Genomic DNA, 72089 nt, shown 5'->3' with positions numbered 1-72089 from the left:
TAGTGGCAGGTGCTACGGAAAAAAGAAATTTCAAAATAAGGAACCGAGAAGTAACAAAAGTGGATAGATACTATAATCCTTGTTTTTTGGAGAGAGCTCTCCCAACAATACATTCAAGTAGAAACCCGATGGCCTGTGGGCATGGATCAGACTCCTCGCAGCTCTACACCGTGGTTGGTGTCCGTGTGGTAAAGTCCGCTCCAGCTCAAAGCCACCCTGTGTACAGATACTGCCGGCAGCAAAATTGTCAGCTTGGTTTTATTTCCATATACATCAGTCTCCTAGGAAATTTCTGTTTTTATGTGGCCCATAGCTTATATAATTTGTGGTGGGGTACTTTAAAAATGTGGTTATATTTTGGATAATAATCATGTCCAGGGATTTGTGAAAGAACGGTCCCTAAAGCTGATATTTTAATTGTTTCATGATAAATCCACTCGTGAGGTCAGAGATCATCAAGGGGCTGAGGGGGCAAAGTGCTAGCTGGAATCTAAGAGTCAGAACCCACCGAGGGTCCACATCTCCTCCTGCCACATGACAGTGGGGGATGCCTCATTTGATGAGAAAAGCGTAGGCTCCATGCAGTTTATTCCATTAAATGAGCTGCTCCATTGTAAGCAGATTCAGATGGTCTTTGTTCTTTCTGTTAAACCCCATCGCTTCTAACTATGGTCCTATTTGAAATCTGTCAGCTGAGGTTTTAACCATAACACCAGTCTTATCTTTTCAAAAGGAATGGATCAAAGTGACTTAGTTTTCATCTGAGTTTAACAGGGAAAATGGCCCATGGCTGTCACTCTGTAATGAAAACTATCCCAAGTGGCCGGTACTAAAGAAACAGAGTAGATGTTTTGACTTTAGGTTTGCTATTATCAGACTTCCAACCACTAAAAGAAAAAAAAAACACATAGCTTTTTAGAGAAGTGATTTTTCTTACTGCAGTAGTAATAAAATTTTCTATTCCACATGAAAAGAGCTTTGTGAGAATAAATATTTCTTCAAATTAGGTCAAAATCGGGGATAGTGATTTATATCAAATAGTGTTAAATATCTCAAACCCTGCTCCCATGAAGAAAAGCACCATGGACACAGGCTGTTTCTGTTTTTCACAAGCTGTACTGTTAGTTATTAAATTGAGAAAAAAGATCAAATAAACGTAAGCATGTACATAGAATTTGAGTTATAGAATTTTCCTATGTGCTCCAAATTAAAATTTCGGTTACTGAAATAAATCTACATGATTGCTTCTCATGTTAATTTTTAGATATTATCCAGTATGTTAACTATTAATATTTTTATTTGAAGATCTTTCTCATCGAGGTATATTTCAATATGCGAGACACAGGAGCTTATTTGTGCTCTTTTGTGTCTGTTTAAGAAAAAAACACTAGGAGTAGTTATGGTTTTAATTTTTTAATTGTTTTTCCTTGGTAGATTGTTTTACTCTACATTTTAGTTTGCATTTCATTTTCTCTATCTTCAAATATACTAACATGTAAACATTCTGAGATATACTACTGCAATGAGTTCTGGTCATGCTGTTGAGTAAACATTGGGTTACTAACCTATAAATCGACAAGATGAAGAAACATCAGTTTATTTCATAAAATATGCATCCATTATGTTCTCTTATGAATAGGAAAATGGGGGGGGGAAGATATTGTTATCTGTCCCTGAAAATCAACTATGTAAAGCCTAGAGAGCACTATTCTACACAGACCCACTCGGGGTCACTGTGAGTTGAAATCAATTGTATGGTGACTGATTTGGTGCATGTGAGACAGGATGTAGGATAGGATGCTAGGTGGGGAAGAAGAGAGACAGCAAAACTATTTTTTGCTCTTTTATGACTCTATAAAAAATCACTAGACAAAGTTGGGCTTTAAATTTTTAATTGTTTCACGAGAGATGACATTTACAGCTCAAAATGCTTTCAAAGTTATTAACTCATTTTATTCTCTTCACCACTATACCTTTTCTCTCTTCTTCAGACAAGAAATGCCAAAGCACAGAAAAGCGGCCACCCAAGCAGTAAATGGTAAGGATTTGGCGTATCTGACTTCAGGGCACCACTGTTTTGGGTTTATTTGTTTCTTTGTTTTTAACCATGGCATATCTTCACACTTGGAAACATTTATCTGTGTGGATCATAAAGACACTAAGTCACTCTCTTTTAAGAATAAAGAGATGCAGTAAGAAAGCACATATGTAATAACATTCATTCACCAGAACCACGATTCAAATGCATTGGTTGTTTATTGTTCTTCCTTATTCAATGTCCAACTTTCATGTGCATATGAGACCATTTATGTGATCCATCGAGGCTAAAGATGAGAGCCAAGAGAAAAGCATGGCTGGTCAGAAGTCTAGCAATTGTGTGAATATTGAGTCTATATGCATGGTTTAGCCCCAGGGGCCGGCTGGTCTCATGTAGGGAGGTGGGAGGGTTGCTCCCAAGTTTAAAGCCATTACTAATTGACATAGCATGAATGAATAGGGCTGAGATGGCCAGAGTCTGACCACATGAAAAGAAAGGTGATTGTCTGTGTGGGCCGATGCACCTTGCTGCAGTTTTGATCTTTGACTTGATGCTGACTGAACTTTGCTCATGCATACAAATTGCCCAAAGTCTGACTCAGTCATAGCAAAGAGAATTCTTTTCTCCTCAATACCGGGGTGTTAGGAACAGACAAGTTAGAAATTAGGTATTTTAAATGGGAGAAAATAAAGGAATGGAGTGGCTAGCTTTACTGGGAGAGTTTAAAAAACAAAACAAAAACCAAGAATGGAAAGAGACAGTTACTCCTTGAGTGTGAAACAGCTAATGGTGAGAAGACCAGGGGGTGGCCTGCAGGTTATTTAAGGTGGCTCTTCTATCCAAAGTCCTTAACCCCCACCATACAACCTTTTCCTGCATGGCTCTGGTAAGAAAGCGCGGGAAGACATTGATAGGACTCACCTGTGAGTAATTACAAACAAGATTCCTTGCTGTGCCGTCCTGGGTTCCTGGAGCCTCGGGAGTACCATTCTAAAATGAGCCCCATGAGAAGCAGGAGGAAGGATCTCATTAGCAGCAAGAGTCATAAGTGGATTGCATCTCTGGACTGAATATTCTTGTACAATTAACATCTGGATCCAGATGACAGCTGTAACGTCAGAGCAGCAGCGGTAGAACCAGGAGTCTGAGATGGAATCGAGTAATGGGCTTCCAACCCATGGAGTAAGTAAAGCTGAGTGATTCTTGTGCAGGAGGCTGGCTTGCAGAGTGGAGCAACTCTGGGCATTTTATTCAGGGAGCTGCACTGGCTTTATGTGAATTCCTTTGGGTTGAAGCCTATTGCAAAGTGGTATGTCACTTTGAGCAGTGATTAGCTGACCTAAAAGAACTCTGTGACATGACTTGATACACAATTGAATACTTAGAATTTTTACTGACATTACATTAATAAACACTTTAATCATGAATTTTGTCTTTGTGTTCTGTGTAGTCATTGCAATGAGTATTAGAAAGTAGAGAGTGGAAGCAGAAACATTAATTAAAACAGCCCAGAGAGTAAGTAAAACTTACAGCCATCAAGTCAATTCTGATTCATGTCTTGGGAAATGCAGTATAAATCATGATCAATGTTAAGGTTTGTGATCATGAGTTTGGATAGCTGAATGAGTCGCGTCCAGCTAAAGAGGGACACATATGAAGTATCTCAAAATTGAATCAAACTGGTCTGTTAATTAGTCAAAGCAGTATGAAGAAGGAAGCTATTGCCAAGAAAATTGGGAGAGAGTGGAAGGAAATTATAGTTGGCCAATGAATCAAGATTAGCAGGAAGAACACATTTTTGACTAAAGAAGTGAATGAATGCAAAGTCTATAGGTGAGATAAGAGGCTTCTGACTACTTCCAGGATCAGTAGATAAAATGTCAGGCTCTTGGCTGAAGTCCAAAGAACCAGATGTCCACGAGTCATATGCAAGATCCAACCCCAGAAGGGAAGAGATATATTGGAATGAGTAATATATGTCAACAACAAATATATATATATATATATATATATATATATATATATATATATATATATATATATATATATATATATATATATAAAGGAAAGAAGCCTTTCCACAGAATACCCCTAAGAAAATTAATTGCATCAGACCTATGACCTGGCTAAAGGAGTTACATTCCACCCTAATGTTATTCCATTTTGGAGGTTTACAACTGATTGGCCTTGTTGACAGTGCTTTAGATTAGATTATGAGCTGTTTTCTCATGTCAATTTGATTACTCATTTTTGAACTTCTGATACCTATTGTGTTAGTCTGGGTAGACTAAAGAAACAAATCCAGGGAGACTCATATATGAGTCTCATTTCTCATAAGAAAGAGCTTTATAGAAAGAGTAGTTGTATATTAAGAAAATATCCCAGTCCAGTCCAAATGAAGTCAACAGTCCAATATTACCCCATATGTCCAATAGCAGTCTATAAATTCCTCTTCAGACTCATGCAACACATGCGGTGATGCTGAATGCAGGAAGATCACAGGCCAGCAGGTGGAAAGTCTTGTGACTCCAGTGACAGTGAAAGCAACTCATCACAGTGCTGGTGTGGGTCTCCACGTGGCTCCTCCAGCTCTAGGGCTCTCTTTCCATTAAGATATCTCCATTTGTTTCATCAACAGGAATGTCTCACAGGGAGACCAGCAGAGAGTGTGTGTGTTTCCCACCTCCAGTGAATAAGACAGGAGTTCCCAGAATTCTCAGGAGAAGGCCATGCCCACACAGAGGCCTCATTGGATATGAAATGATTGACAGGCTAGACTCCACCCATTTGCAAGTTGACAGGAGATCATGTAACTGTATACCTATTCTTCTCTACACCTCAGGAGCACACAGGATGGTGTGCTTATTCCATGTGGGCTTTGTTGATTCCCTGATATATGGCCCCTTGTTTAATTCCAAGCCTTTAAGACCCCAGACACTATATCTTTTAAAAGCTGGCCACCACTTGTAAGACAATTGGATAGTTCCTTGGAGAAGGACCACACGGAAGAGATGATAGAGCCAGTGTGCAGCAGAGCACTGATAAAAACACATACCTAGCCTCTAGTTCTTTAAAATTTCCTTCTCCCACTATTATGGCCTTAGTTTTGACACTAACCTTGCTAGACCTGTGTATGTACATTAGTATAATTAAGATCTTTTGTTGCATGAAATCCAAGATAGATAAACCCCTCAGAAACAGTAATGGGAGTAATGATTCCTTGAGGGTATGGGAAGAGAGGGGCAAAGGAGGAACTGACAGCAATGGTGACTGTATAACCCCACTTGATGGGAACTAACATCAGAATTTTAGGGGAATGGATAGATTGGATGTGTATTTATGTAAAAAAACAACAATCATAATTATAATATAATATAAAGGGTTCAAGGGGTTGGTAGAGTGGAGGAAGAAGGGGATAAAAGGGAGCTGATATCAAGGAGTTCAAGAGAAAAAATGTATTGAAAATGAACGCAATTGTACAACTAAACTTGATCTAGTGGATTATAATATTATTTGTATGAACACCTAATAAAATACTAAAAAAATAGACTAGATTATGAGGGATTGCTAAATTTTGAGGGCCAAACAACTGAGAATCCTGGAATCCTGGCGTAGGCAATTTTACACAAAATCTTAGCTATCACAGATAGGATGGAAGCTAAAATCATGATAGCTATTTAAGGAACTAAGAAATAAAACTGAAGCATTACTTTTCTTATAATTTCATTACCTTTTAGTTATAAGATGAAAAAATAAGCACTTCCTTAATATGGCATGTAAACTAAAGGTATAAAGATAGAAATTTTTGTTAGCATGTGTTTGGTGAAAGAAATGAAACCATTTTTACCTAATTAAGGAAATTAGAAACTATCATGGTTTTAAAAAATTATTTTGCTTCTATTTTTATATTTTACTGATTGAGCCATATTAAATTATCAATACTCAATGTTCCATGATTTATAGAATTATGCTTTTATATGATTCATCTCAATATACATGTATAAATCTACATGTATATTGAAACCTATTTATACACATCACAAGAGCAAAAATGCCAAAATATTAATTTAAAAACTATCTGGGATTGTGAATGCTTGAATATTTGCAAAGAGCTTACAGTTTCGTTGTTATGAATTTTACTTGACCTATATGTTCATGTAAGCACACCTCGTCTCCTCATTCTTTTGTATAAGTGAGAAATAATACAGGTATATTTTTCAACTTTAATTTTTGATTAGTCATATATTATATATATCCTTCTATGCCCAAACAAACAGGGTCACTTCATTTTCAAATGGATGCTTTTTATTCAATAGAATTGCTGCAATTTATTTAATCCTCTGTTTATGAAGTTTATTATAAATAAATGTAATAATAATATTATTAAATTCTAGGGCCATTGTGAGATCTGAACATTTTTGATACCATTCAGCATACAGTATAAACTCAACAAATCTTAGGCATTGGTATTAAAAGCAATGCTGTTGTTAAGGCGATCTGTCATATTGTTTCTGTATTTTGCAAGTTAGTTTTCTTGATGTGAAATTGCTTTAGCATGCTATGCAAGTTTAAAGTTTTATGGATACTTTCCAGAGTATCTTTCCAAAATATTTAATTGAATTATATGCTCATCCATAATATGAACAAGTCATTTTTTTCTAATCACAAGCAACATCTGCCAGTATATATATATGATGGATGAAATTTATGTCACATTTCTCCTTTGATTTGCATTCCCTGATTAGTAATTATTTTTAATATCTCCATATGTGTATTGCATTTTTTTCATTTTCTTTTCATTTTATTGCAGTTAGATCCTAGGCAATCAATCCTTGTTGATTTGGAGATGGATTTATTCTAAAAATAATCATTTGAGTATTAAATATATTTAAATACTTTGAATTTATTACTGTGAGTTTTATAACTTCTAATAGTGAACACTTTTGCCATCTCATGTTGAACACACTGAGCATAATTCTTATATTCATTGCAGTGGTGGTAAGCAGGGTCCCTGCGTTAGTCTGGGTAGACTAGAGAAACAAATCCACAGAGACTCATATGTGTATAAGAAAGAGCTTTATATAAGAGTTCAATTGCATATTGAAAAACATCCAAGCCCAATCCAGATCAAGTCCATAAGTCCAATATTAACCAATTTGTCCAACACTAGTCCAAAAAATCCTCTTTAGACTCATGCAGCTATGCAATAATGCTGAATGCAGGAAGATCACAGGCCAGTGAGTAGAAAGTCTCGTGGACCCAGTGGTGGTGGAAACAGCTCAGCGCTGGCGTGGGTTCCCACATAGCACCTCCAGTTCCAGAGCTCTGGCTACATCAGTTTCACTCCATGTGGCTTGTCAGCATGAAGACAAAGCAGAGAGACTGTCTCCAACCTTCAGGGAGGAAGACAGGAATCTCAGAATCCTCAGGAGAAGGCCATGCCCCCAGGGAGACCTCACTGGCTATGGCCTGATTGACAGGCTAGACTCCAAGCCTTCAAAAATTGACGGGATTATGTAACTGCCACAGCCCCAAACTTAAAGAACTAACCAAAAGAAAAAGTAAGAAAACAAAATTGACTGCCATGCGGTCAATTCTGACTTATAACACAGAACAGAACTGCGCCCAGTGAGTTTCTGAGACAGTAACTCTTTCTGGGAGTAGAAATCCTGATCTTTCTCTCACAGGGTGACTGGTGACTTCGAAATGCTCAAGTTGTGGTTAGCAACTCAACAAGCAGCCCAGCGTAGCATGGCCTTTTCATAATTCTCTTGAAGAACATGGAGCTTCCCCATGTAGAATTCAGCTTCCAGAAATTAGCAGAGTGAAAATATTTCCCAGGGCGACCCTCGACCAATGAGATACAGGAGGCAGAAAATACATGCCTAGTCGCCCTTTGTTTCAGTAGAGAATTCTAGAATTCATCTATGCTTTTCAGAGGTCCCAGGACAATTGAATCTCCGAGGCTTGCAACAGTTGTTTCTGTACACAACCTCATATTTGCATTAGAGCTTTCCCCTTTCAGCTTTCCAAATATCTTCACTTCTGCTCCCAAATAAATTACCTATATTTAAGCCCCGGGCTCTGTTTGTAAGGAAGGCTAATGTAAGATAATTGATGCTGGAGTTGGCACTAGAAATCATATTATCATGATGGGATTAAGGAACTAATTCACTTACCAGACAGACAGCAACGATTACCCTGTGCCTGAGAAGTGGGATAATGATGTTATAAGATGGTAATGGGGAAAAGGGGCTTGTGCTGAATAGGGTGGTGATGGATGTAATTTTCAATACTCTCATTTGTGAGGTACTAGGATGAGCTTAAAAGTGGATGTTTAAGGAGGGAGTTATGCATTATCAAAAGCAGTAAATAGAGATAAAGAAAATGGCAATTACGAATCTTGTGGCATTGGGACTATTGTAAGCTGCGTCAGAATTCTTGAGGGGAGAGAAATGTTAGCTCTGCTCCTCTGACCAGCTTCTTAACCAGAAGGAAAAGCAGGTGATATTTAATACCGAGGGTAGCAGAGTTGCGCAAAAGACTGACTGTTAACTTCGGTAGGTCAATCAGGTTAAAGTCAGAAGCATTTAAGTGTGTTTTCTAACTTGGCGAATGAGATGGGAAGAGTTGGATAGGGGTGCCCAAGAACTTGGTAATCGTTGTTGCTGTTAGGGGCCATCGAGCCGGTTCAGACTCACTGTGACCCCAGAGGCGATAGAGTGAAACAAAGGCGGGTCCTTTCCCAGCCTCACAGTTGTTCCTGTGTTTGAGCCGTGGGGTCCATGTATCCTGTTTAACGTCTTCCTCTTTGCCAATGCCCTGCCACTTTACCAAGCACGATCTCCTTCTCCAGAGTCCCTCCTGATGACATGTCAGAAGTACTTACACTGACGTTTCTTCATCGTTGCCTGCATTTTCTTCCAAGATAGAGATTTTCTTTTTTCTTTTGGGAGTCCATGGTACTTTTAACATCCTCACCAGTGCCACCATTTTAATGCATCAATTGTTCCTCGGTCTTCCTAATTCAATGTCCAATTTTCACATGTGTCTTAGGTGATTGAAAATACTTTGGCTTGGGTCAGGTGCATCTTAGTCCTCAAAGTAAGTAACATCCTGTTTTTTCAACCCTTTAAAGAGTCTTGGGAAGCAGTTTAACCCAATGCAATGTATTTTTTTTAAATCTCTTGACTGCTTCCATGAGTATTGAGTGTGGATCCAGGCAAAATGAAATGATGAGCCTCAAGTTTACATAGTATTGTTGTTGTATAACTAAGACTCATGTGTAACAATGATTTGTCATGTTAAGTAAACCCCTCTAAGTTAGCATCTCATCATTTCAATAATTATGTTGAGTAGTAATTAAAAATACTTAATTCCCGATGCCCCCTCCCTCCCTCTCACTCTCTAAAGAGTAGAGTAGTACTTACTATATAGTTATTGATAGTTTTCCTAGTTCTTTACTAGAAGACAATAATTAGCCTTTAGGAAGATTAGGTTGTATCGAATATCTCAGGGGCCTATGAGTATATATACAAGTTTAAGAAAGTATAATCATTTTATTAAATATCAATGTGATGGCTACCTCCTGGGTCAACTTGGCTCAGCCAGAATTCTCAAGGACTTGGCACTTAAGGCTTGGGAATATAAACACGTGACATAACACAGTTATGCCAACTGTTCTGAGCAGCCAAGAAGTTTTAAGAATATTAGGATGGAGTTAAATTGAAGAGAAGTTTCATAGGTGTCTGGGGGTGGGAGGTTGGTAGTTTGGGGAGGGTCTGTTTGCTTATATCTATATAAGTAGATGCTAAGGGAAGTGTGTTTGCTGGTCTAGATCTTGCATCTGGCCTGTTGACGTTTGGTTCTTGGGGCTTGAGAAAATGGTCTGCCATATTGTGTGCTGACCCAGGGAGCCCTCAGAGTCTACCCATTGATCTGCTCACCTTGGATTCATCCATTTCTGCAACCACCAGCTGTGGTCTTCCTTCTCCATATTCCTGTTCCCTCTTTCATCAGCCCTGGTAGCTAGGCAAGCACGGGGAAGCCTCCACCTTAGCATCTGACCCATGGACTTGAAACAGGCTGGGTTTACTCGTTTCTACAATTGTAGGAGCCATACTCTTTGGGTTGGTAATTTTGCTTCTCTAGAGGACCCAGCCTAGCATAGTCAGTAATTTCTTATTATTTTATATCTATAACCTTCACACATGTCACTTTAATGTAAGCAGAGAGACAAACCAAGAGTTCCTGGGTGAGGAAACAAATGTCTTAGCTTTACTGTCAATCAAAAAGTTGATTTGGGTCTCCCCAGAAACATATTAGGGTAAAAGACCTGAAAATTTCATCTAAATTATGAATTATTGCAAACCTCTGAGCACAGTTATACTCTGACATATAAGGGGTCTCCGTGACATCCGTTCTACTCAATTGCAATAGTTTTTTTGTTGTTCTCATTGCTGTTTCTTGAAGACATATTCTTTTTTAGGAGCAAGAAAAAAACAAATATTAATAAAGCAAGAAAATAAAATAGTATTCAATATGTTTACCAAAATACTTGTTGCTGTTGGTATTATTAGGTGGCATTCATTTTGTTCTGACTCGTAGTAACCAGATGTAAAACAAAACAAAACGCTCACAAGTCCTGCATGCTCTTCACAATCGTCACTAGATTTGAGATCAATGGTGCAGGCTTTGTGCCACCCATCTCTTCAAGGACTTCTCCAAGAACTCAATTCTGTGGCCTCGCTATGTGACCTAGCATGATGATCTTCTCCAAGAACTCAATTCTGCAGCCTCACTATGTGACCTAGCATGATGATCTTATCCAAGAACTTGTCCCTCCTGATAGCTCGGCCAAAGCACGTACGATGAAGTCTGATCATCCTTGCTACAAAGGAGCACAATGACTGTACTTTTTCCAGGACATGTTTATTTTTTCTTCTGGTATTCCATGCTATGGTCTATATTCTTCCTGGATACTGTGACACAAATGCTCCATTCTTATCAGTCTGGCCAGCTTTCCCGCCCATGCACATGAATCAATGAAAACAATCATGGCTTGGGTGAAGCTCACCTTAGTTCTCAAAGTGAAATCTTTACCATTTAACATTTTCAAGAGATATTTTGAAGCAGATTTTTCAAATGCAATGCAATGTTTGATGCCTTCACAGCCGTGTCTATGGACGTTGATTGCAGATACAAATTAAATGAAATCCCTGAAAATCCCTGAAAATCATTTCTTTTAAGTTTATTATGATATTACTTTATGGTTAATTGTGAGGAGTTTGGTTTTTTAAAAGATGAAATCCAGATGAAGGCCTTCATCTCTTTAATCAAGCAAGGTACCATCTAATATCACATATTGTTAACAAGACTTCCCCAGATGCTGATGCTATATTTTTCCTCTCAGATTACTTGTTGAATATCCAGATTTAGTAAATGTGATGAAAAGACACAATCCTGATGTACATCTTTCTTATTTTAAGCCATAAGTATGCCCTTGTTCTGTTTGAGTCGCTGTCTCTTGGTCTAGGAACAGGTTCTGTATGAGCATCATTACATGTTTTGGAATTTCCATTCTTTGCAATGTTATACAAAATTTGCTATAACCTACATAGGTTATTGCCTTTGTGTAATCAATAAAACATACATAAATATCTGTCAGGTATTCCGTTTCCAGACAAGAACCATCTGACATCAGTCATACTGTTTCTTGACCCACAACTTCTACAAGCCCAGCATGACTTCTTATACAGTTCTTCTCAGTGTATTGCAGCAACTATTTCATTTACTTCCATATGCTATCCGTGATTTTTCAATAATTTGCACACTCTGTTGGCTAACCTTTAATCATAGTGGGCACAAATACAGATCTCTGCCAGTCAATTGGCCAAGTAACTTCCTTTAAAATGTCCTGAGGATTTCCAACCCTTTGGTAAACCATTTGTTCCAGCATTTTAAGTGATAGCTATTATTTCCTGGAATCTTGGTTCTCATTAATACCATAAGTGTAGCTTAAGCTTCCTGCTTCAGTAATGATTCTTGTCATACATGAAGTGAAATGAGTATAAAGAAAAGTTTGAAATACTAAGGTTTGTTTTTTTTTAGGTTTACGTTAGTCAGAGTTTCTGAGAAAGAAGCTTTCAGCCTCGTTAAATAGGAAACCAGAGGAGAGTTTCAATCACTCTTCATAAAATAAGAAATATATAGAGCAAAAAACAGATGTAGAGGAAATTTAAAAGCAAGAATCAATATGTAGAGCAAAAAATAAAAGAAATTCTATTATTGGAACACATGATTCACTAGCCTTTAATAAGCAGAATATCAATAATAAAAATATCTGTATTCAATATTAGCAAGAATATGGCCATAATGGATACATCTCTGAAATATGAAATATTAGGGCACATAATGAGGATCATTATGCAGGAAATGCTCAATTTGTATCTGCATTCAATGTCCATAGATGCAGCACTGAAGACATCAAACAATGCATTGCATTTAAAAAATTTGCTTCAAAATACCTCTTGAAAATGTTAAATGGTAAAGATTTCACTTTGAGAACTCAAGTTCTAATTTATTTTGGGGAAAAGAAGAATGAAAACATCTATGTTAAAAAATAGAAGGGATATAAAAGTATTTATATTGTAAAGTGTTACATTTGCAGGTGTTATTTAATGAGAATGCCATTCTAGAGAAAGGTTTATGGCATTCGCATATCACACACTGATTCATCATCATTAACTATGGTACAATAAACACAGCCATCAATAATTATGATTCAGTTCTTATTTTAAGTCCTTTGTGTGGGAAAAGGTCTTTTTGCACCAATTATATGCTATGGCTCATTATATAATTGTTACCAGTAAAAAGAAAAAAATAGCATAGGGTCAATTGAAACAGATATGTCAAGTCTTAGCATTGACCTTTAATAAAATGTTTTGTTCATCTTATTCAAGAAAATCTGTACACTATTTACTTGAGAGTAGGAGGAATTTAGTCTTTTACAAGACAGCATTAAAATATTTAGTGTTTTAAGGTTACAGCCAGGGCCAAAATTAATGAGCAATTTGCAAGTTCAGCAGTTGTAGCAAAAATTCAAATTTATTTTCAAAAGAGAATTGGAATAATAAACACCTTTGAATAATTAGCTTTTATAGAACACCATAATTTCCAGAACCCTCACTTGAGGGAAATATGTGTTTCCAATTCTGACAAATTGACATATACATAATTGGTCATGCACTGCAATTCACTGCTCCAAGAACTTGTCTACAGGGAAGATGGTAAAGGCTTCTCTCTTCAGTGTCAGATGTGGTATAGAGTTAGGATAGCTTGATCATAATCAGTGCAGAAGTGACAAGTCTTTATTATTATTTTTATTTAAGCTTTCTCTTTTCTCAGAGCTCCGCACTTTCTATTAGTGGTATTGGCATTTGGAAGGAAGCTACTGCTCATTTACTGGGCGTTTTGCAACTTTAGATGAATTGCTCTGGGTTAAAATCTCCCAGGACTTTATTAAATGGAAGTGTTATAAGACTTTTGCTCCCAGTTTACAGAATGCTCACTTCTTTTAGGAGTACCTGGGTGATAAAAATGGTTAACTCTTGGTTACTAAGTGAAAAGCTGACCGACCAAGTCCACTCAGAGATGCCTCAGAAGAAAGGCCTGGTGATGTCCCTCTGAACACCACCCAACAACCAAGTAAGCAGCCACTGAAAAGTCAATAAAGATCAGTCTTAACTCTGACACACCTGGGGTTGCCATGAGTCAGAATAAAATCATAGGCAACTAGTTTTTGTTTGTTTGCTGCTTGTTTTGGTTATTTTTATTTGGGGAAGCGGTGTTGTTCCTCATGAACTTGGCCATAGTTCTGTAGAGTGGAAACTGAGGCTTGCAAACTGAATTCTGAAGTGTTCTAAACCTTCTCAGCTAATTTGCTCACAGTTAACATTCACCTCAACAAACTTTTTCTTCCCAAAGTTATGTGCTCTCTCAGGATATAAATAAAAGAGTTTGGAAAATGTTTAACCAATAATATGAGAAATATTAATATTACCGTTATCAAACTCTTTAACAATATAATATTTAAAACCCATGACAGTGGAAATACTATAGCTTCCTCTTTGGGAGTGTAGGCTAGTTAATAAATGAAGGCATTTCACATCAATGATAGAACCACTAGTAGAAATAAACCTTCACTCATACACTCTTTTTTTTCTCTTTTTTTTACATTTTATTAGGGAATCACACAACTCTTATCATAATCCATACATATACATACATCAATTATATAAAGCACATCCATACATTCCCCACCCCAATCATTCTCAAAGCATTCACTCTCCAATTAAGCCCTTTGCATCAGGTCCTCTTTTTTTTCCCCCTCCCTCCCCGCTCCCCTCTCCCAAAGTGCCCTTGGTAATTTATACATCGTTATTTTGTCATATCTTGCCCTATCTGGAGTCTCCCTCCCCCCCTTCTCTGCCATCCCTCTCCCAGTGAGGAGGTCACACGTGGACCCCTGTAATCAGTTCCCCCTTTCCAACCCACTCGCCACTCATACACTCTTGATAGCACCAGGGAAGCTGCCACCTCAAAGCAGAGGCAACCATAAAAACACAGATAGGACATTTTTAGAACCTGTGTTTGCTGATGCTGTAGGCTAAAAAATTGGAAGGAACACTTGAAAACATCCATGAATAATCAGTATGTGGAAAGCATCAAATATTAATCTAGTGAAATTGGAAGTCATAAAAATTAAATGGAGTGTATAAAAATCAATAATGTAGGCATTGGTGAGTTGAAATGGGTAGGTATTAGCTATTTTAATCCAGATACTAATATGGTTTACTATGCTGGGAATTAATAATTGAAAAGGAATGGCATTATCAAAAAGAATATATTTCAAGCTATGTATCAAAGTACAATGCTGTCAGTGACACATAATGTACATAGGTTGACTAGAAATACCAGTTAGTGGGATTAAAAGTAAAAGAACTGTACCATCTTTTTTTTTTACATTTTATTAGGGGCTCATACAACTCTTATCACAATCCATACATATACTTACAACCTTGCAGTCTGAATTAGGCCAAAATGTAATCAAGATACCTTGATAATTACTGGTTTTGGAAAGCACATAACTGGAAACAAAGCAGAAGCATGTGTCATTGGAAACATGGCCATGGTAATGAAAGAACTCTTCGTAATAGGAAAGAGCTCTCTTGAGTGAATTTCGTAAGTGAATAACCCATTCAACATGTATGGTGACTATACATGTGGACCTCAAAACACAGAATACATAGAAATAAAATCTACATTTGTGAAAAATAGTCATAAATAATAAAATGAAGTTGTCAAGAATTTCATTTAAGTTATATCCAAAATCAGTGTTCCTAGAAGCAGTAATTAAGAATTAAATGGCATAATTTCCTGGGGAAATCGGTTGCACTAGATTGCTTTAAAGTGTTAAAAAAGCAAAGATTCAGTATGAGGACTAAAGTGCTCCTGAACTAAACGATGGCACTTTCCATTGTCTCAGATTCATGTAAAAGCTGAACCAGGAATCAAGAAGACTGGGGGATAATTGATGTATTTGAATTTTGGTGTTGTCAAAAGTATTAAAAGTTTAAAGAAACAAATCTATCTTGGAAGAAGTAACACAGTAAACTCTTTAAAAAGTGTTAAGGAGTAAATACATCACTTTGAAGACTAAGGTGAGTCTGACAGAGTGGTGATATTTTCTGTCAATTCATATGTATATGGAGATGAACAATAATAAGGAATAAGGAAGAATTCATGCGTTTGAATTATGTTTTTGGTAAAGAGTACTAAACGAACCATGGACTGCCAGAGGAACAAGTCTGTCCTGGAAGAAGTACAGCCAGAATGATCCTAAGAAGCCATGATGATGACATTTCCTTGCAAGTATTTTGGACATGATATCTGGAGAGATGAGTTCCCGGAAAAGAACATGTTTGATAAAATAGAAGATCAATGAAAAAGAGAAAGATTCTTAAATATATGGACACATGGGTGTGTTCACAGTAACATTAAAATAAGTGGAGAAGTTAATTCTTCGTGTATGAAAGGAACAATGGCTATAATAGCCAAGGTTTGCCTGAAAAGCAGTGGGTTATTTCATGTTTCTTCTAAAGTTAGAGTTGCTTTTTTCATGATGGGTTGGGAAGAAGGTGGAGGAAGATACCGATAGGAGTCAGTAGTGAGTGATTGTTAACAGAGTTAATTGTGGTTACTGCCCTGGTGGGTATAAACTAATCCCTCTCAGAAGCAGGGAGGTAGAAATCTCACTATCAGTGGAATAGAAGAGCCAGGATACTGAGATACCTGCATATGGAACCTCTTTGACCCACAGAGACAAAGCTGTGACACCAGGAAAGTGACAGAGGAATACCAGCAACAGAACCAAGAGCCAGAGCGTGAGACAGAATGATAGGCTTCCTAGACCAACAAGTGAGTGAAGCTGAGTGCGTTTGAGAAGGAGGCCCACTTTACAGTGTGGGATGCCACCAGACTTTAACATGAGGGGCTAGGTTCGCCGGCCTATGGAACTAGATAATATTTGATTACATTTACATGATATTATTTGCAAGTCAAAATTTTAGAAGGCAATGATTATCTACAAAATTGCTCCAAGTAACTTTTTTGGAACAAGGAAACTGTTCTTTCTCATGACCAAAATGCTTAAAATGGCTAAATTTCACTACATCTAAATGAAATTAATAAAGGCCTTATTTTGCCTTGACCTGAATTCCCATGTGCTTATTCTGAGCTCTACTTACGTTATCTTACTAACTTCACCAGGGTTTATTTTAGTTATATCCTCCTATTAGTATATTCAAGTTTCTAAGTATTATTGTAAGAGAAAATAGTAAGACTGTGGTGCTCCTGACTAATCATTCAATGAAGTTAGTTATGAGGTATGTATTTGACCAGATTGCCTAGAGAAGCAAATCCAGAGACACATATATGTATTAGAGCTTTATATCAAAGAGTAATTCTATATTAAGAGAAAACACCAGCCGAGTCCAGAGCAAGTGCATAAGTCCGATATTAGCCCATAAGTCTGATACTAGTACATAGATCCCTCTTCAGACTCATGAAGCACATGCAATGATTCTGAACGCAGGAAGATCACAGGCCAGTGGGTGAAAAGTCTTGTGGATCCAGTGGTGGTGAAAGCATCTCCAGGGCTCTTGCAGGTCTAAGTCAGTCTCTGCACGACGCGTCAACAGGAAGCCAAAGGCAGAGAGAGTAAGTAAGCTCCCAGAATCCTCATGAAAGGGCCACATCCATATAGAGGCATGAGCACACGATGACACGATTGAGAGGCTAGACTCCATCCCTACACTTATTTATCAAGTTGACATGAACTTATATAGCTACTGCAAGGTATTTGGATTAAATTATAACAGAGTACTGTATAGAGATGATATTGCTTTGATACAGGACATTGCCGGTGTATCACTGGTCTTGACAGCTGAGGCAAACTGCTTCTGGTGATCCTTCACACCATTTGAGAAAAAGGCACTGAGCAGATTCAAAGCCTAATAGTAGGTAATAGGAGATATATTAATTTTCTCAACCAGTAAAATTACATCTGTCACAGCATTGTAACTGAAATGACAATCTGGTTAAATATTTTCCTAAAAGCAGTTCTAATTGTTCTATATGGTTTATCATACTACAATAGTAATTAATACAAATGCAAAAGTTCCAGTGTTAAGGTTTTGCCTACTGACTATATCTATGACAATTATTAATTACGGACATGAGATCACTACAAGATAGGCTCAAGGGCCCATTAGATCCACTATGAGATGGACCCGAGCTAAGACCCCATTAATAATTTAACTTTCTTCACTCGGAGGCCCAAATGGACAAGAAACATATGAGAAAATGCACCTGATCTTTAGCCACCAGAGAAATGCAAATAAAAACTACAATGAGTGACCACCTAACACCCTTGGGGATAGCCCAAATCAGAAAATCAGAGAGCAACAAATGCTGGAGGGGATCTGGCGAGACAGGAACTCTCCTCTACTGCTGCTGGCCGTGTAGACACATACAGCCACTGTAGAAAGCCATCGGATGATATTTAAAGCATATGGAAATTGAGTTACCTTATGCGCCATCAATTCTTCTACTCGGCATCCACCCAGAGGAGGTAAGAAATAGACCAGGACCAGTCACCTGTAATCCAATGTTTGTTGTGGCACAATTTACAATTTCAAGGAATTGGAAACAACCTAAATGTCTACCAATAGATGAGAGCGTTACAAAACGCTGACAAATACACACAATGGAGCACTACCCAACACTAAAAAGCACTCGTGAATGCATAAAGCACATCATCTCATGGGATGAGTTGGAGGAAATTATGGTAAGGACAGTTAGCCAAACACAAAAGGACAAATACAACACGAGTCCACTGAGGCAAGTATAAACAGCACAGTAGATATCGAAGAAAAGACAGTTAGCTTGCACTATAGGGGTTGACATCCAGGCAGTCTGGTGGGGAACAGGCCAACCAAACCCAAGAATGTGCATGCCACTCTAACATAAAGAAGGGACAATACATTTGTGTGTGTGTGTGTGTTGGGGGAATATGTGGGAGGAAAGAGAGAGACAATGGTACTAACCCAGCCATGGGGAAGGGGTTATTTATGTTATCTCTCCACAGAAATGGGAGTGTGTATGCAGCCTCATTAGGGCACACCACACCATGAGAGCAATGTAGCCCAATGGAGCATCTCATGAACAGAGTAGGCTACAGGGCTGGCCCCTAAAAGTGCATGCTACAGATGAAGACCCTAAACCTATAGGTTGGGGAGAGGCCTGCCATGCCCACACAGAAGCAAACCAAGAAGGATGAAGAGAGAGTGAGGGTCTGGAGGCCGTATCTGTACACCAAGCCCCAAGAACAGCATCCCTGCAGGGAGCTACTAACGTACAGAGAGAGCTGTAGGGCAGACATCTGGAGACATGATGTCCCCTCACTGGAGCATACTGCGACAGAGGACAATCCTGGGGGCACACAGCAGGGGATAAGTCCGGTCTGAACTCGCCACAGTGGGGCCAAGCAAGAAGGGAGCATAACAGGTCAGCAAAGGGAGCAAAGCAAAGCCACAAAGCCCCTTAGGAGCCCCAAAATAGACTTCCGGCTAGAAGGGCAGTTTCCAGAAATTCCCAGGACCTGTGGGGAGATAGTTATAAAAATTGACAGACAGACCTAGGGTTTGTTTGGGGGAGTTTGCTAGCTATTTATTTTTCCTTCTCTTTTTATTCCATCTTTTGTTTTGTCTCCATTATTGTTGGTTTGCCTACCTATATAAGATAGGCTTGCTTCTCAAGCCTGTCGCGAAAGCAATAGGACCAAAGGTTCCAGAGTGACTTGTGGGAGGAAGGGGTGGAGGAAAGGAGTAGTGAGCAAACAAAGCCATAGACAGGGGAACAACTAGGGAATTAAAACCAACAATGAGGAATTCGTAGAGATCCAAGGGGTGTTGGAGCACCAGCAGTCTAGCTGAGAGGGATTACTAAGATGCAGAAGAAGAGAGAGCATGATGGTGGGACAAGAGGAAAGTAAAAGTGAACTGCAAAATTCTAGGATGCAAAACTATGGATAGAGGTATACGCATAGGTGTGTGCATATGTAAATATATTAATAAATAAAAATAGCTTACTGGCCTATGTAAATATATTTACATGGTAATACATTGAGGTAGTGCATGGACTTTGGTCCTCTGCTCAAGCTCTCCCTCCATGGAGGACACTTTGATCTAACAACCTGGCATTCTGTGATGCCCACCCTACTGACATGGTCGCTGAAGACAAAATGGGTGCACAAGCAAATGTGGTGAAAAATCTGGTGGTGCCTGGCTACCAAAAGACATAGGGTCTGGGATCTTAAAGGCTTGAAGTTAAACAAGAGGCCATCTAGCAGAGAAGCAACAAGTCCACATGGAAGAAGCACACCAGCCTGTGTGATCATGAGGTGTCGAAGGGATCAGGAAACGGGCATCAGAAGACGCCAAACAAACAAATGAAAAACATATTGTTGAGTATGAGTGGGCCCAGAGCAGAGACCCAGGAGTTAGTGTTAGTATATTACTAATCTAGCAGGATCCAGAAATTAGTGTTAGTATAAAGCCACTGTCTAGGCTTTGTCTAATGGCTCCAAAATTTGATCATTTCAGTTACCTCAATCAATGTTGACGTTCTTAAAAGGCCATGCATCCTCTTGAGGAAATTTGAAAGAAAGACTACCAATATATATTTTGGGTAGAGTAGTGGGGCCCTTCTTCACTCAAGGGTGTGTGGGACTATAAACTGGCTCAAGTCAGGGGGTTTATTGAGAGACTGCCATTCTACATTCAGGTGTTTTAAGTTAGACTACAGTTAATCTGCCTAGAATTTTACTTGTAAATATTTACTAAGTTCCCTATCTATTTCACTCCTAAAAGAGACCATGTTTAAGAAGCTATTGACATAGGTCCATAGGAATCAGATTATTTTGATTACTACTTTTACTCAGTTGTTCATTTCTGAAACCATGCTCACCTTTATACAATGCTGCCTCTTGCCTCTTATAACCATGGGGCACAATCAGCCTCACGGTAGTATTTAAGTATCTTAATTAAATTAGAACTTTTCCTGCTGTCAAATCTGACTTACACAGAATAGCAATCACAGCAGTCTTTAAATATTCAGACACTCTCTTAACAAATATGTTCCTAAATGTTGTGGTAAAAGATGTGTCTTCTGGGAACTCATGTGTGGGTCAATGGATCTATCCTGGATCCATTCTAACAGGTCAATTTCCATACACCTTTGGATACCACCTTTTCAAGTATACCAAGGGAGGTCTGGTACTTTGATTTGATTTTTTGTAGGCCATCTGTAATCCATACTTCAGTGACGCAAACAAATAAAATAGCTGATATTTTTATAATGTCTTGAGCCAAAATATTGAATGAAAAATCTGTTTACTAAGTCATGTCAATTTACTGAAACAGGCCCAAGTTTATATTCCTTGCACCATTATTGTATATCCTTAACAGTCATTTCCACATATGTTCCCAAGGTTTCTGTTTGTATATATTAAAAATATCAAATAGTTATTTTGGAGTCTAGTACAATTTTTCCTGAGTCAAAATTTATACTTAACTCTTTGGGTTTACGGAGTTTTATGGGCTAGTTCAGTGTCCAGAGGAAACAGGAGTGGTTTGAGGGTTTTCCTGGGAACCTACCTCAGTGTCTTATGAGCCACTGCTCCCAGGGATCTCGCATCATGCATACCTGGGTTAATCTCAGCTCCTGAAGATTAAAAAAAATCTGGGAAAAACATTTCTGTGGCTTTGGGCTCACTGTCCCCATCTTCTTGATTACCAGTTCCTATGCCCTCATTCCAATTTTCTAGATTCTGTTTCTCCCTATTAAATCCCCACAGGTGAACTTCAGCCACCTGTGTAGGCTAGGATTTCAACTGACGCTATAATTCAGTCACTCTTATATGATGCTGTCTTTGATTGTTGGCAATATTTCTTGTTACTACAAGAAATAAAGGTTATCTTTCAGAGCACAAGTGGACGTGTTGTGGTTCTTGGACTGTGAATCTGAAATCCTTACCTGGCCTCTTTCTATTGCCGCTATGTCTAGAGTAAGTAGGATCAGCCAAGCAGCTTCTCCACACGTCTCTCCCTCAGACAAAACTGAAGAAACACATCAAACAGACGATCACTCAGAGCCTCACTTCTCACAAATACTTGATCTATTGGTGGTGAGATTATGTATAGTAATATTGCTACCTCAAAACCTAGGTTGGTAGTGTCCTTGTTATAATAGAGGGGATGCTATTGGTACCTTTGAAACTAGTATGATTTAGGAATCAATTTAGAAACTCATCCTCACGATTTTGTTTTTCTAAAAATACTGGCAATACCAAATCGTATGCTGAGATTCCTAGAAGAGATAAACCCCTGAATCTTATTTGTTCATATGTACAGAGGGATTTGTCTTAAAGAAATGTCTTATCCAGTTGTGGAGATGGAAAATTACTAGTTTGTGGGACAGGTGTGACTGCAGACTCCTGACTCATGAGTTGTAGAAACTGAAGAATGGAATAATTTGAATTTCAGATAAATCTCTGCAGAAGCGAATGAATCCAATGTTGGTAGATAGGATGGTAGACTGTTTATTACTTCATGGATCTGCAGCAGTATTTCAGGTTGCCAGCTCAAGTCCAAAATATTAGATGCCAGATGAGCAGAATCTAGACCCAACAGGAAAGAAGTGAGCCTTATCAGAGCCTTTAGTTATATTGAAAGCAAACACCACTCCTGAGTTGATTAGACCCAGTAAGAAGCAAGTGAGCTTTGTTAGAGCATTCAATTCTATTGGAAACAAACAACAGCCCAGATGACTGGCTGCTTGTATCAGATCTTATCATTGATGTGATGGAGTTATATCAGATCTCATCACGTGAGATGGCTACATTATAACTGTCAAACCACTGAGAATTGAGTGCTAGACAAATTGGCACACACCTAATTATCAAAAGGTCCAAGTTGTTGTAAAGACATTTTTAAAAATAAAGGTTCCAGTAACTGAGAGAACACCAATTGAAATGCTTGAATGAACACGGCTGTAGGCACTCATTTATGCCAAGACAGCTGTTGGCCAACCTACTGAAAGATATTCATATTTGTGACCATTCTCAAGAAAGATGATCCAAGAAACTAGAAATTATCAAATAATAGCAAAAATAGTGTACTACAATAAAATATACTGACAATTATTTCAAAATGATTGATTCAACACATTGAAAAATAGCTGCAAAAAATGCAAGCTGGATTCAAAAGAAGACATGGAATGAGGATCATCATTGCTGATGTCAGACTGACCTTGGCTGAAAGCAGAGAATACCAGAAATATGTTTTTGTGTTTTGTTGACTATACAAATGCATTCAATTGTGTGAATCACGACAAATTATGAATAAAATTTTGAAGACTAATAGTTTCAGAACATTTATATTTGCTCATGTGGAACTTATAACTAGAACAATGGGCTGCCATTTGAGCATAGCAAGAGATATTGGATAGTTTAAAATCAGGAAACGTGTGTGCCAGGGTTATATCTGTTTACCACGCTTAATCCAATTATATGTTGAGACAATAATCCAAGAAGACAGATTTTTATGAAGAAGAACATGGTATCCGAATTGATAAAAGGCTTATTTACAACATGCAGTATGCAGATAAGAGAACTTTCCTTGCTGAGAGCGAAGAGGATTTGAAGCGTTTATTGAGGAAGATCAAACGTGACAGCCTTCAGTGTGGCTAACACCTCCTTGTAAAGAAGGGAACAATGCAATAGTATCAATAAAGAAGACCGTAAATATTAGAGTTATCAAAATGACATCTTGCTTGTGCCCACAATCAATGATCATGGACACAGCAGTGAAAAACATCAAGCAATTGATCACATAGGGAAACTCTGCTTCAAAAGATTTGAGGACTAAGGTGTGCTTGTGTAATCCATTGTATTTTAAGTTACCTCATATGCATGGGAAAGGTGGATTATGAATAAGGAAGATTGAAAAAGAAGAAATATATTTGAATTATGGTACTAGCAAAAAGTGAACGGCACAATAATAATAATCAAATTAAAAAAAATAAAACACTAATAATTCTGTCTTGGAAGTATAGTCAAAACACTCTTCAGAACTGAGAATGGGAAGACTTCATCCCATGTTCTTTGGAAAAGTCATTGAAAAAGTGGATGATCCTCCATAAGACAGATTGATATAATGGCTAAAACAATAGGTTCAAATGTAGTGACCATGAGGATGGCTCAGGGCCAGGCATTGTTTAGTTGCTTTGACAAAATGCCTAATATCAAACAACTACCGTTTGTATACTAGTTGGTCCTATTAGTTGTTACTAGTTAGTTTGTCCTATTAGTTTGTCTACTAGTTGTTTGTGCTGTGGTGCTGAAAGTATTCCAAATGCCAGCAGAGTCTCTCAAAGTTCAGCTGTCACACTAAGATCAGACAATGAAGAAGGAATCAGTTTCCCACCTTGGAGGAAGTAGCTGCTTATAATCATATAGTCTCATATAATTGAGCAAATAATCAGACTTTGAAGCTGCATTAAATGAAGATAATTGAGCATCAGGATTGGAGAAAGGCTTACTACCAGCCTTCAATATACTGATGACTGAACCCTGTTCACTGAGAATGAGGACTTGAAAAGCTTGTTGGTGAAGTTGAAGGACTGCAGCCTTCAGTGTGAATTATACAACTCGGTGTGAAGAAGGTAAACGGCCTCACAAGTGGACCAAGCGATAACAATGATAAGCGGAGAAAAGTTTGAAGTTGTCAAGGATTTTGTCTTGCTTGGACAGCAATCTAGACATAAAAAAGCAGCAATCTAGACATAAAAAGACACATTGCATTAGGTCAATCTGTTGCACAAGACCTCTTTAGAATATTGAAGAGTAAGGATGTTACTTTGAGGCCTAAGGGGTGCCTGACCCAAGTCATAGTATGTTCAGTGGCTTTATATGCATATGAAATTTGGCCATTGAATAAGGAAGACTGAAGAAGAATCGATATATTTGAATTGTGGTGATAGAAAGAATATTGAAAGTAACATGAACTGCTCAAAGGATTGACAAAATCTGTCTTGGAAGTACAGCCAGTGTGCGTCTTCAAAACAAGGATAGTGAGACCGTCATATACACTTTGGACCTATTGTTAGGACAGATCAGTCCCTGAAGGAGGACACCATGCTCGGTAAGTAAAGTGCTACACAAAAGAGAAGGCCCCCAACAAGAGGGAGTGACACAGTGGATGCAAAATGGGCTCAAAGAGGAACAGTTGGGAGAATGACCCAGGACCCGACAGTGATTCATTCTGTTGTGCAGACTTTACGGCATCAAACACAAACATGACATCAAGCAACAAGAAACCTCTAAAGCATTTGATTCAGTTCTGTTAAAATATTGAGCTTTAAGATTTACCAACGACAAAAGCATAGGTACAGTTACCTATATCTGCCACATCATCACCACCACATACAGAATCAAATAAATTGCAGCCTAGTTCACAATCACAACAGTAAGGAAAAGAGTGTTCATGAACAATTTGAGTACTCCGTTTCTTAAAGTGGTTATGGGGGGATTAAGCTAGACAATCTTTCTTACTTCATTGAAGCGCATTGTCAATTACAAGGAAGCAATGAAAAGAAACCTCAGTAAAACACATTCAGATCATAATGAATTTATTTTGTTTGATATGATTTGTGTCTGATGACTTTATATTATAGGATAAAAAGTTAATATAAATTTGCTATCAGAGTCTTCACTTAAATAATAATCCCAATTACAAGGATCTACATATAAACTCCTCCTTGGGGAACGGACAACAGAAAAGTGGGTGAAGGGAGGCATTGGACTGGGCAATCTATGACAAAATAATAATTTATAAATTATCAAGGGCTCATGAGGGATGGGGAAGCAGGGAGGGAAGGGGGAAAATGAGGAGCTGATTCCAGGGTCTTAGGTGGAGAGCAAATGTTTTGAGAATGATGAGGGCAATGAATGTATAAATGTGCTTTACACAATTGATGTATGGATGGATTGTGATAAGAGTTGTATGAACCCCTAATAAAAACGATATAAAAACTATGAACAATAAAAGTTTCTTTGGACTGTTGGAAATCACTTTGAAATTAAGCACACTATTTTGACGTTAGTCTCACGTGCATTCATATTTAAGAGTGGGTACCCAAAAACCCAGATTTTGTTTTCAAAGATAGGTTTTGTTTTGCTTACAAAAAACCTTATCACCTTGAAAGTACTCTTCATTACACTTAATATATTCATCAAATCTGCGATTCTGTTCACGGGAGCATTTTTCAAATTTAGCTGTTTGTATGGCTGACAGCACCTCCCTCATTTTTTTCTTCACCTCTTCTATGTTATCAAATCGCTATTTTTTCATGTCCTACTGCATTCGCAGGAACAAAAATAAGTTGCATGAAGCAAGGTCTTGTGAGTAAGGTGTGTGGGGCAAGAGAGGCATGCTATTTCTTGTCAAAAAATAGGAGCACTGAGATGGCTGTGTGAGTAGGCGCGTTGTCATGGTGACAAATCCAGTCTCCCATCTTATTGTTCACACTGTTATACCATCTTTTCAGAATCTCTAAAAAGAAAACTTGATTAACAGTCTGACCTTGTGGAATGAACTCCAAGTGCACTATGGGTAGACATTTTCCTTCTTTCTGGAGGTTAATATCCAGAATGAGATTTGTCATCAGTTGCATTTCACCTTTTTTTGAGACAAGAAAACCACTCATACACGTGCATTTTTCCCATAGAGCTGTCCTTGTAAGCTGTGTTCAACATCACAACAGTTTCTGCAGCATTTTTCCTGAGTGGGAAACAAAATTTCACAGCCACATGATGTTCTCTTAAATCAGTCATCACAAAAAATGAGGTTCCAGTGAAATTGCTTTTATGAAAAAATTCACTGTGACCAGAGAGAACCTTCGCAGGTGATGCCATTGGGTGCACTAACACAGAGCAAGTTGCTTGATGTTTGTCTAGCAGAAAAAATGTGTTCTACAAAACCTCCACTCCATCCAGCACAATTCCGTTGTGTGTGTGTGTGTGGTGGGGGAGGGGAGTGTACACACTCATATGATTTCAATTGGACTAAGTGGTCACCTAATGTAATAAATTTTATTTTTCATGTATATTAAGCATTTTTGGTGATATCTAGTTGGCAGATTCTAAAAGTGAAATGCTAATGTTCTATATCCACTTTTGCATTCATATGCAACATTCATCAGTTATTAGAAAACAGATTATCCCTTTTTTGCAATTATGTTCAACTATCAATTATTTTCATTGATTATAGCTTGATTTTCCCTTTTTTAAATTAAACTCACATAATTCAATCCCCCCAGGTTTAGGAAGTAGAAGTCCTGGCTGAAGGTATTGACTCTGGAGGTAGATGGCTCCTTCCAATATCTGCAAGCCCATGCACTTCCTTGGAGATCTGCCTGTGCCCTGTGATCACTTTTCCCCTGAGTTGAGGAGATGTTCAGTTCAGTGACTCTGAGTTCGAAGGTTATGTTCCACTTTGGCTCTTCTCTTTCTTCTTTATTTTTTTTTTCGTAGTCAAAGCTGTTGCCTGATTAAAGGTGTCTGTCATTTTTTGTTTCCCTTACATTTTATTTTATGATCATATCAGATTATTTCATTAGGTATAATAATACAATTAGATAAATGTTAAATCACTGAAAATCTTGCCCAAACAAGTTAGTATATATTTTAGAATGCAAAATTCAATCCATGACAGTTGACATCAAGTTGTCTCCAATTCAGAGGGAACAGATGTACCAAAGACAAAATCATGTCTATTCGTACACGATCCTCCAAATCATTGCTATGGCTGAGGTCAATGTTGCAATTACTATATTAACCCATACGTTTGTGTCTTCCTCCTTGTCACTGACCTTCCACATTACTAAGCACTATAGCCTTCTGCAGGGACTAGTTCCCCCTATTAGCATATCTAAAGCACATGATATGAGGTCTGAACATCTCATTTTCTATTGAGAACTCTGGCTGAACTTCTTCCAAGGCAGGTTTTCTTGTTCTTCTGACAGGCAATTGTATATTCAATATTCTTTGTCAGTGTCATAATTTGTATTCATTAATTTCTCTTTAGTTTTTCATATTTTTAATGTTTGCTATTAATGTAAACTGGTATAACAAATAGTTATGTAAGGGCTCATGGGAGAAGGACAGAGGCAAATTTGATCAAAGAATGATGCCTCTGTGTCAGAAAAATTCCCTAGAGCTTGGTGAAGAATTATGTAAAATGTATTTAAATCTTATTAGTGAAAAAGAGTTGAAGAATAACTAGAGAGGTCACGTTGTTAGATGCCATTGTCATCAAGAAATTTCTGAGTCAATGAATCCATGTACATTGGAGCACAACACTGCCAAGTTCTGTACCATCTTCACATTTTTTACAACATTTGAGCCAATTGTTGGATATAGTACATTAATCTACCCACTCGAGGGTCTTCTTGCTTTCTGACATTACATTCTTCTCTGTGGTCTGTAACCCACTGATAACATGCCCCTATTATATGAGACAAAATGTGACCACTGTTGCTTCCTAGGAACATTCTGGCTGCATTGCTTCCATGAGAGATTTGCTCGTACCTTTGGAAATCCATGGTGTATACAGTGTTTATCTCAGCACCTAATCCAAATTCTTTTGTATTCAGTCTGAACTTCTGGCAGTTCTTTGTCATTGTACTGCTGAAATGAATGTAGGATGATTTTCAGAAAAATTTGCTTACATGCAATATCAATGATATTATTCTGTAGTTTGAGATTTTGTTGTCATTTTTTGGAATGGATATGAATATGGATCGCTTCCAATCAGTTGGACATCAAGACATCTCTTCCAAACATCAAGTAGGTGTCTTCCAGATGTCCTATAATAGATGAGTGTGTCATTAGTTTGTTGAACTATTTCAATTGGTATTCCATCAATGCCTGGAGCCTTGTTTTGGGCTAATGCATTCAGTGTGGCTTGGACTTATTCCCTCAGCACCATTAGTTATTGCTCATATCCTACCTCCTGAAATGGTAGCTTGTTGGATAACTCTTTGTTACCGTGAGTCTATATTCTTTCCACCTTCTCCTTAGGCTTCTTGCATCGTTTCAATATTTTCCTCATAGAATCAAGATTGCAAATGGAAGCTTGATGTTTTCTTAGTTGTTTCAGTTTCAATTATGCTATGCCCATTCTTCTCATTTGGTTTTCTGATTCTAGGACTTTTCACATTTCATTATAGTATTTGCCTTTATCGCCTGAGCTATCCTTTGAATTTTTCTATGCAGCTCTTTGCATAATTGCTTCAAATTACTTTAGCGACTTTACAATTGGAGCAAGTTTTGTGGTCTCTTGTGACATCCACTTTGCTCTTTTTGCCTTCCTGTCTTTAAGTGTCCTTTTGCTTTCTTCATATATGATCTTGAGCTCATCCCAAACTTATTAGGTCTTTAGTAATTATTGTTCCATGCATCAATTCATTTCTTGAGATGTTCTCAAAGGTCAGGTGGGATACATTCAAGATCTATTTTGGCTCCTATATATTTGTTTTAATTTTCTTCAACTTTATTATTTATTTCAATTTTCTTCAACTAAACTTTCATACAAGTAATTGATAGTCTATTCCACAGTCAGTCTTTGTCTGTTTTAAATTGCTGAGATTGAGCTTCTCCATCATGTCTTTACACTAATGTAATCAATTTAATTTTTATTCATATGGACTTCTGGAAAGTCCATATGTATAATTACATTATTTGTTATTTAAAAATTCTTTGAACCAATTGTTGGTTTTGAAAAATTTTACCACGCAATTTTCAGTTTCGTTTCTATAACTAAGTTCATATTTTCCAACTACTGTTCTTTCCTCTTTCTTTCCAACTTTTGCATTCCAATCACCAATAATTATCAATACATCTTGATTGTATGTTTGATCAATTTCAGACTGAAGTCCTTAGTATAATTCTTCAAATTCTTCCTCACTAGCTTTTGTACTTGGTGCATACTTTTAAATTATAGTTGAATTGATTTTATTTCCATTAATAAGGTTAGCTATAATCCTATCACCACATTGTACTTCAAGATTTATTTTGAAATTAACTTTCTGACAATCAATCTCTAGCCAGTTCTCTTGATTTTGTTACTCCAGGCAGTGTAAATATTATGATTTTCTGATTTAAAATGGCCAATAGAAATCCATTTTGGCTCACAAATGCCTAGCATCTCAATCTTATGCATTATATTTCATTTTGGACAACTCCCAATTTTCCTACATCTGTACTTCGCACATTGCAATTTCTAATCACTAGCAGATGTTTGCAGTCATTGCTCCTTATCTGAGTCATGCCCCAGCAGCAAAGGAACATCTGAAATATTCCACTTCCACTGGTTTTTCCCTACTCACATGATCCTGGTTCACGCCACACCTAGAAATCAGCTCCTGCTCAGTTGCATTCAGAGTGCCCTCAGACCTTATAGGCATATCACTAGGACTACGTATAACCATGTTCTGCTTCCATCCCTTAGGCCTTCAGGATCTCACAAAGTTTTGAAGCTATGCGTGAGGTTTTTCAGTGGCTCCTTTCTCTGAAATGGAAAGTCAAGTACTTCCTTGTTTTATGTTCTTACTCTGGAAGCTCTGCTGAAACCTGTTCATTTTCAGTGACCATGCTTGCATTTAAAATATCGGTGACACACCTCCCAGCATCATAACGACATACAAGCCACCACAGTACAACAAGGTGTCAGACAGCGAGGATGTGGAACAACATAAATCACTGACGATACCAGAGGAATCTTGACTCAAAAAATGGCTGAAAAAGGTTTACTTGTGTTTTGTTTGTGATGCAAAGCCATTCAACTTTGTGGACCATAATAAACTGTGGATAACTGAGAAAAATGGGAACTCCAGAACGCTTGATTGTGCTCATACAGAACTTGTACATGCATCAAGAAGTCAGCTTTGCAAACAGAACACAGGAATATTCATGATTTTAAATCAGGGAAGTTGTCAATCACTATTATGCCCCATATGCTGAGAAAGTAATCAGAGATCCTGGACTATATGAAGAAGAATGTGAAATCAGAATTGAAGAAAGCTTATTAAAAAGCTGGCATATACAGATGATATAACCTTTCTTGCTTAAAGTGAAGAGAACTTAAAACACTGATGAATAATAAGAATTGCAACCTTCAATATTGACTTCAGTTCTAGACGAGCAGAGTCCTCACAACTCTACCAGTAAGTAGTATTTTGACAAATGGAGAATGTGTTGATGTTATCAAGGATTTCATATTGCATGTATCCATAATCAATGGTTGTGGGAGCAGCAGTCAAGGGATCTAAAGATACATTGCATGAGGTACTCTGTTGCACACGGCCTCTTTAGAGTCCTGAAAAACAAGGGTGTTACTTTGAGGAGTATGTCTGACTTCAGCCATTGTATTTTCCACTGTCATATGCATGTCAAAGTTGAACATTAAATGCGCGAGACTGAAAAAGAATCCACACATTTGAATTCTGGTGCCGGAGAAGAATATGGGAAGTACCCCAGATTACTAAAAGAACCAACAGAGGCATCTTGGAAGCAGTAAGGCTAAAATGCTACTTAGAAGCAAGGATGGTCAGAATTTGTCTTACATACTTTGGACATATTGTCACGAGCAACCCATCAGAGAGAAAAGGTCATCATGCTTAGTGAAACAAGGGGCAGCAAAAAGGAGAAATGCCCTCCATGAGATGGATGGACACAGTGGCTGCAACAATGGGTTCAGGTATGGGAACAATTGTGAGGCTGGCTCAGGACCATGTAGTGTTTTATTCTGGTCTGTATAGGGTCACTATTGGTTAGATTTGTACTTTGGTGGGAACCAACTGGGCACCGACAATGTCAAATGAATCCAGGGTTGATAGGCAATATATGGGAGGTCTGTGGACTAGACTCACCACTTTTCTGTCCGTTGGTGGTACTGTGGAGGCATGTGTGTTGCTGAGAGGTTGGGAACCAAATCACTGGTATTTCAAATATACACCAGGGTCACCCAAACAGAAGAGGTTTCAGGAGAGATTCAGGTAAGTAGTCACTGAAAACCTCATGGGCAGCAGTTAAACATTGTGAGGTACTGAAAACATAATTCACAGAAGCACAACATTGTCAGAGACAGTGCCAGAAAATGAGCCAATCAGTAAGAAGGCACTCAAAAAATATGACTGAGGAAGAGCTGCTTCTCAAAGCAATATCTACCATAATGAGGTGGATTTAAGCCTCAGTAGCTGATTTTGCTGGTAGGGAATTACTGAAAATGAGAAGAAATAGATGCAAACTTTGAATTAATAATTGAAACATGGAGTGTGTAAAGTATAAAAATCTAGAAAAATGGAAAAGTATTAAAAATTAAATTGAACACAAACATTAATATTCTAGGCATTAATGAGCAGAAATGAACTGGTATTGGCCATTTTTAATCAGGAACTCATATGGTTTACTATGCCAAGAATGACATATTCAAAGGAATTATGTTGTATTCATTGTTAAGAAGGACATCTCAAGGATTACACTGAATTACAGTACTGTCTGTGATAGGATAATATCTATCCTCATAAAAGGAAATCCAGTCAGTAAAATTAAAATTCCAATTATGCACTAACTAATAATGCTAATGATTCAGAAATTGAAGAATTTTACCATCTTTGGTATGATATTGATCAAGCATGCAGTATATTTGCATGCTTGGATGCAAATGGATAATTATTGGTGCGTGGATAATTATTGGTGATTGGAACACAAAATTTGGAAACCAAGAGAAAGGGACAATAGCTGAAAAATATGGTTTTGACGATAGAAATGCAGCTGGAGATCTCATGGTAGAATTTCATATGACTGACTATTTTTTCACAGCATCTACCTTTTTCCAACAATACATGATTTCTTGGGTTGGAATACAGAAATCAAATTGACTCCATCTGTGGGAATAGATGTTGAAGAAGTTCAATATCAGCATCTAAAACCAGGGCAGAGGATGAGTGTGGAACAGACCATCAATTGTTCGTCTGTAAGTTCCGGACAAAGTTGAAGAAAATTAAAACAAGTCCACTAGAGCCAAAATAAACTTTAAGTCTAACCTAAATGAATAGCAAGAGCGTCTAAAAAACAGATTTGACGCATTGAACACTAATGACAGAAGACCTCATGAGCAGTGGGAGGATATTACATGAATGTCATTCATGAAGAAAACAAAGGGACATTGAAAAGACAGGGAAAAGAACAGCGCCAAGTGGATGTCAAAAGAGACTCTGAAACTTGTGATTAATCACAATAGCTAAGGTAAATGAAAGAAATGATTAATCTAAAAAACTGAACAGAATTTCAAAGGACAGCTCAAGACAAAAATGTTAAATATTATAATAAAACAGGCAAAGGTCTAGAGTTAGAATATCAAATTGGGAGAACATGCTGAGGGTATCTTAAAGAAATACAATTTTAAAATCCAAGCCCCAAGTTGCAATATTGAAAGATTCTGTGGACACAAAATACTGAATATTTCAGGAAGCATTAAAATACATGGCAAAGAAGGTCAAACTGCACTGAAAACATTAGCTCAAAACACAGCTCCCGGAGTTCCTAGAATACCAATTGAAATATCTTACCAAGCCGGTGAAGCACTGAAAACACTAACTCATTTGTGCCAAGAAATTTGGAAGACAGTTACTGGGCCAACTGACTTGAAGAGATCTACATCTGTACCAATTCCAAAGAAAAGTGACCCCAATGTGTGCTCAAATTACAGAACAGTGTCTTTGATATCACATGGAAGTAAATTGTTGCTGAAGATCATTCAACAACAATTATAGCAGTTAGTTGACAGGGAGTTGCCAGAAGTTCAGGCTAGATTCAGAAGAGAACTTGGAACAAGGGCTTTCATAGCTTATGTTAGATGGATCTTTTCTGAAAGCAGAAAATATAAGAAAGATGTGTACTTGTGTTTTATTGCCTATGTTTTGGATGGTATTGAGCTTCTCCATCATTGTTTTCCCCAATCGTAATTGATTTGATTACTCTATATTCAATTTAGAGAATTATAAGTACTTAATAGTATTTTTTGTTTCTAAAATAAGGTATTTACAATGTATATATATGTAATCGGTATAGCAAAATTCTGTTATGTGAGCTATGTCATCATATATATTAGCAAGTCCGTAGTTTCTACATGCTTATTCTTGTGTGTTTCCAACTGAGAGAGTTTATTGTGCCCGCCTGGCCGATAAACACAAGTGGGATTAGTTGAAGGGCAGAGAGATAAATGACTCTGTGAGTCTCGCCTTTCTTGTCTCTCGCTCTTTGATCATCTGACCAATGTCTGGCTGCCTTGCTTGTTCTGTGTCTCAATTTAAAGGGTGCACTACCTGTGGGACACCTAGCCTGTGGACTGTGTTGCTGTAAGTTGAGGTCCCTTTAAGACCACACGATTGGAATTTACATCTCTTGAGCTGAGGACTGCCTGTTGGTGGCCTGGCTGACAGTTGGTGATCTGCCTTGCTGTTTGCTGCCTGTGCTGTGATATCCTAGCTCTCTCTCTACAGAGGACTTACCTAGTGGCCCTCAAGATTTGAAGGATTGCTAATGTCACACAACTCTCTCACGGGAGTGAGTTGCACTGAGCCGTTTGCACTGCTTTAAAATTTAACTGTTCATTTCTTGTATTATATATCTACCTATCTGTATATAATTTAACAGTTCATTTCTTATTTTATATATCTATCTTTATAAATATAAAAATATATGAAATTATCAGCAATCTGGTTTTATCGCTCTAGAGAACCCTGTCTAATACACCAACTTTCCCATTCCAACTACTAGGCATTATCAATGCGTCCTGATTGCTTGTTTAGTCAATTTCAGATTGCAGAAATTGGCAACAAGTTTCAGTTTCCTCATACTTGGGTGTTGTGGTTTGTGTATAATTTATAGGGCCCTATCTGAATGCCTTAATAGATATGGATAGTATCCTATAACTGACATTGTTGCAAAGAATTTGGGTGGCACTTGGCTGCCATTGGCAATATCAGCAGTTCCAAAGAAGAAAGCTGAGGTTTACAGCATCCCAGCATCTTTGTCCTTTATGGTCATTATGCATTGATAACATGGATTTGGGTTGACAATGTTGTCCTTCAGAAAAATCTGAAATGTTCTTTTTAAAAATGAATGGGTAGGGATTCTTCATCATTCCTGGCATAGGAATATAATTATCTGATTCAAAATGTCTAATATCAGCCCACACTGTCTAACACCAAGAATATAGATCATTATATGGGTCATTGCTCAGCATACAGATTGTATAGTGATGCCCACATTTCCTGATTTTAAATCATGTAGCATCCTATTGTTCTTTTGGATGATCACCTTCTCTTTCATTTTCTTGAACATAATTATATGTTCTGAAATTTTCACTTTTCATAATATTATCCAAAATTTATTATGATGTATGCAGTCAACAAAGCACAGGTGAACATCTTACTAGTATTCTTTGCTTCACGCTAAGATCCATCTGATCTGTACAATGATATTCCTTATTCTATATCCTTTTTCAAATCTGTTAGGACTTGCTGGCAGTGTATCAACAGTAAAGTTTTATTTGAAAATGATAGGAATAGTACTTTATTTTCATGATAAATTTTCTATATCCTGTGTGTTGCATATCTTTGATATGGGTACAAATGTGCATCTCTTCTAGTCTCTTGTCCTTCCAAATGTCTTGGCATATGTTATTGTCAGTTTGGTTAACTCAAGTGAACTCTGCATCAGCATTTGGTGTAATAGTTGCATTTCAAGAATCCTGCCTTTGCTTGTACCAACTTGTAAAATGGATCATTTGAATAATTTAATATTAAATATATAATTTAAAATCTCTGAAATGCTAGTCAAATTTTTCTGTTTTATTTATTTTCCAAACATCACTTAATAGGGAGCTCTTACAGATGTCATACCATTCCAGTGTTCAATCACATGAAGCAGTACTATACAATTGCTACTACCGTCACTTTCAAAGCATTTTCTTCTTGCTTGACCTCCTTGGTATCAGCTCCCCTTCACTCCTCCTACATTGTACCTCAGGAACACTTATTCTCCTCGTTGTCTCTAAAAGTTCTTGAATCCTGAGTTTCATAACCTGAAAAACAAAAAAATCATATCACAACACTTCAAGACGGCTACCCACAATGACAAAACACATCAGGGATAAAGCCCAGTAGGTTGGGTAAGAAGGGGAGATTGGGGGGACATATTGCAATGAGCAATATATAGGCACACACACCCTGCTAGGGGCATAAACAATAAAAATGTGGGTGAAGAGAGACAGTAGGCAGTGTAAGATGTGAAAATAATAATAATTTATCAAGGGATCATGAAGGTGGGAAGGTGGGGGTGGGAGGGTCAAAAAAGGAACGGACACCAAGGGTTCAAGTAGAAAGAAAATGTTTTGAAAATGATGATGGCAACATATGTACAAATGTGCTTAATATAATTGATGTAAGGATTGTTATAAGAGCTGTAAGAGCCCCTAACAAAATGGTTTATGGGGAAAAAAAAAAAAAAAGGAAGAAGCCAAGATGGCATCCAGGTAGATTTACCTATCCGGAGCTCCCGCTGCCAGAACAGAAGACCAAGACTGGAGGCTGAGTGCTAAACATAGAATCAGGGTACTAGGGTTCGGCCCAGGTCCCCACTTATTTGTTTGTTTGTTTATTTATTTATTTTCAGGTACCCCCTTTTATTGACTTTCACTCACAAGGTGACTCGAGAACGCACTGCAATACTCTGGGTTCATTGTGCCAGCTTGTGGGCTCCGCAGGACCCGCACCTCTCCCTGAGCCCTAGCCCTGCAGTGAGTGAGCAGCTATTACCCAGAACTGCTGTCTAAAAGCGGTCATAATCCCAGGCTCGAAGAGAGCCTCCAAAAGCGAGTCAGAAGACCCCACCCCAGAATTCCCCGTGTTTCTAGCTGCCCTGTGCTTGCCATCTAGGGGTTGGTGACTCCCCACGCCCCAAGTCAGGCATGTGCTTGGCACACCAAACACCGTGGGTAGTCACAGATCTGCAGTGATCAAAGAGCCACTAGTAGAGTTCCCTGTGCCAGATCACAGTTTAGCAGAGCAGAAACGGATAGACAATAGCCTAGGAATGACTTCAGTTATTTTTTCTCTTTCTTTATTCATCTTTATCCCTCTCTTTTCCTTTTTCTCTCCCTCTCTGTCCTTTCACTTGTCACTGCTGGCTTCTGGGCCACTACCCTCTGCCTAGGGCAACTCCACTCACTCAGGAGTGGGAAGCTCCAGCCTGCCCACTGTGGCACTGATGCACACTGCACAAGGCAGCTGCACCAGCCCTTTCCAGCGCTCCACACTGCTGCATAAACCTCTCCCTGGCCTCCGTGGTGATCTGAAGACTCGTGGAATGCCAGCCAGCATCCGCTGGGCTCTACACGAAAGCAGGCATGCCAACCTGATAGCTTTGAGCAGAATTTAAACCCCTCCAGCCCAACAGTCAGGCGATCAGGGCTCGGCTATCTCTTTACATTTTTTTCTTCTTCTCTTTCTCCTTTTTCATTCTTTTTCTATCTCTTCTCTCTTTCCTGCGACAGTCTCAGTAGGCTTAATATTTGTTTGTTTTTATCATTGTTTATTGTTGTTGTTTTTTTCCTTTTTCTCTTTTTCTTCTCTTACCCCTCTTTCATTTCACATACCACTATCAGCTCCCAGGCCAGTCCCCTCCGACTAGAGAAACTCTGTCTCTCTACTTAGGGTGGCTCCCACTGTACTTCGTGGGCTTACACAAGGCTGGGGAAATCCCTCCTTCTTTCCCTGGGGGATCTTCCCTTTGAATGGCTGGGGAACTCCTGCATGCCCCCCAATGCTCTACAAGTGCCTTGGGCAACACATACCCACTCTTTGTGGTATTCCATACTGCTGCAGGAACACCTTCCTGACATCCATGGTACTCTCTCTTACTTGGGTAATTCTGCCAGCCATCTACTATACACCAGACAGGTACATCCATGCCCTCTGTGGCACTCCCATTGCAGCGGGCACTGCCACATGCCATTTGAGTCGCTCCAAACCACCGTGAGCCACACCTCCATAGCCTCTTGGGAGATAAGCTCTCCCCTGAGAGCACCATCAAATTAATCCTCCAAATAATGGAATACTGGTTGGCTAGGTTAAGAGTGAGATCACAGGAAGATAAAGCGGTAGCCTGACCCTGCAGTGCAACTAGCTACAAGTAGATCAAAGAAGCATACCTAAGAGTCTCCAAAAGAGAGAGCTCACTGCTCTTTGACACTCTGGAAGATGGCCCAAGGCTCCTCTAAAACAACATGTAAACAGCCACCAGCCCCAACTTCCTAAATGAAAACCAGGAGAAACAAAAACACAATGCCTGAAGAAGTGATGAACTTAACAACATGCATCAAAGAAACAGACATTGACCTGTGTCAAAATAAATCTTCAGAATGCTGCATGGAGTCTTACAGGACATGAGGGAAGCAATACAGAAAAAAGATTAAATGATAGAGGAGATAATGGCCACACACCAAAGGGAAATACAAAAGCTAAGAGATGAAATAACAAAATCTAGTAGCGAATCAACAAACTTTGCCAACTGACCAGAGGAGGCAGAGAATTGCACCAGTAACCTAGAGAATAACCAGGCAGACTTCAACAAACAGGAAAGGTAGTCAAATAAGATAATCAGAGAAGCTGAAGAAAACCTGAGAGCCATATCTGATGCTATGAAGAGGAAGAATATTAAAATAATTGGATTACTGGAATAAGACACAACAAAGAAATAAACAGCAAAAATAGTGAAGTAAATCTTACGGGAAAACTTCCACCACTTAATAAATGAAAATCTGTCAAACATTCAGGAAGACAAAAGAATACCACCTAGAGTGAATCTCAAGAAAAATTCACCAAAACACATACTAGTTAAATTATTTAACTTTGAGGAAAAGGATAAAATCATAAGAGCAGCTAGGAAAAAGCAAGCAGTCACCTATAAAAGTACCCAATCAAGAATATGTTCAGACCTACCAGCAGACATGATGAAGAAGAGGAGGAACTAGAGTAACATATTCCAAAAATTGAAGGAAATAATGCAAACACATGAATACGATACCCAGTCAAATTTTCTATTAAGATAGGTGGAGAAGAAAGAGTCTTCCCAGACAAGGAAACACTCAAAGAATGCATAAAAAGAAGCCTAGCCCGACAAAAGATCCTTGCTGACCCAGTGTGGACAGATCAACACTCACATTCACATTCTTTAAAATCCACAGGGCACTTACTTGAAGATAGACCATATGCTGGGGTAAAGGTCGAATCTGTGTAAATTCGAGCACATAGAGATCATACAGATTTTACTCACTAACACTGTGCTATAAGGTTGGAAATCAGAAAAAGGACGATTAAGAAAACAAGGGAAAATAATTTCAGAATGAATCATTCTCTATTGCAAAAGGAGTGGGTATTGGCCCAGATCAGAGATGAAATCAGGAAGTTTCTAGAAACCAATGAGAATGAAAATATGATAATCCAAAACCTTTGGGACACAGCAAACACATTTATCAGAGGAAGTTTGATAGCAATACATGCACATATAAAAAAGGAAGAGAGGCTTATGGTTGATATGTTGGCACAAAACTTACACCAGTTAGAGCAGTGTCACCAGAAAAATCTTGCTAATAGCAAAAGGAAAGAAATAATAAAAATCAGGGCTGATATACAGGAGAGGGAAAGCAAGAAAACTATGGGAAAATGCAGCTAAAAGTTGGTTCTTTGAAAGGATTAACAGAATTGATATACCACTGGCAAACCTAACCAAAGAAAGGAAGGAACAAATTTCAATAGGAAGGATGAGGGATGAAATAGGGGACATTACAATGGACCCAAATTAAATTAAAATGATAATTACACAGTATTACAAAGTCTTGTACTCTAATGAATTCAACAACTTGGAAGACATGGACAAATACTTTGGAAAACTAACTCTCCCTAGACTATCCCAGATGGATGTCCAGAATTTCAACAGACCCATAGCAATAGAAGAAAAAGTTAACAAAGGATTACCAACAAAAACATTCCTGGGCCAGATGGCTTTACAGGAGAATTCTACCAAGCATTCAAGGAAGAATTGACACCAATCCCACACACTCTTCAAGAACATAGAAAAAGATAGTAAACTCCCAAACTTATTCTATGAAACTAGTACAACTCTGATACCTAAAGCGGGCAATGATTCCACAAGAATTGGGAACTACAGACCAATATCCTTAATGAACATCGACGTAAAAATCCTTAACAAAATCCTGGCCAATAGAATACAAAAGCATATGAAAATAATAATTCACCATGACCAAGTGGGATTCATACTAGGGATGCAGGGATGGTTCAACATACAAAAGACTATTAGTATTATTCACCACATTGACATAAAATATTATAATAACCACACAGTAATATCGATAAATGCAGAAAAATATTCAACAACACCCAACACCCATTCCTGTTTAAGACACTCAAGAAGATAGGAGTGGAAAGCAAATTCCTCGATATTATACAAGCTATATATGAAAAACCAACAGCCAATGTGGTCAATGGAGAAAAGATTAAAACAATCCCACTGAAAAAGGGACCAGACAAGGATGCCCCTGGCCCCACTCATATTTAATATCGTCCTGAAGGTCCTAGATAACAACATAAGGCAAAGAAAAAACATCTACATCTACGTCTGGGGAAGGAAGAGCTGAAGTTATCATTATTATAGATTATATGATTTTATATATTTAAAACCCCCAAATTCCACAAGTGGAGTGTTGGAAGCGATAGAGGAATATGGAAGTGTGGCAGGATACAAGATCAACAAACAGAAATCCATTAGAATGATATATACACATCAGACAAGATCATGAAAGAGGTGATTAAAAAGGTAGTACCCTTTACAATAGCCAAGCACAACTGAAACATCTAGGGATATACCTGACTAAAAAAACAAAAGATCTGTATGAGGAAAACTACAGAACACTATTCCAAGAAACCTAGGGTGACCTCAACAAATGGAAGCATATCCCATGCCTGTGGATTGACAGACTCAATATAGTAAATATGTCAGTTCTGCCCAAGGCTAGTTTAATGCTATGCAAATATGAATACCATTATCCTTATTCAAAGAATTAGAAAAACTGATTACCAACTTCATATGGAGAGGGAAGAAGCCCAGAATTAGCAGAGAACTTCTCAAGAAGAAGGACAAAATGGGAGGGCGTACTCTACCTGACTTTAGCACCTATTATACAGCCACAGTCTTAAAAACAGTGTGGTACTGGTATAATGACAGATATTCAGACCAATAGAAAAAAGCTGAAAACCCAGAGATAAAAATGACAGTGTATAGACAACTGACTTTTGATAAGGGCCCCTCAAAATATCATATGGGAAGCAGATGCCCTCTTCACTAAGTGGTGCTGGAAAAAATGGATATCTGTCTGCAGAAAAATGAAGCAAGACCCTTACCTCACTCCATACACAAGAATAAACTCAAGGTAGATCACAGACCTTGAAGTAAAACCCTGAACTATTAGGTTCATAAATGAGGGAATTGGGACAAACCTGAGAACCTTGCGCAGGGAATACATAGGTTATTGAACGTAGGGAAGTATACAAATACAGAGGCATCACAAATTGACAAGTGGGATATACTGAAGATAAAACACCTGTGTATATTGAAAGAATTCACCAAGAATAAAATAAGAGAGCCTACAGAGTGGGAAAACGCAATCACACAACACACAAAACTTTATTGCTAAAATCTACAATACTTTGTTAACTTACAATAAGAAAAAAACTAATTGCCCACTGAGGATGTGGGCAAAGGACCTGAACAGAAGTTTCACAATGGCAGAAATCCAAATTGCCATTAAAAATGAGAAAATGTTCCCAGTCATTAGCTATAGAGAAATGCCAATTAAAGGGACTAGGAGATACCACCTAACACCCTTAAAGACAGCCCAATTCAAAAAATCAGAAAGTAACAAGTGTTGGAGGGGCTATGAAGAGATAGGAATTCTCGTCCCCTGCTGGTGGCCCTTAGGTATGTACAGCTATTATGGAAATTGTTTTGGTGATTTCTAAAACGGAAATCAAGCTACCAGACAACCCATGATTCCCCCTACTGGGTCTATAACCAGAAACGTCAAGAAACAAACCAAGGGAAAACATCTGTGCTCCAGTGTTCATCGTGGCACAGTTCATCATTGCAAAGAGTTGGAAACAACCCAAATTTCCATCAACGGAAGAATGAATCAAAAAACTGTGGTACATATATACAATGGAGCACAACATATCCCTAAAAAGCAGTGATGAACATATGAGCACATCTCTGCATGGGAAAAACTGGAGGAAATTATGCTAAGAGAAGTAAGCCAAGCACAAAAGGATACGTACAACATGAGTCCGCTGAGTTAAGCTTAAAAAATGGGACATAGTGGAAAAACTACTATATGCATACATTCCTGGGGTGAAGTCCAGGTAATATGGAAGGGGCCAAACCCAATCCAGGTAGACATACGGCAGCCAACTAAATAGGAGGGGAAAAGAGCGAGAGAGAGGGAGGGGAAAAAAGAGCATGGATAGGGTGGGAGCTGGGCACTAACCTACCAAAGGAGGGGGTATTTTTTATATCTCCATAGGAGAGGGAGAGAGACCAGGCTTCAACCCGGTGCACCAAGGCGTAAATACAGCATACTGGCATGTAACAGGGATTCAATAGAGAGGTCTGCAGGGCCTGCCCTAATCCAAGCTATGTGGAACCCCTCCCCCTCCAGAAGAAAACACTTCAGAGGACAGCACTAAAACTACAGCTTAGGGAGTAGGTAACATCTGATCAGAGCAGAGAGAGAAAGAGAGTGAGTGGAATACTTCCTGGCCCACCAAACCCCGAGGACAATATTTCTGCTCAAAGCAGACCATAGAGCTGGCCCCACCAAGAGACACAATGTCCCACACAGAACCATAGCATTACGGGGGACAACACTGGAGACACAGTGCAGGAATTGTGCCTGATCTGACCCAGTCACACTGGGGCGAAACTCTAAGGGCATGCAACAGAGCAGCAAGGGGAGCAAAGCAATGAAGTCCCCAGGGAATACCAAAAGTAGGTTTTGAGGACAGAGTGTTGCATTCCTCAGACTCGACTGGAAACCACTCCTAACAATAAAAAAAACAGACCCGGAACTCTTTACAGGTTTTTCCTTTTTGTTGTTGTTGCTGTTGTTGTTGGTGTTATCTCCTTTGTTGTTTTGTTAGGTTTTGCACTTATTAGTGTCTCTGCATGTCTGTTTAGATAAGATAGGCGGGACAAACACCTCAGAAAAGAAAACAATGGGACCCATGGATCTGGGGAAACACAGCAGAAGGGGAGATTAGAGAAAGGAGGGGGCGTGACAACCAACCCAGGGACAAGGTAACAACAAGTGAACTAAAATCAATAGAGAGAAGGTCATAGGATGCCTAGTGGGGTTTAATCAAGGGCAATGTAGCCACTAGGATTTATAGCACACCAAATGAAGGCCGAATATGATAGTGGGACAAGAAGAAAGAAAGAAAAGAACTGGGATGCAAAGGACATTTATAGAGGTCTAAATACAGACATGTACACATGTTAAAATATTTATATATAATATTAGGGAAATAGATCTATGTACTTACATTTATATGTTAAGTGTTAAGGGAGCAGATGGATATTGGACCTAGTCAAGTACTCCCTCAATGCAAGAACACTTTGTTCTAATAATCTGGCGTTCTTTGAAGCTCACCTTCCCAACACTATCACTGAAGACAAAATGGGTTCATAAGCAAATGTAGTGAAGAAAGCTGATGGCACCCAGCTAAGAAAAGATAGCATCTAGGGTCTTAAATACTTGCAGATAAACAAGCAGCGATCTTGCTGAGAAGTAACAAAGCCCACCTGGAAAAAGCACATCAGCCTGTGTGATCACGAGATATTGATGGGATCAGGTATCAGACATCAAAGACCCAGAAAAAAAAAACATACCAATATGAATAGGGGCGGGGGTGGGGTGGGGGGGAGGCACAGAGTGGAGACCCAAAGCCCATCTGTAGACAATTGAACATTCTCTTGCAGAAAGTTCTCACGGAAGAGACAAGCCATTCATGGTGCACTTTAGCACTGATGAAACAGACAACTTTCCTCTAGTTCTTTAATGCTCCCTCCACCCCCACTATCATGCCCTCAGTTCTACCTTACAGACCAGAACATATACATTGCTACAGATAAGAGGCTACAACACAGAGAATTCAAGACAGACAAACCCTTCAGTTCTAATAATGAGAATAGAGATAGTAGGAGGGTATGGGTAAGGTGGGGCAAGAAAGAGGAAATCAATCAAATGGATTGACATATAACCTCCTCCCAGGGGAACAAACCACAGAAAAGTGGGTGAAGGGAGATGGCAGATGATGTAAGATATGAAAATAATAATGTATATTTTATCAAGGGCTCATGAGGGGAGGTGGGGGAGAGAAGGACAAAAATGAGAAGCTGATATCAAGGGCTCAAGTAGAAAGAAAATGTTTTGGAAATGGTTATGGCGACATATATAAAATATGTTTGACAAAATATGTATGTATGGATTGTGATAAGAGCTATAAGAGCCCCCAATGAAAGTATTTAGTTAAAAGAAAATAAAAGAAAAGAAAGAGTTCAATGACTGGAAAAAATTTAAAAATACAAACACAAAAATATTGAAAACTAGATCGGGCCCAAAGTATATCAGAGTGGGGATCAATTTACAAAGCTTTAACTTTTCAAATCAGGTTTATCATTTTGATTTCCTATAGTAATTTCTCTAATACTCTGATAGTCAGCTTATTCTGAACTTGTGTTTTATATTAATGTATAATCACACATTGTTCCATCATAGTGTTGGATCAATATGTACAAGAATCTTAATATCCCATTTCAGTAAAAAATATTGTCCAACCAAAATGTTATAATTAGAAGCCAGCAGTAGACCTTCCTGGAACAGTCTGCTCTGTAAGAACCTACTGTCTTGGAAACCCTATGTTGGACTTCTCTGTTCTACAGTGCAGCTAGAATTTCTATATTTACCTTGTGTGCATTTAGATTGGTAAGGTTTTGAACATTAATTTTATTAGCTATATAAAGTTGTTTCCATTTGAATTTCAAATACAAAATCAGTGGTTGAAATCTATCAGCCACTCCATGGAGGAAAATGAGACTCTCTGCTCCTATAAAGATTTACCATCTCAGAAACTGTACAGAATAGATACACTCCATCCTATAGGATTAGAATGAATTTGAATCAACTACATTGTAGTACATTATAAATATCCAAAAATCAAACTCACTGTCATTGCGTCAATATAAACTAGCTAAACTCTGTAGGATAGAATAAATCATCTGCACACTCTTTCTAAGACTATAAATCTTTCCATGAGCACACAATCTCATCTTTCCTTGGAGAAGCTGTGGGTTTGAACTGCCGATTTTGTGACTAGCAGCCGAACGGTTAGTCCACAATGAACCAGGACTCTGCTAACACCAGGAATGCATTGCTGGATTTATGCTTATATTAATTAAAAATATATTGTTATTAAAAATGACCGATGAATACTGACACCCTATCAATTTTTCTTATAGGCAAAATAATGAGTTATGCAGGAAGCCTCCAAAGAAGATGGAAAGACTAGTTGGAATCACTCTACCTAAAAGGACTAATCTACATCCCACTATTTCAGGAGGTAGTTTGTGAGCACAAACCAATGGAATTTGACTGTATGGATCATAACATCCTACAGCTAACTCTGAGAAGTATGATGATTCTTGAAACCTAATAATGTCATGTGGAAGTCAATCATGAAACAAGATGCAGTAGTGGGAATATACTACATGCTTTAAAATAAGGAAAAGTGCGCGTCAAGGTTATATCCCCTTTGCCATACTTATTCACACTGTATTCTGAGAAAATAACCAGTGAATCTGGATTATGTGTAGAAGAATTGGGCATCACGATTGGAAAAAGGTTTACTAACAACTTGTGATAGGCAGATTACACAATTGTGCTAGCATAAAGTGAGGAGGACTTGAAACACTATGATGCCGATGAAGGATTACAAGCTTCCGTATGGAAGATGACTCAAGAAGAAAAATATGATCACAACTTGCCAAATAGCATCATGAAAAATGGGGGGGGGATTGAGGTTGTGATAAATTTCATATTGCTTCTGTCCACAATAAATGGTCCTGGAAGCCGCAGTAAAGAGATCAAAAGATGAGTTGGATTAGGTAAATCTGCTGAAAAAGACCTTTTTAGAGTATTGAAAATCAAGGGTTTTACTTTGAAGACTAAGGTGTGTCCACTAAACCAAGATATGGTATTTTCAATTGCCTCATATGCATGTGAAAGTTGGATCCTGAAAAAGGAAGACTGAAGAAGAAGTGATACATTTGAATTGTGGTGCTGGAGAAAAATATTGACGGTACCATGAATCATTGAAAGGACAAACCAACTAGTTCCTTCTCTGGTACATCAGGTTTATGTCACTGGCTCAAGGAGGTGCAATATGCAGATGTATCTATAATCTCCAATTCTTTGATGGGACTGAAAAAGACTATGGCTAGAAGAGTCATGTAAAGTAATTCACTAAACCACTCAGTCTTTGGAAAGTTCAGTGATTATTATATGGTTCCTACAGGAAGGACTGAGCGAATTATAAAAATATAAAAACAGAATGAAATCCCATACAAAAGAAAGATTCATAGTGTCTTAGTCAATCAATATGCAGTTAAAAGATTCAACTGTGATAACAGGCATAAGATCTTCCATTAAATACTTTTTTGTGTTAGGGAATTACATAATAATGATGATAATAATAAAATCATACTCTTATGTCAATTATATCTCATAATTAAGGCAATCAATAATACATTTTCCCATTAGTTTTGCTTTTAATTTTTTTGAAAACTTTCCCTCCCAATCTATTTAACCATTTTAAAAAGACTTGGAATATGCTAAAATATTTTGAACAGATTAGGTTTTAGAAAAATATCTTTATCTTCTGGAGGCAGAAATAAAATATTGAGGTCAAAGGGTAAAGGACAGTGTGGTTTAGACTTTAAATGGCAAAAGAACATAGGCAAAGAGGAAACAATGTGGCATTATGTGGCTCCCATCAGTAGCTGTAATTAGGCTTTGCAGTGTCATTAGATATGATAACAATAATTTGTAGTCTTTTAGGGTGTTTGACATGCTAGGCATGCTGAACCACATGATAGCAGGACTACATGATTTTTGTCATTGTTATTTTTTCTAAGGAAATAATGACATTCAATTGCCATGACCTGGGGAGTACACAAAACAGATGTGGGTTTTTATTTCCAAAGGAGAAATGATAGGGTTTTATGCCTTTTAACCATGTATAAAATGTATGCAGCAGTAAAAAACTGCTAACAAGATAGCAAGGTCTTTGCAAGAGTATAGTATTTAAATTTATAAAAGTTAATTTTGCATAACTCATATATTAAAAATCAAGTTAATGTTCCTACCAGTCTAACAATTGAACTATGACATATTATACTCTAGAGTTTAATTGAACCAAGGATGTTCCAGGTTTTGATAGTGGGAAATCAATCATTAATCAGTTCAAATTTTTTGACACTGCAGCTAGTGTTGAGGAAAACCTTTGCACACCTATTTTTGACCATGTAGTATTTTTGTTGGAAATGCTAGATTAAATAGAGGGTAAACCTAAAAGACGAAGATCATCAATGAGGTGGATTCAATTTGACAATGTTTTATATTGTCAAATCTTATATTTAAATTAATATACTAGTTATCAATAATAGATAACTATTTTAAATTTGTGAACACATCAATTTAATTAAAGGTCTAATTATTACATAGTCTCTAAGACACATATGAAAGACAGGATTATAGGGGCTTCTCTCTCTTCCTCTTTTTCTCCCCCTCCCTCTCTCCCTCTCCCTCATCCCCTCTCTCCCTCTCCCTCATCCCCTCTCTTCTCTCTTCTATCTTCTCTCTCTCTCTCTGTCTCTCTGTCCCCCACTTCCCTCTCATCTCTCCTCCCCCCAGGTCTCCACATGTGAGGTGTAGTCCTGTGTTTAATTTACTGTAATGCCTGAAACTTCTACGCTTAATAAAACCTCACTTGGATCACAGAGAAGAAGAAAGACAGGATTATAATAATTTCATGAGAATTTAATCTTAAATTTAAGCTTTGAGTTTTAAATGCTCTAGCTATAAATGGGCATTTACTATTTCAAACGTGAATTTTGAATTTAAGTATCCACAAGACTTAAATTGTTAACATCACATTATGTTAACATAATGTTACAACAATGGGCTCAAACATATTAAGTATCCACAATACTTAAATTGTTAACATAACATAAAACTGATCAGATGTCTATTTTTTTAGGAAATACTATATAGTCAATCTCAAAGGATATGAGACAAAGAAAAACAAATTATACATGTCACAGGATTTAAACATATGGCCAAAGTTGTAAAAAAAAAGTGAACACACTTATATTTTTTAACTAATATCTAGATATCCTGCTGTCCTTTGGTTATTACTAGATAAGATTTTGTTCTACTCACCCGTTTCATTGACTGGTTACATTTAATAATACTGGTAATCTGTTGAAGTTTATTAGAAATCTCATACACAAGTGGAAGCACTGCTCTTATGAATATTTGTTCTTTTAATAATAGTATAAATACAACTTTTTATTGAATTTCAAGATTTGCCTTTACTTGCGTTAACAGCAACAGCAACAAAATGTAACTGATGCCACAAGATCCCCTTTTCTCAGCTACTACCTAGTGGAAATTTGGACCTCAATTTAAAAATCCTTCGACTTCATAGAAATAAGTTATAAATGGGTATAATATGTTCTTTAAATCCCAAACCAAGTCCAGAGCTTTTCAGTGGATCCTGACTCACACGACCCTTTAAAGCCTACAAGAACTGCCCCATGGGCTTTCCATGACTTGTTAGATGCCCCTGAGTTCATTTATAATTCATAGTGACTCTATCGATTTTGACAATGGTTACAATAATGGGCTCAAACATATTTGTGAGGCTAGCATAGGTTCAGGTAGTGCTTAATTTATGTTGAAAACCCTATGAGTTGGAACTGACTCAATAGCACCTAAAACCATTGCAGTTGAGTCGTTCCTACCTTTAGCAACCTTTATGGAGGGCAGAACAAAACACTGTCTGGTCATGGGCCATCTTCACAATTGTTCCAATGTTTGAACCCATTCTTGCAGATACCATATCAATCCACCTCCTTGAAGGCTCTTCCTCTTTTTCACTGCCCCATTCACCTACCAAACTTAATGTCTTTCTCCATGGGCTGGTCTCTCCAATCCAAAGGATGTAAGACAATGTATTGGCACCGTGCTTCTAAGGAGCACTCTGGCTTCATTTCTTCCAAGACAGATCCATTTGTCCTGTTGTAGATGTGCATGGTATTGTCAGCATTCTTCTCCAGCACCACAATTGAAATGCATCAATTCTTCTCCAGGCTTCTCTACTCAATATCCAGCTTTCATATGCATATGAGGCAACGGAGATTACTATGGCTTGGGTCAGGCTCACACTAATTCTCAGTTTGCTTTTCAGTACTCTACAGAGGTGCTGTGCAACAGATTTACCTAATGCAACTCATCTTTTGATCTCTTCACTGCTGCTATGTACGTTGCACCAAAAGATTGCCTGCCCCATCCTCACACTCCTTTCTATGTTCGACCCCATTGTTGAAGACATTGAGTGACTCCATCTCTTGACGGTCTTCCTCTTTGATACTTACCCTCTATTGTACCTAGTATGAAGTCCGTCTCCAGGAAGTGATCCTTACTGATAACATGCCCCCAGTATGAGAGAGCAAGTCTCACCTTCTTCCTTTCCATTGGACATTCTAGCTGTACTTCCTCATATGCAGAGTAATTCATGTGTTGTTTATTGTTTGTCCATTATTCTTCACCAACCGGTCCTGGCCAACACCATTATTCATATGCATCAATTTTTCTTTGGTCTTTTTGATTCATTGTCCAGATTGTGCATGAGCATGTGGTATTGACTTGAGGAGGAATGCAATCCCAAGAGTGGCATGTTCGCTACACAGTGGCATAGATTAAAAATGTAAAACAATATACCAGAACATACTTACTTGTATCTGTCTGAGGAGATTTGGGGTTTTCAGAAAAAAAGACAAAAGTCCTCACTTGTTAAATCTCTTTTACTTTGCTTAAGTCATATTTCATTCCCACTTCTGATGTCCTATCATGTGATGCATTTGGGCTAATCTCAGTATTTTAAAGGTAAGGTGAATATTAGGCGTGTCTTTTTGTGTTATTCACAGTTAAATGCTTTTATGTTTGCTTAACTAAATTATAATTGGTTTAAAGGTAATCAATGTAGTACTTGAAAACATTTTATTAAGTTGGAATCTAATGATTGTTATTATGATGGAGATAGGCAGAATCAGCAGAATGTAGATGCTGGGATGTTGGAAATTCAGAGTATCATGGAGAGTAATGTCATGATAGCGTATGGTCTAGGAAAGGAACTGGGTTTTTTAAAAACAGAAACTTTCTAGAATACTCAAATATAACCAATGCTGTCATACTCTAAGAGATGAGGACTTTGCAGTGTCTGTATTCATAAGTAAATATATATAAATATAAATATGTATAGTCATCTTACTGTGGTTATCAAAAGAGACACCATGTGTAAGGATTTAATACAATTTTTTTCATATATCGGGTGTTCAAAATGGGGTATCTGATGATCATTACTTGCTATTTAGTTGTCATATTTTACTTCAAATATTATCTATAAATTGATGGACTTGAATAAAGGAAAAATTCAAATATAATTGGATATGTGGGATCAGTTACAGAAGCATATTAACTATTAAGCACACAATGAAATTTTCAAATAACACTTTTTTCCCTTGCCGATTTTCCCAACTTTGTAAAGTTTTTTTTGTTGTTCCCTCCTTTTATTTTTTCAGGCAATTACAGATACAGAATTAAAACGAGTGCTACTAAAAACAAGAACAACAATCCCCCACCCCCCCAAAAAACCCATAAAGATGCACATTAAGCAAATCAATGTTCCCATCCTAATGAATTTATCTTCCAAGAGAGGGAAAAAGAAATTATCTTTCTAGACCATTATTTCCCTTCCAAACTGGCAACCTACATTTTTTTATACAGTTTTCAACAGAATGATAAATTCTTATTTAGTAGAAGTGAAACACATAAATGAAAGCAAAGACAAGTACTCTAGGAAACTGTAAAGTATTTCAAGTATGTTTGTTTTCAATTCCATGTAATTTAGTCTGTATTTGTGCAATGATTCTTAATTATGTTCTTTGCCCCATTGTTATTAGTGAGGTTTCTCACCATTACTCAGGCTGTAAGAATTAGCAGCACATGCAGTCATGGGGGGGGGATTCTTCCTTAGATTATTTATTATAAGATGCTATACTTGCTGTGCTGATTATTTAAATTGAAAATTATATTTCCATAACTTGCAAGGCAATTTAACACCAAAAAATCCTTTCTTTTAAAAAAAGTTACTAGAAAGTTAGACTCTAACAGTAGCTTGAAAAATGTCTGTTAGATTCAATTTATATGTCACATCAGAGCTGGTGAACCTATCTTTATAGGTAGGCAGCTAAAATTAGAGTGAGGTGGTAGAATAGGGATTACGGCAATTTTCCTTCATGGCATTGAAAGGATAAATCTGATAAAAGACCTTCAGCAGAGACAAACATTCTTTGTTAAAGAGCATTTAGCTTGTATAGTTTTATAATTACTGGTAGAAATTAGAAGGAATGGAAGAGAGTTTACTGCTCAGACTTTTTTCTGTCTCTCCAATCTCTAGATTATTTGGGAAGAGATTGCTTATGAAAATTTATATTTGCTTCTGGTTAATCTGCTATGATAGCAACTTAAAACAAACCTCTTGCCCAAGGCACTCTGTTGTTAAATAAACTGAAGAATTTCCGGTATGATTTCAGTTTTAATCACTGGAATTTGGAGCAAAATTAACTGTTGCTGATCTGAGATGAGCCATATGAAAAATAAATGTATGTAGAGAGGAGCCTTGCTGTAGGTAAGTGTGCATGCCTGTGGCATGTGCTTCCACACACACCATCTTTAATGTCTTCTCCAGAAAATGGAACGAGGCTCTGAAATCTGGGTGATAAGCCATGCCTTTGTACAACACAACCAGCCCAGAAACAGCCTGCAAGGCATTTGCATGCTTTATTTTATTCATTTTTTTAACCACAAAAGATTACACGTCAGTAAAACAAAGACAGATTAGTTTGATAATGGGAAGTTCCTACGTGAGAAAAAGTCTTTGTCATGCAAATCATTTAGCAAGCTTTTAAGAAATGTACGTAATTTCAAGATCCTCCTATTCATTTATTATTTTATGGCACATTTTCTCCAAATTCCCAACTAAATATTACACACCATTTATACACATACACAATCAAAAACACCCATTCATACACAGAGTATCAATAACTTCTAAACTATACATATGTTGCAGATTACAAGGAAAGGGTATATTCAAGAAATGGTAAGTAATTACTCGTCTATCAATTCATGTAATCCTACATAGTATTTAGGAGAAATATACAATGGGGTACCCCCACATAAATGGAAAAAAGTTCCAATGGGCAGAGCTTTTGTAGTACTAATATTTCCTGTTAGGTGAGCATCTAGCAATCCACTCTGAGTTAGTGCACCCAGTGGCATTGCCTGGGAAGGTTCTCTTTGGTCACAGTGAACTTTTTCATAAAAGCAGTTTTACTCGATCCTCATTTTTTGTGATGGTTGATTTAAGAGAACAGCATGCAGCTATGAAATTTTGTTTCCTGCTCAGGAAAAATGCCAAAGAAATTGTTGTGTTGTTGAACACAGCTTACAAGAATACTTATATGGGAAAAACTCAAGTGTATGAATGGTTTTCACATTTCCAAAAAGGTGTAAACTTGATTGATGACAACCTCATTCTGGATGTCCATCAACTTCCCAAACAAATGAAAATGTTGACTCATAGTGCATTTGGGGTTCTTTCAACCAGGTTAGACTGTTAATCAAGCTTTCCATTTAGAGGTTCTGAAATGAATATGTAAGTGTGAGACAAAAAAGGCTGGATTTGTGACAGATGCGGGACTGGTTTTGTCACCATGACACTGCACCTGTTCAGGCAGCCATCTCAGGGCACCAGCAGTTTTTAGCAAAAAAATCCAGCATCCCTCTCTTGCTCCATGCACCTTACTCACCTGACCTTGCTCCATGCAATTTCTTTTTGTTTCTGTGAATGAAGAGGGACATGAAAGAAAGTGATTTGAAGAAATAGAAGAGGTGAAGGAAACAATGAGGGAGGTGCTGTCAGCCATGCAAACGGATGAGTTTGAAAAATGATCCCAAGAATTTTAGATTTGACAAATATATTAAGTGCAATGGAGAGTATTTTGAAGGTTATAAGGTTGTTTTATAAAATAATTTAAATACAGATTTCAAAAAAATTCTGGGTTTTTTTTGTGATCCCCCTCCTAGACAAGACATTTGGGATAAATGCATAGAAGACTGTTCATCATGAGCAAGAAGCAGAGCCATGCAATATGAAGCAATTTTAAACATTCTGACTTTCTTGATGTCCTTTTTATGAGTTTTCTGTACGGTTCATTTGGATTCTTCATAGAAATTACCGTATATACTCGAGTATAAGCTGACCTGAATATCAATTGAGGCACCTAAGTTCACCACAAAAACTGCATAAAAAATTTGTTGAAAATACTCAGCTTGAACTTGAGTATATATGGTAAATGATATTTTAGCAGCTTGACCCAAGGACATTTGTTCTCTGAAGATTGAAGCATGATATTGTGGTAATGTAGAATATATTTGAAAATTTTATGGAGTGCAATATTTCTTGCATTATTGGAGCTCATAAAAATCATATAGGACTTGGTCTTCCTGTTTGAGCCGTATCGCTCACTTCACTGTGCTCTTTTCTACATTCAGTAGAGTCAGAGCCTTTTGTCCGACACCAAGTTTGGATTTACTCTTTATCTTTCCTCTGCAGGAAACCTAAGGGCCTTCTTAAATTTTTCACTTTGGGATGTCTTCTTCACCTTGGCTCTTGGCATTTACTTCTTTCTTGCCTGGACTATTATTTTATCAGTGTTTGGTACAGCCGACCCTCATCTTTCAGGTTGACAATGGAATTATTTTATTCCTCCTCTGAGAGTTGATCCTTGACCCACTCCATCTGAGGGAGGCCATCTTCTAGCTAGTCATCATTCTATGAACTAGCAGGTAATTCTCAATTAGTGACTTCAGCATCATAATACATAGTAAATTTTATTTTAAGGAATCATAATAGAATGAGATGTTTTCCATTTTAATTTCTAAGCCAATATGCATTTACAAGTAAAACTCTTAAGCAGAAAGACTCTGATGTCCTTAATAAATTTTACAAGTGGAATTAATACTTGAGACCAAAAATATTTGACCTATTACAATAAATATAAAGGCATCTAACTAATAGGAATATTAATGAAATGTTATTATAATATTAATAATAATATTAATGAAAGAGTCCACAGTAGTTTCATTGAATAAATATGTTATTTCAGTCATAAGCTGTATTAGAAATTCATGTGTAATAATTAATTTTGAAAGCTTTTCATATGTATAGAAAAGTTGCCAGGAAATTGCAAAGAGCTGCTATGGCAGCATCAGATTCCCCAAATGTTCAAGCTTTATTTTTAACCTGTTGAATTCCCTCTTATCATCTCTCTTATTCGCTCCTTCCTTATTTTTTCCTTTCCTTCTCTCTCTGTATATAACAGTATATTTAAAAAGTATTTTTACTTTGTTTTCAAAACCTTTTTATTTGGAGTGAATACAGATATCGTATCAGTCCACATCTAGCAGTGCTGTACAATTCCTATCACAGCCAGTTTCAAACCCTTCTTTTCCTTCCTGAACTCCTTGACCAGCTCCCTTTTACCAGGGCCCTTCCCACCACTCTTCCTCCTGCCCGCCCCCCACCTGAAACCCTTATTCTACTTACTGCCCCTCTAGGTTCATCAACCCTGGGTTTCATATACTGAAACACAGGAAAACATGTAACAAAAATTCAAGAGGGTGACTCCCAAAGACACAACACATCTGAGATAAACCTCAATAAGACAAACAAAAATCCAAAAACAAATACTCAGACATGCTTTACTTTTCTATGGGACTACGCGGGGATTTCCTATTCCTTTAGGGAGTGACAGTCTTGGAAACTCAGAGGCAGCTCTATCTGCTCTGTGGTGCTGTTTTGAGTTGCAATAAACATGACGGCTGTGAGTTTGGCTTACACTTGTACATGACAAAGATTTCAGAGAAGATCCATCTGAATACAAAATCAGTGGTTTAATGCTATTAAGCTCATGTGTATTTGATTTTCTGGAATAGTGCTGCGCTTGAGCTGGCTCATAAAGGACAACTATCATAGCTTTTAGGAATTTTTCAAACGGATTAATTAACAAAGGTATTATTAAAATGTAGATATCCTAGACTCAGGCATGGAAACAATTCTGATGGTGGCGCAGGACCCGGCAGTGTGCTTGATCTGTTGTGCACAGGGTCGCTATGGGTCGGAACGGACTTGACGGCACCTAATAACAACAGCGGACACTTACGGAATCTTAAAAACAAGAAGTAGAAACTTATCTGCTAATTATCTTACTACACTTTACTGTGTATATACTTGAAGTTGTGTCTATTATGTTTGCATATTGGGAATACTATATAATAATGGGTTACTATATATCTCTTTCCAACTCATTGTTCTTTGACATCTCAATAGTAGCTTGAAATAGATGATGGTAAGAGTATTTACACACTGTAAATTGGCAAATGATGCATGTCAGAGCTCTTTTCCTAAAGAAAGACTACGGTTAAGCAGGTAAAGCACATCACTATTTGTGATGCTTTCCCTTTATGGTGACGGACTTATTGATGCAGCTTCTGCTCTGACTTCCAGAGAACCAAAGAAAGAACGAAGCTTATGGAGTGAGGGACAATGCAGAAGAAATGGGCAGGGAGGTTTCCTCCTGAATTGGAAAAGCAAAGAATCGTAGGTCACTAGAAGCTGGAAGCTTTTATTGACGACGGAGTTAGATATACACATTGACCCAGTCATTCAGGACTATCCCAATGTTTCAAAGGACAGACTCATGGCAGGCCCCCAGTGAACAATTGGTAGAATGATGCAGATAGCGCTGTTAGACCAAACTGATTAGAAAATACATAATACTTTATAACTTGCCTTTCCACTTAACATATGACAGCTACCGCTTTTAATTATTAAAATTGCTTAAAACAAAATTTCCAAGACTATAGGTTATCCCAGTATTGACTTTTCTCCCTAAAAGAAATTCACTTAGTGACTTTGAATATCTTAATAAGCTTTAGTTTTCAGTGTTTTCCTTTCATGATCAACAGCCCAGACCATGTTCTCTTATGACTCAGGGGAAAGGGGGGACAGGAGATAATCTGGTTAAATGTAGCAATTGGAAGTATTGTCAGGGGAAAAATAGCTATTTTCAGGTTTTGATTATGGTCTTTCTAGTAGCGAGGTATAAGAAAAAATTAGGAAGTAAAAGACGAATTTGACACCTTTGCCTTAAGCTTCAGCATTAAAATAAGAAGAAAATAATGTTCATATACCAAGGGAAATAGGTTACAAGCTGAAGCATGCAAGCCTCCCCACACAATCAAATGTACTGCCCAAAGAATTGGTGGGATTCTACTTACTCTATTGAAATAAGGTTAGAGACTCCAGCTCTGGTAAAAATGTAGCTATTGAATTGAATGCCCAATTGAATTAATTGAACTTCCCTGGGAAGGAGAATTCTAGTTATTGCTTTTCTATTTTTCCAAACCTGTTGCTATTAAATTTCAATAGGCATTTTATGCCCGTAGAAGCATTGGCTATGGCATTAAATGTCCCTTGATTGCTCTGTTCCTGGATGAGCTACCATGAGGGAAAATATCTCTGATCTAGCTACATTTAAAAGTTGGAGATTTGATCAATTTGAGAGCTTTTAGTCTCCAATGAAGAATAAAAATAAAGAAAATCTTTAACATGGAAACTGTATAGACTTTTTGTTTCAGAGTACATTTCCCCCTCTTTATTTATGATTCATTTAAGAATTGAGTGCTATTAAACCTGTCTGGGGAGCAAGGCAAATTTCTAGTCTAAAGGAAGAGTGTCTTAAATGCCAACCCAGGGAATAATGGGCATCAGATGTCAACAGGAAGGGAATGCTGCTAATCTGTTTCCTCTGATGATCCATGAATTTAAATAAAGGAATATGTTTCCTTTAATTTTTTTCCCTTTTAAATGAGATGTCAAAGTAGGGCAGGCTCTTTTTATCAGACAAGAACTGTGCTGAAGTGAAGATTTTCTCCCCTGTTGTCACCAACAAGTATGCAGTCTGAATTAAATATTCTTTTTAAAGAAGTTTGACTGATTGATTGATAGCTCCCATTCACCTTTCAAATGATCACTTCATTTCTGTTTCTGATACTTCGGCATTTTCCTTCAGAGAACTACTTTCTGGTCAGAAAGATAAATCTAAAGTGGAAGGAATAAATAGTAAAAGGATGGTAGGGGCAGTTCTTCTGTGAGTATCATTTCAAATGCCAGAATTACAGATGATGTGCTAACCTATGACATGCTATTTTGTTCTTACTTTTTCAGTGAAGTCAGGAATTTTAAGATAATGAAAGTGTGTAAGGCAAAGGTATTGCTTCTTTGGGAGCCTCTTCCTATATAAGGACCTGAACTCCAAAACAGAAGGAGCTCTAACAGCTGCTGCCTTTTTGGGGAAAAAAAAAACAAAACAAAACCATCTTGGCATCATTCTTAAGCCATATTTTTAATTCTTCACATTACTTTCACAAATAATTTCCTGGGCGTTTATAATGTGTCCTCCGTTCCTCCAAACCTGTATTAGTATTGTCTTGTCTACACTTCATAACAACCTTATGAGATTATATTTTTCTCACATGGGGGAAAATAAGAACAAAAAAAGAAAATAAGGGTTAGAGGGTTAGTAATACTTTCGGGGTCAATGATGGTGGTATTAAAAAAAGATGACTCTTAAATCCTAATTTCTTACTTCCTACTTTAGGTACCTTGTGTCAGAGGGTGGTTATATGTAAAAGAAAATTATTTTCTCACAGTTTGGGTGGCTGAAAGTCTGACTTCAGGGCATGGATGTAATAAAAGAGTTACAGCCTTGGCTATGTCAGCTTCTAACAGCTGGCAACCTCCGGAGTGCCTGGGTTTGTACATTGAACCGCAGTTATGACTCTCTTTATATGTCATGTCATCCCTTTGGATGTTTCTGTGTATCCCCAGATTTTTATACCATCCAAATATTAACTTTAGAAAGATACTCTTCTGATACGACTCCTTTAGCATAACAAGAGAGCCGTGATGTCAGCAGGATCAAGTTTACAAGTTCTATATAAAAACATTCTGTGACAGAGTAGAACTGCCCCATAGAGTTACTTGAGGTATCATCTTTATGGGGAAAAAAATAATCAGATCTGTTATCTTAAGAGCATCTAGGCATGTTGAACCATCAACCTTTTGGTTAACAGTTGAGCTCTTAACTCTTCATGCTCCTGGGACTCTTTTATTTATAAGTACAGGGGTTAGGATTTCACCAAATAGTTTTGGGATTGTAATTCAATTCTTACCACTTCCCTACACAAAACATAAGGACAGATGGTCAAAGAAGAAAAAAAAGCAGTAATGATGTGTGTTAATTACATAATTTCATGGCAACTTGAGAAATAAGTATTTGGGTGGAGTCTAGCCTGTCAATCAGGTCACAGCCTGACAATGCCTCCTTGTCACCATGGTCTTCTCATAAGGATTCTGAGAACTTTCTCTCTCTGTGCTTTATCTTTCTGTTGTCAAGCCATGAGAAGACTTGCTGAGACTGGAGAGGGTCTCCTTCTCTGCTTCTTTTCCTGTTGAAGGGCCACACTCAAAGAGCTGGAGGAGCCACATGGAGACCTGCGCCAGCACAGGGATTCTTCTGCTACCACTGGATCCACAAGACTTTGCACCCATTTCCAGCATTTTGCATCATCGAGTGTGACTATGTGAGTCTGAAGTAGGATTTCTGGACTAGTATTGAACTTCTAGGCTAATACCAGACTTATGGACTTGGTCTGGACTGCCCTGGGATGTTTTCTTAATATACAATCGCTCTTTGATATTACACTCTGTCTCATACATTTATGAGTATTTCTGGATTTGTTTCTCTAGTCAACATGGCCTAACCCATTATGCAATAAATAGAAATATTTCATCTTTCATTATCTGAGTCTTTTGTTCACAACTACAGGAAGAAGTAAGAGAGGTGGAAGTCATATATACATGCTTGTGAGTTTGTGTGTTCCTTTTAGTGGTAGAGTAGGGAAGAAGATTCAAGAATGATGTAGGAAGAAAGGTAATGAGGAGAATTATAAACTATATTGGACTGCATGAATTTTAATGCCCATATAAATTATCAAAATATCTAAATCCTGGAGAGACCAATGGTACATTCCAATCATCTTGATTGTTGTGTATATTGAATTTATATAAAATATATATATTTTTATAGAATAAAAAAATGATTGACACTGTGTTAGTCTGGGTAGACTAGAGAAACAAATCCAGGGATACTTATATGAATAATAAAGAGCTTTATATAAAACAGCAATTTTACATTAAAAAAGCATTCCATTCCAGTCCAGTATAAGCCTTTAAGTCTGATATTAGCCCATGTGCCCAGCACCAGTCTACAAAGTCCTCTTCAGATTCTTGCAACACATGCAATGATGTCGAATGCAGGAAGATCACAGGTCAGTGGGTTGAAAATCTTGTGGATCCAGTGGCACTGGAGGCATCTCAGCACTGGCAGTGGTCTCCACGTGGTTCCTTCAGCTCAGGCTCTGACTGCCATCACCTGTCACCATGTGGCTTGTCAACAAGAATGTCTCTCTGGTAGTGAGCTTGTGTCGCACCTCCAGCGAGCTATGTATCTCCTTAGTGCCTCCAAATGAGGTCATCAAGCATTGACCTGATTGGCAGGCTAGACTAAACCCCTTTACTCTTAATTCTCTCAAACTGACAACAGATTATGTAACCACCACAGGAATTCTTAAGGAAATTTTGAATACGAGACTGTATTCATGAAATGATTCTGTTTCTTTGCTTCTAAGACAAACTAGGAAACAAAACGTTTTCAGATTGGAAAGAAAAGGCCATGAAGACAAATTAGTTTAGTGACTTGAGAAGGTAGATTCAGAAAATGGTAGACAAATTGAAATTGCTGCTTGATGCTGAGATATTTTTGAAATTGGTGATTTTGGAGGAAATGTCTTCTCTATATTTCACTCCACAATCCTGCATTTATTTTATAATTTTAAATTTCTAAGTTTTTAAATGTATTTTATATCTTGCCATTTTATTTGCATTTCCCCATAGGAAAAAAGTGTTTTTATCAATATAAAGGGTAAACTAATTGGTTATTCAAGTTTACTATAAGAACTGCTAGCATTATATATATATATATATATATATATATATATATATATATACATACATACATACATATGCACATATGCATAAAACCTCAAAACTCTGAGTTGCAAACACACTATTATTACTTGTTTAGTAGATGGTTGACAGAAAACTATGCCATATTTTAAGGAAATATTTGTATAATGGGAATGATTATACAGAAGTAACTTCAAGAAAGTTATATAAGAAGGTATGATCGATTTAATCTATACAGCAATTTATTGTTACTGGAATAGATAGTGTTAGTGATACAGTGCTTAAATGGGGTATACTCTCTATTGAGTATATACTGGTGTGACAGTCCAGAGATGATCACGATTAAAAAATAAATTCAGGTAGTTCCCAGCCTTCTATGCACTTGTGTGATGAAGAACCACACTCATGATCATATGCTTGTTTTCTCTTGGTGCATTTTGGGGAAACGTTTCATTGTCAATTGGATAAAGAGTTTCAGAGTAGATCAATTTTCCGTTCAGCAATTCATATGCTTTCTATTCTATCTCATTGAATGCAATTCCACAATGTAACATTCCTTATCCCGATTTCTTGAATGAAAATAGATATGTCCTATCTCAGCATTTCAAGATAGACCTTGAATTGTCCTTTTTTACAATGAATACGAAGTCACTCCTCTTGATTGTGTCATTCCTGGCATAGTAAGCCATGTGATTTTCCGATTCACAATGACAAAGAGTCCATTTTAGCTAAACAAAGGCTAGGATAGCGATCTCTATGCATTTGACAACTTCCAGCTTTCCTTGATTCTTACTTTATACAATTCAAATTCTGCTTATTCATATATTTTCACCTGTTTCTTCTCATTTTAGCTGCGCATCATCCACAAATGAAGATCCCAAAGACTTTCCTCTTGAAGGCGTTATTCCCACAGATTCTATTCCGTTCATGTCCCCATGGTGGACTGTACTTTGAGAAAGCAGCCCCTTCTCAGTCACATTGTGAGTGACCTCTGACCTGAAAGACCCATCCTCTGGCACTGTATCTGACAATGTTGTTTCCCTTCATTAGACCTTCAATGTTTCCATGCTGTGCAGAAGATTTTCAGCTGCTACTTCCTCCAAAGTGAGCAGCTGATTATTTGTCACCATAGTCTGTTCTTAGTCTGGAAGATGCCTTGAAACCTTCTTACTTTGACTAACCCTGCTCTCATTTGAAATATAAGTGAAATAGCTTACAGCTCCCTGCAACACACAAGCCATCACAGTACTACAAACAAACACACGACGATTCAAATTTATGCACCAATTACAAAACCAGTGATACAGAAATTGAAGAATTTTACTAACCAAGTCTTCAGTCCTTTGAAATGGATCAAACATGTGGCCGCTCAGAGGGACAAGGTTTATTTATGGGAGAGGCAGTGCAGAAGTGGGGAGAGGGAATGAATAAGATCGCGGGGAATATAGGTGCATGTCTTTTGAGTGGAGGGGAGGAAGGGTTACCCTCCAGTTGGGCGTAGGAGAGACTGAAGATGTGGTGGAGAGGGTCTTTAATGTCATGCAGCAGGTGGGCAAAACTGACCTAGGGCATCTGGGGGTATCCCTGGAACCCAGCCTGGGTGCCACAGAACAGAGGGAAACTGAATTCTGCATCTTTGGGGCATATGGCATGCTCCAGAAGCTGTATCAAGGAGACCCCATATGGGAACCCCACCGGCCTCTACTTCTGATGCACTTGTAGCCTGAGCATGTAAGCTAGAAAACACATGGTGTCTAAGGAAGCAGAAGACAGCTATTCCAATAGTGGTGTATGATGGCATGTGGTCAAATAAGGTCTTATGACATCAATGACCTTTATGCCATATTAAGACGCATGCTATTCTGGCAATCCTATGACGGCCATACTAAAATATTTTGCTTATGCTTGTGTATATTGGGATGTGTCTTAGAGGTGCACCACCATTGGGGGGTCACCCTCTTGAAGTTGTGTTATTTCTCTTCTTTTTGGTAAAAAAGAGCATCTAGGGAAAGAAAACATAACAAGGGGTTGGGGGGAGGGGTGATATGGAAGGTAGGGAATAAGAAAGAAATGTCATCAAGAAGCCCAGGAAAGAAAAGTAAGTTTGGAGACTGATTTTGGAAGCAATTGTACAATTATATTTGATATAATTGAACTATGGAATGATATAACACATGTATTAACTCCAAATTACAGCAAATTAATAAAAAAAATAATGAGAGATTAAAAAAAGTATAGATCCAGGAATGAGTTCTGGGCTTGCACTGAATCTTAGCCACAATTTAAGAACAATCAGTTCTTACATCATGACCTTGTTCAATACTCACCTTCATGAAATGATCACTGAAGATAAGGGTGCTACAGCAGTGTGGTGGAAAAGCACCATTATATACTCATGTATAAGTCGAGATTTTCAGCACATTTGTTATGTTGAAAAAGCCCCCCTCGGCTTATACTCTAGTGAGGATCCTGCTTACCTGTTCTCCGGTGCAGTGTGCCTGCGGGTGCCTGCAGCCTCTGTGGGTGGTCTGATGACTGCTGCTATCACCGCTCTGCTTTTCTCCTGCACGCCGACAGCCTGTGTGTTGTCCCTGCATACTGGACAAGAACCTGCCCGCTTCTGTGTGCCTGTACCTGGGGCGCACCGTATCCTTGTCAGATGCATGTTGGATGCAGCGGCTCCCGCTCTTCTCCAGGGCTGTGACCAATGACGTAGCCTTTATAGTCTCCTCCTGTACCAGCTAGGCATCCTGGACTGTAGGCCACAGGCCTGACCAGATCAACCAGGGAATCCTGGATGAGGCTAACTCGCAGGGAAAGGTCAGAGGGCAGGGTCAACCTGGGAGGTTGAAGCCCTGGAGTGGTGGTTTGGGGGTCCTTGGTGGATCCTTTCCTCTTACCATACTCATTTAGTCTGTGTGCTCAGCAAATCATCAGAGAAACTGGATTACATGGAGAAGAATGCGGCATCCGGTTTGGAGGAAACCTTATTAATAATGTGAGATATGCAGATGTCACACTTTGCTTGCTGAATGTTAGAACTTGAAGTACTTGCTGTTGAAGATAAAGGATTGCAGCCTTCAGTATGTATTACAACTCAGTGTTAAAAAGAGCTCAAATCACGACAACTGGATCAATAGTAAACATCATAACAAATGGAGAAAAGATTGAGGCTGTTGATTGCCTCTTGTTTGGAACCCCCATCCATGCTCATGGAAGCAACAGTCAAGAGATTTAACAAAGCATTTGAGGTCTAAGGTGCAACTGACCCAAGCCATAGTCAATTCAATTGTCTCATAAGAAGGTGGCAGTTAGACAATGAATAAGGAAGGCTGAGGAAGAATCGGTGCATTTCAATTGTGGTCCTGGCAAAGAATTTTGAAAGTACCAGGAGCCACTAACAAACAAATCTGTTGTGAGAGAGGTATGACCAGTGTGATTCTTACAGGCACGGGTGTTGAGACTTCCTGCATGCTTCGGACAGGATGCCAGGAGATGGACAGCACGCTTTGTAGAAGAGCAGTGAAGAAAGGGGACGGCCCTCGACGAGATGGATAACCGAGCAGTGAAGGAAGGGGACAGCCCTGGATGAGACGGATAACCACTGTGCCTGCAACCCTGGTGCGAGCACAGCTAACTGAAAGTTTCAGTTCTGTTGTTCACAGGGTTGCTATTGGTCAGAACAGACCAGATGGCACCTAACAACAACATCTCACTTCTTCCTTGTGCTTTCTGTTTCTATTAATCTTTCCTAACCTTCTTGCCTTGGCCATTTTATAGACGGTGCCCTTTTGATCTCAAACAGTTGCTTAAGATATGAGGTGGTGTTTGTATTTAATTTACACTCATGCTGATAAAAACAGACTGTCCCTCTTTGCCGACTTCCCTCTTAGATGCTTGGTTATGTTAAGATCCATTTGTAACGTTGTCCCTTGCATGCTTGATTACATTCATCACTATATTTGCAATACAGGTAACTAAACTTGTAAGATGTTCTCTCTCAAACCTCCATCTATTGGGGGGAATACTCCTACTCTCCCTTGCATACCTGGGCAGCCTGAATGTTTATTCAGCATCAACTTCTGGGGGAGGCAATTCTCAATAGGAGGGAGGTCATCAAGAAGTTGTAGAAGTGGGGAAAGAAGCTGAGGGGAGTGCAAGAGTTAAATTAAACAAAGCGAAAGGTTGTCCTCTGTACAATCTTGCAAGAACTATGATCTGGGTAGCTTTTGTGGATAGTCGTGTGTAGTACGTGAAATGTCACAGCATGTAATTCAGTGGTTTTTATTCTAAAATGCTCACTCGAATATGTGCAAATGTCAGATCACTAGAGGTACGGGCAATAACGGACAATATTACTGAAAACTAAAATAAACAAAGAAAGAGGTATTTTCCTTATCTAAGAACTAACGTAGGGCCTCATTGGAATGGAACTCTCTTGTAAATCAATAACGACATGATGCATTTAGATCGAAACCAAAAAATAATAACAGAAAGGTGGGAAAAATTTCCCATGTGTTAATCTTTCTGGAAAGTAAACGCTGTACTCCCAGTGTTCTAGGATACCTTATTTCGCCACGTTTTGCAACATTTCAGAAATATTTCACGTGTGAACATATCTTCTCAATTAGCTTGAAATCGTATACTATAAAAATTTAATAGGACGCTTTAAAATAGAGAAATACAAAATGTGAAAAAAAATTTACTTTAAACAGATCATGAAATTATTGAAAATGTTTTAATTTTTAAAAATTAACAAATTTACAGAAGGCACTTAGAATTGGGTTTACGCTCTTGCCACATGGCACAAATATGTTCACAATGTGTTCAATATGTACCAAGATAGTGGTCTCTTTACTGAGGACTTTGTTTTTTTTTTTAAGTAAAACTATTAAAATTTAAAAGCATTTTAAACATATAATTAGCAAAGTCATTTACATAGCCATTAAACTGTGGTATTAGTAATTTTGTCCCCTGAAAATTCAATAAGTTTGTATTTTAAAATAATCCCAAATAAAACTGACTGCCCTTGAGTCACTTCTGTCTCACAGTGACTTTATATAAAGTCACCAACACTGTAAATATCTATGGGAATAGACTTTTATAAATATATTACTTATTAACATGTTATACTTTGAAAGCCAAAGCACACTAATGGCAATACATTTGTGGTCCTTTAAGCATTCTTTTTACTTTATGTTTATACCTGTGAGGTTAGTGAATTTAAACAATCCTTTAAAAAATGCAGCTTACAGTATTTAACTGACTAAAATTAGAGAAGGGTACTATAATGAGCGAGAGACTGGGCATGCATGTCAGAGAATTCTAAAATTGTGTTAAAATTAGCTTCAGAGAGTCAAAAACATTTGCCTAACTGTGATGGGATTGAAATTTCAAGAAATCCCTGGTAAAGTAAATGGAACCACCACGCCATAACAGAATTTTATCAGCTATAGTTCTTCCCAGGCTTGAAGTTAGCACCTTTCTCCCATAAAACATATGGCTAAGTGGCTAAGTGACAAAAAGTGGATTTCTTTTAGAAAAGGTGTTGTAATAACAGCAGCAGACAGTACCTGTTTGAAAGAACATGAGAAATAGAACAGAAAAAATGTATATATATATATATGTGTGTGTGTGTGTGTGTGTGTGTGTTAATAGGTTTGTAGAAAAATTATTTAAATGCCCTAGGTCTTCCTTTACGTTCACTGTCTCTTTATTCTCTTATACACATGACACACACTTGTGCATGTTGTATATATTGATACTTTTTTGGTATTAGTCACATGGATGCATTTATCCATTGCTCTTTAAAAATGTTTCTATTTGTTTGTTCAGTGGTGGACCAAGCTAAAACCCCAAACCAAACTCACTGCTCTCGAGTCCATGTGGACTCATAGATCCTAGAGGACAGGGCAGCATTGCCCCTGTGAGTTTCAGAGACTATAAGTCTACATGAGTAGAAAACCCAGTTGTTTTCCTGCTGAGCAACCAATGGCTTTGGACTGATGACCTTGCAGTTAGCAGCCCCGCAGGTCAGCAGTATGCTAGCAGGGTCCTAGCTGAGACAGGCCTGCATGTTCATTGGCGAAGGGACCAACACTGATGTTATGAGTCTTTCCCAGTTCTGACCATTGGCATGGTGATCTCACTCCTCACTCTAGTGTTTATCGCAGAGAATTGGTAAATACATGTCTCAACAACAAAAAATATTAATTATTGGGATTTTTCCAGTTTCATCTCTAGTTTTCTTCAGGGTGGCTTTAAAGATCGAAAGATGTCTTTTAGGAAAATATAGAACTTTTGATTCTTATCTTTCACTTCTGATAAGACCTGTTTGGATACATTGCACTCCAATGTCCTGCTGAACTAGCAGTGATTTCATTGCATGCTTCACATATCTGACTTTCTTTTATAGGTGAGGTTTTTCTCTAGAATGGTTCAACTACTCTTTGGAGTCACACAGGGCAAAACTCCAGATGCATGCTCTCCTGTGTGTCTGCGCTTCCATTAGAGACCGTCATGCTGAGCCATAATTTCGACTAACATTGTTGGCTTGATGACATGCAGGTTTACTCTTTCATCTGACCGGACCTGGAGGAGGGGGGAAGAGAAGCAATTTTTGGTTTGATGAGGTGCCTAGCTGACACTTAGACCTGGGTTTCTAAAATGTCCTGAAGCTAAATTCAGAAGAAATGTAGTTGATTTCTGGTCGGTCCCTGCTGCCTTTTGAATGGCACTTTATCCGCTGCTATTGGTTTTGATAGGGCCATTATATAACCCGCTATTATTAAGTTCTATAACCTTGGGCTGTCTGTGATTGTGAACTTTCTTTTGATAACTGGTTCAAATGTGGGTTTTTTTCTTTTACTATTTTGGTTCCCAGGACAATTCAGGATAATGCTTTCCACAAGGTTCTGTTTGTATCAATTTATACGAATTGTTTGAAGTGCAATTAAAATTCATTTGGACACGGAGAGGTAGCTGTCCATTAAAGGCCATCTAATGGATAAACTGGCATAGGGTGCCAAGAGCAAATGAGAAGAAGATGGATGCCACTTATCCTAGTAACATTTCCTTCACTCTCTCATCCTATCATATAGATTAATGTGTTGTTTGGGGAAGCAACTGAAATTGGATAATACTCTGAACACCTGGGCCGCAGAAAGAGGACTTGCTTCGAACCCATACGTCTCCATAAAAATGATGCTGGCTTTCGAGACGGGCTGAAAGCGATATTGTCTGCTATGTGAGTGACTTGGGCTACAAAAGAACATCAATATCTATAAGATTGCACCAATCCAAATTGACCTTTGCTGGTAATTAAGTTGTTCTAGAATCACAACTATACTATCTGTAATGGTAACAAGTGAGTCACAATACTGTTCAGAAAATGTAGTTGAAAAATAATCCATTTACCTACAAATCAAAGCTGATGGTCTTAATAACCGTGATGCAGAACATGCCAACAATTCCTCTTTCTTTGCTAGAGAGAAGTTTGGAATAAATGGAATATGAAATTAATCTTAATATATATGTGTGGTAGTTACATAATTTCATGTCAACTTGAAAGTATGTAAAAGTGGAGCAGTGGTATTCAACCTGTCTATCAGGTCACGGCCTGATGGTACCTGCTTGTGGGCATGGCCTTCTCAGAAGGAGGGCCCTGGGAATCTCCTTCTCTCTCTGCCCTCAGCTTCCTGCTGGCTGACCTTGGCTGCTATCAGAGTCCCGTGATAGAGCCACTGCCATTGAATCTACATGGCATTGCTCCCACCAACCTGTGATCTTCCTGCATTCTGCATCATTGCTTGTGACTGCGTAAGTCTGAGGAGGGCCTTATGGTCTAGTGTCAGACTTGTGGATATGAGTTAGACTTGGCTTGAATTTTTTCCTGATATATAGTTACTTCTTGATATAAAGTTATTTCTTACACACCAATGAATGTCACTGGAAGTGTTTCTCTAGTCGACCTGACCTAACAATGTGAAACGAGCTGACAAGGTTTGTTACAACTATGGATGAGCTAGCACACTTGGAAATGTGGAATAATTGCAAGATATTCTGATTAAAATGGGGAGATTACTGGTAATGTCAACAAATGAAAGGACAAAACAGGAAAAAAGCTGGCCTGGCTTTAAAGTTTGTGTTTGAAAGTAATGTAAATGATTTTACTAACATTCCCCTGTGCTGAAACTAGTCATTTGGTCATATATATGAGTTCAAAAAGTTCATGGAAAAAGACTATTGAAGGATATTGGAACTTTTCTCTAAACTTTAAAAAATCTTTTCACATATTTAAGAGAGTTGGGATTATGATCCTACGGTGTGTGTTTTTTTTAAAGAGGTCTGGACATTTGAGGATAGTTTGAAGACGACTGTATTTCAGAGTAAGGGATGAAAAGTTCAAAGCATTTACCAAGATACCCACTGCAAAGCATGATATGTACAAAAGGCTAGATAAGCTGGTTTCAAGAAAATAGATTAAAGATTAGATAAGGAGGCAGAAGGTATTTTAATTTTTATAACTAGACATTCGGTTTTATACATTAGAATATAGTCGTGTACTATTTGTGAAATAAGATTATATAATTTTAGAGAGATAAACCCGAGTATGTGGAGGCAGTTTGAAAGACAAATGGCTGGTTGCCAGTATGCACATTTATTGTCGGCATTGACTAAATGGCACTGGGTTCTATCTTAATTCTTATAGTTATCAATATCATCATATTCTTTATGTAGTTAGTACAATGAAAAGTTGATAAATAAGGTAACGAATAGTATCTAAGTGATTACAAGTGACCGCTGATGAGATAGTGGTTTGCTTGTTGGGCTCAGAACCTCAAAGTCAGAAGTTCAAACCCATCAGTTGCTCTGTGAAAGATGAGGCTTCCTCCTCCCATAAAGAGTTAGAGTTTTGGAAAACCATTGGGGCAGAACAACCCTGCCTCATAAGGTTTCTATAAGTTGACATCTACTAGATAGCAGTGAGTATGGATTTCTAGAAGCGATTATAGTAATAATTATAAAATAAATTTTAAAGATAGTTAACATTTGTAAGGCTTTTGTTTAGAAGAAAGTCTCTAAAGAATTTAACTAAGATATACTGATAGTGTAAACCAGAATGCCAGAAAGATATTCACATATGTTTTGTTGACTATGCTAAGGCATCTATTCTATGGATCATAACTATGAATGGGAATTCCAGAATGGGAATTCCAGATCAGTACATGGGGAGGTATGGGAAACCCAGAACAGTACGTTGTGCTCATGCAGGACCTGTAGACAGACCAAGGGGCAGTTGCTTGATAACAAATGACCTGAGAGCTGCATTATATGGAGAGGGGAAGAAACAATGTTGGTTCGTCAGGTATCTAGCTGATGCTGAGATGTGGCTTTCTAAATGTCGTGACGTGTGCATGATGATGCTAATGTAAGATCAAACTCCTCACACCTGGACCAGGAGGTAGCATCATAATAAATGGAGAAAAGATTGAATTCAGCAAGGATTTTGTCTTGCTTGAATCTATAATCAATATTCATGGAAGAAGCAGTCAAGAGGTCAAAGGAAGTACCCCATTGGGTAAATCTGCTGCATGAGAGCTCTTTAAACTGTTGAAAAACCAGGGGGTTACTATGGATGACTAATATGTGCCTGACACAAAGCATGGTACTTTTCCATTGGCTCATATGCATGTGAACGTGGGGTACTGATTAAGGGAAATTGACAAAAAAGCAATGCATTTTAATTCTGGTGCTGGCAAAGAATATTAGAAAGACCATGGACTACCAAGAGAAGAAACACATCTGGTGTGGAAGAAGTACCACTAGAATTTTCCTTGGAGGCAAGGATGGAGAGAGCTCATCTCACGCACTTTGGACATGTCGTCGGGGGAGACCAGTCTCTGGAGCAGGACATCCTTCTTAGTAATTGGAGGGGTGGAGAGAACGAGGAACCTTTAGCAATATGGATTGACACGGGGCACTGTAATAAGGGGCTGAAACCTGAGAGCGATGGTGAGGATGGCAAAGAACCAGGCAGTGTTTCCTTCTTCAGTACACAGAGTCGATCCAAATAGGAGCCAATTGGAAGACCCCAACAGCAACAAGGAACGTAAGTGAACAAGTATACAGATCACAGTTTGATTGTGTTACTGTTATGGAATAACTTGTTTTAGTCTAAAAGAATAATATAGATATGTTTCACTAACATAAAGTATCTCAATATATACTCTTGATAAAATATTATATATTAAATTGATATATAAAAGGCTTTGTGAGATAAGACCACTTAGCCCATTACTCTCACAAAATGAGGCTTCAAGAAACCTAAGATAAATAGCACACTATTAAAAAATAGAAGCCAATTAGGAGAACTTTTACTCCCTGCTCTTAAAATGTACTATATTATCACAGTAATCAAAACAACCTGGTACCTGTACAAGGACTAGAAAGGGAACCTACTAACAATAGACATAAGACATGAATAAATAATTTACCAACTTGTCCATAAAGTCCCATACTCTTCAGACTGACACCGCTACATGCAATGGTGCAGAATGCAGGCTTGTGGGTGCAGAGCCCAGTGGCTCCAACGTCATTGGGCCCAGGGCAGGGTTCTAGAAGTGCGTAGGGTCAGTAACAGAGAAAGACAGGGGTAAGCCCACTTCCCCAAGGAGACAGCATCAGGCTGTGACCTGACAGACCCATTTGTCTCCAGCCCTGGTCAGGAATATTTAGTTGATATCATTCTTGTAACTACCAGAAGCATCAGAAGTCAAATGAATATACTCTTTTTTGATCTTCCTTATTCAATGTGCAGCTTTCACATAGGTATGAAGCAATTGAAAATACCATGGCTTAGACTTGGCACACCTTAGACTTCAAAATAACATCCTTGCTTTTTAACATTTGAAAAATGTCCATTGTTCTTTTCTAGACATTTACTTTCCATTGAGCCTTTGGGAATATCTGTATAAATATGTTGGATGTATGGCTTGTTTAACAAGAGCTGTAAGAGCCCCCAATAAAATGATTTTTAAAAGAGGCATGTCTTTGTTTAAAAGGTTCAAACACCAAATAGTTAATAAACAAAACATAGCGTTTTGCCAAAAAAACAAAAAAAAACAAGTAACAAATGTCTTGTGCAGCCAACTGCTCATTGCAATGCAATATTTGACCTCTTGACCTCTGCTTCCATGAGCATTGACTGTGCATCAAAGCAAGACAAACATTCTGACAACGTCAATCTTCTCTCCATTTCTTATGATGCCACCTACTGGTCCAGTTATGAGGATTTTCCCCTTTACATCTCCCTCACTCTTAGCAAACAAGGTTTTGTCATCTGTACATTGAAGGTTGTTAAAAGACTTCCTCCCATCCTGTTGGCTTGGTCTTTCTAATATTTCCCTGCTTCTTCGATTACTTGTTCAGCATAGGCATTGAATAAGTATGGCAAAGGCTAAAATCCTTTCTGGATATTAAACCATGCAGGATTCCCTTGGTTTGATTAAATGACTCCTTCGTGATCTATCTGCAGTTTCAACATGAGCAGAGTTAAGTGTTCTGTGCTGCCCACTCTTCTCAATGCTGTACTCAGTTGATTATGAACATGGTCAAATAG

Source organism: Tenrec ecaudatus, chromosome 3 (assembly GCF_050624435.1).
Source record: "Tenrec ecaudatus isolate mTenEca1 chromosome 3, mTenEca1.hap1, whole genome shotgun sequence".
In the NCBI taxonomy this organism is placed as follows: Eukaryota; Metazoa; Chordata; class Mammalia; order Afrosoricida; family Tenrecidae; genus Tenrec; species Tenrec ecaudatus.
This window is presented reverse-complemented; position numbering follows the sequence as displayed.